Below are 72089 nucleotides of genomic sequence, written 5' to 3'. Positions count from 1 at the left end.
TCTTAAACATTTCATTTTAGGCCCAAAATAAATTAAATTCGAATTTGGGCCCTCCCTAATTACCTTCTGCTGCACCAATTTATTCACAAGCACTTGGGCTCAATATTTTTTTATATGGCCCAACTAATTAAATCAGGAGTCCAAGTGGAAGGGGCCCACATTTCAAATTACCCTAACTCTATCTTCCTCCCTCACTTCACAAAAGAAACAACAGAGCCCCTCCCCCTAACACCTTGCTGCCGCCGCTGCCAGCCTCCCTCTGGTGCCGCCGTCGCGCCACCGCCACCTCAGGCTGTGGTCCTTCCTCCTCCTCATCTCTCTTTCTCCCTTCTCTCTCTCTCTCTCTCACTCCAGCCTCACGCCGCCGCCCTCTCTCTCTCTCCCGATCTGTCGCCGCCGCCGCCGCGGATCCGCCTCCGTCGCCTCCTTTCTCTCCCCCTCCTTCTTTCTATCCCTCGGCTCCCTCTTTCTCTCCCGGATCAACCGCAGTCGCCGGCATTGTGCATGCAAAGGCGGCGGCTTCGGCCTCCTCTGTGCCTCGTGCGGCTGGAGCATCTTCTTGGCGCCACTCCAGCCCCGGCCGCTGCCTCCTCGCCAAACTTTCGGAAGGTAAATTTAATATTTAAATTTCTTTCTCTTCTATTTCATTTTCTAAGAATTTAAAGTCTTAGAACTAAGATTTTTGGAATTTAATTTATGAAGGTTGGTGAAATTAGTGAAGAATCGGGGTGTGGGGCTGTCAATGTTAGCAACGGCGTGCTGAAACTTAGTCGCCGGAAACCAGCAGATTCACATTCAAGATAAGTTTTTCTCATCTTTTTCTAGTTGTTAAGGCAGTAGGATTCTACTTTGTTTCTATTTACTTAATTTGGTGACTTGTGAGTATATGCCTTGCTATATGGAAGACTTAATAGTGAAATACAGTATGTTGTTAAACTTGTGGTGGCAGATTCTATTTCCAAATACATATATGCATGCTTGTACATATATGAATGAAAGGAAAGGTTTGTTGTTTACCTTTTGATGTGGAAGTAAAGTGTTGTTGGATTGTAGTGTTTGACTCTACAATTGTGTGAAATTCTCCTTCCTCGGACTCCTCTATCCACGTTGGGTTGGTGTGTGCAGAGAATTTAGGATTTGATGGTGATGTGGGCGAGTGACAAAAATGATTGTATATCTATATGCATATACACAAAATATGGCAGTGAAAGTGATGGTTTAGCAAGTTTCCTGGCATATTCCTATCTCAAATTATTCTCCTTTGTAAGGAGGGGATATGATTTGCCTGCTCTAATTAAATTAAAAACAGCATTTAATATTGTGTCTGACAAAAATTGATCCTCAGGATCTGCTCTCTCTCTCCTTCCTTTTTTTTATATTTTATTTGTTTATTAAAGTAATTATTTTAGTATTTGTTCACTTGTTCATTTATTTTGTGTAGGTATGATCGGTTCAAGTTCGTGGCTGTCCGCGTCGAAGTACCCGATTTTCTTAGAACGCAGGATGTATAGATTAAATATTTTTGGACTTTTGTTGGATGTATCGGGTATTAAGATTTTGATTTTTGGGATCTGATTCTTTTATTACACATATATTTTATATACTTGGCTAACGTCAGAAACAACAACACGACACCCTATCGTAAACAACTCTCTATCTTAGTTCGAAATTAATTACGCAAAAAGTCACTTTTATATATATAATTACACCAACATTATTATTTCTAATAATATCGTCATAGCGGGTCGTTACATACTATCCCCCTTAAAAGAAATTTCATCCCGAAATTTAGGAGCATTTAGACAAAAAGCTCGGGATATTTTTCCTTTATTTTCTCTTCTAGCTCCCATGTTGCCTCTTCCTGTTCGTGGTGTTTCCACAAAACCTTCACTGTAGTAATCGACTTATTCCGAAGTTGCTGCACTTTTCGATCTAGTATTTTCACCGGCTTTTCTTTGTAACTCAGGCCAGGCTCTAGAGCAATTTCTTCATGGTGAATCACATGTTTTAGGTCGAACACGTATCTTCGAAGTTGGGAGACGTGGAATACGTTGTGTACGTTCCCAAAGTTGGGTGGTAATGCCAAGCGATATGCTACTAGGCCCACTTCCTCCAGAATTTCATAGGGTCCAATGAATCGTGGTTTTAGCTTACCTTTGAGTCCAAATCTGGTTATCCCTTTGGAAGAGGATACTTTCAAGAAGACCTTCTCCCCGATGTTAAATTTCAGTTCGGTTCGACGCTCATCGGCGTAGAATTTTTGCCGATCGTACGCTTCCTTGATCCGACTCTGGATTTGTCTCACGATCTCAATCATCTCCACCACGGATTTTGGGCCTAATACTCTTCTCTCCCCCACTTTGTCCCAAGAGAGTGGAGACCGACATTTTCTTCCATATAGTGCCTCGTAAGGCGCCATGTCGATGGTGTCTTGATAACTATTATTATAGGCAAACTCTATCAGGTGCAAGATGGATTCCCAATTTTCTCCTCTATCGAGTACGACTGCCCTCAACTATCTTCTAGGGTTTGAATTGTCCTCTTGGATTGTCTGTCAGTCTGGGGTGGAATGCGGTGCTGAAATTTAATATCGTACCCAATTCCCTTTGCATGCTTTGCCAGAACCTGTATGTAAACTTCGAGTCCCGGTCTGACGTGATGGACACAGGCACTCCATGCAGAAGCATGATTTCCCGTACATATAACTGTGTTAGTTTCTCGGATCCATACGTAATGGGAATAGGGATAAAATGAGCATTTTTCATGAGTCGATCAATTATTACCCAAACGACAGTATTTCCGCGCTTGGATCTGGGCAGGCTTGTCACGAAATCTATGGCAATGTGCTCCCATTTCCATTCGGGAATTTCCAATGGTGGTAATTTCCCGTAAGGTCGTTGGTGCAATGCTTTGACTTGTTGGCAAGTTAGACATCTCTCGACAAATGATGCGATGCATCTTTTCATGCCATCCCATGAGGGTCTCACGTGAATTTGGGATTCTAAGAGAAATATTCTAATCGTTCTTGCTTTGTGTAGGCTCCAAGGTAACAATGAAAACAAAACGATTATAATTATTTCAATTACGTGAGTGTTTGGTTCACCACAAACTCTCACCAGTAGCTTGCAACAAAGGTTTTCATGAAGTGCAAAGACTAGGCTCAATTGGGCTCATTATGCTCACTCCCAGAAAAGAAAAGATACAACTTCAAAGGGCTTGAGCTATACCCATAGAACTTGAGAATTTTATTATGGAAAGAGCTTGCCAGATGGAATAAATTGCGAAAGTGAGGGTATGATGAATAGAATGTAGATGTCAATAATAGGTTACCAATAATATAATCAAAATGAACTGTGAAGTAGAAAAGTTTCAAGTATCCCTAGATGATAACAGTAAGACCTGAGATGGTTGGTCACAGATGGATTTGAAGAGAATAGGAAATAGACAATTGTCATTTGCTCAACAACACTTTGATAGAAGACCATGTCATGCTTTTATTTATTTTTTTTCATTTTTTATTTTTTTTTAGTTTATAAGCAGCTCAAGGAAACTAACTAATAAAGAGGGCAACAAGAGGAAACTAGCCAAGGGAGAAGCATTGTGCCAGCTTTAACATGGAGCTTGCAGAGAAGCTCAAATCAAGAGACAATAGTCATATTTGAATTCAGAAGATGAGAGTACTCATGTAAAACAAAGAGCTTGTCAATAAGTATGTCTGAAAACACAAGGGTCAAATTAAAAGGTTTAAGGTCTCACCAGATGGTTGCTCCAAAATAATAAGACTGAAAATGATTGGTCTCAAGTGGATTTGAGAAAGAAGAATAACAAGGAACTACCCTTTTGGGTCAACAACATCGTGATACCATATCACGTTAATGAATTCACAAAGTTTATAACCAAATCACGGATATTAACTAGTAGAGAACACAACCAGAGCAAACTAGTTCGGGAAGAAAGCAAATTTCTTTAGACTTGGAGTTGCTAAAGAGCTCAAAGCATGATGGAATAAATTAATGAGTGTCAGCAAGCACATTTGAAAACACTAAAGGTCTAGTAATGATCTTTGAAGAATATATTATCATTGATGAGACAATAGTTTAGGGAAATATGTTCATTCTGAAGGCTATAAATAAAGCAGCTCCTAGTATAGGAGTTTGGTGGCAAGAATTCAGAGAGTCAAAGTATTGCTTTTATACAGAACGAGTAAAGAAGGACCGTAGTGAAGTGTGTGATGAGAATAGCAAAAGTGCTCGTGCGTGCTTCTGGTGTTATGCTAGGTCGAGATGCCAAACCGGAAATAACACAGATCTACATAAACTAGATGGAAAGAAGGATAGGCATAAATTTAAACCAAATCTGCTCAGATTCACGTCGGATGCTTATTCCAGTCTGGATCTAAGCGATCCGAACCAAACAACAACCTCAATCAACTCCATATCTTCCGATCTAACAGATCTACTCCGATCAACACCAAATTCAAACGATTCCAATCAACTCAGCTACAACACCGAATTCAAACCTCCGATTCAACCACCAACAAACTCTGATCCACCCGATCCAGCCATTACTCTGAACAGATTCAGTGAGCAATTGCGAAACGCATCCAACACAAGTAAACTAACTCAAACTCCAGAAAATCACAGGAGAAAAATCAGAAATCAACATCAACGACATAACAGAAAATTAAACTTGCATTAAATACAAAAATATTCGGTAAAAACAGAGAGCCGAGCTCCGAACAGCGAAGCTCGGTGAAATCCACAAAATACGAGAAATAAACTGGAAATTGTTTCTTCGCCCTCGACGGGACGGTGTTACATCCAGATAGAACTAAAGTAAACAAGAAGTGAACCCAGCCGTGAACCCCCGAATTTCCCAAAGAGAACCCAAGTGTGTAAGAGAAAAGTGAGCTCCTAGCTATAATCCGTAACGAGGCCTCCACCGAGAAGGTCCCTCTAGAATGCATGCTTCCTTCCTTATATAGGCGCGGACATAATCTTCTAGAAGCCTTCGTAGAAATCTCCATTCTACCCTTCAGCTCCGAGATTTCCTCCGTCTTGCAATTTTCCTCCACAATGCTCACTTCTTCGCCAGTTTCCTCGGACATGTGATTGTCCTCTTCTTTTCGTGGACCTGGCGAAATTCTTCTACACACCTAGCTTAAAACTTGTGCGTTAGACCTAGTAAATCCACGAATTTATCCCCTAGACCTATGCATGAAATTAGCCTTATCAAACTACTCACACTTAAACCATGCTTGTCCTCAAGCATAAAAGATAAGAAAAAGAAATAAGGAGAATTTCAATGCACGGTTCCCAAGAACGACTCTACAGCAAAACACAAACAAAACACCGACTCCTAGACCTAGACAACTACAAACTCACAAACGAAAACAACATACAAGGAAAAACAAAACACAACAGAAAAGCATGAACTAGTTTCAACTTTTAGGCGACCGTCCCCACAAGCTTAAGTCATATCCGATCGTCTACAGTCTTCAAATCCTCCCCCTTCCCTCTTCTACCTAAACGATCTGTCAGTTTGTCAAGATAGCCTATTGATTTCCCAACATTTAGGTTCACTCGATCACTCATTCCTCACAAGGGATGTTAGGATCGAAACGCTCCAAAGTTAAAGTTACACCACTGATGCGTCGGGTTATGAGAGTTTCTCCTTCTTACTACTCCTTTTCCCTATTGATTTCCTGGGTCAGGTTGCGATTGCATTCCTGCCCTATATTTTTTTTTCTATATATATATCCCTTTTTCCCCTGGACTTTGTCCAACTTATACCTTCTTTTCCTGTTCTATATTTTTTCCCCCTGGACTTCGTCCAGCTTATACCTCCTTTTCCTGGACTTCATCCAGCTTATACCACCAGTTCCTGGACTTCGTCCAGCTTATACCTCCATAACCCATTTTTTCTCCTTTATACTCTACTCCCTGAGCATCAAGTGGCAGCCCATTTTTACATGTTAGCTCAAAGTGTTTAGGCTTATAACTCGCTCTTATAGTAGGGCTGCACAGCTAGGTTATCTAAAGCCTTTTCTATCATCCTTACTTCATTCAGACCGCTTTTAGTTTATTAAGGAGAAAGGCATCAAAGTTGACATGTATCCTATCTTCAATCGCTCTCACTAAGGGAATCTTGCCTTATTATATTACTAGCTCATGCAACAAATAAAAATGCTAGACCTAGAGACTCAAAGACTGCACTTATTTACAAAAACAAATACTGCACTTACTCCCTCCCCCTCCCACTTCACTCAAGCTTGTCCCCAAGCTATCCTAGTGAAGTGGGGAAATAGGGAAGTATGAACAGTACAAAACATACCGAACAACACAAACAAACAAACAACGTGCATAAAACAAAACAAACTTCTCACACTTTGACCGTACAACGGGCTAAGTGGGAGAAGGCGCAACAAACAAAACCAAAACATGCAAAAACAGAACAACCCCTTCTCACACTTAGACCAAGGATTGGGTTAAGTGTGGAAAAGTGCAACACATATATACAAAATAGAGCATGCCGGTCATAGACAAACACAAACAGAAAAGGAAGGAAAAATGAAAAAATAAAAGAAGGAAAAGTAAAAGTTACTTGGCTCTGGGGGGGTCAATTCGGGGTCTGGCCCCCGCGGGAGCCAGACTTGGGTGGGGCGGATGGTTGGGTCACTCTAGCTTTCTTCTTTGCCGGCGAATCCGGCTGTGCTGTCATCTCCTCACTCTGTCTAGGCACCGACTTTCTCAAGGTCAAGGGTTTAGTCGCGGGCGGGGCAGTCAGAGGCTTTGTCGGCTAGGGAGGCTTCTGGAGAGATAGACTTCCTTGCCCTGTCGACTTAGAAGCGCTGCCCGGGCCAGAAAGCAACTTTGGTTCCTAGGGGAACCTCTCTTTAAACCACTTTTCCATCATCATCATCAGCGAGATGGCCTTTGTCATCCTATCAGTGTGCTTGGACGACGTTGCCAGAAGATCAGTAATACATCCCTTGAGGGCCACGATCTCCTCTCTGAATTTCCCGACTTCCATCCTTACCTCGGTTGCCTCCTTTCTTACTCCTGCGACTTCTTTCCGTACTTCCTCAACATCTTTACGTACTTTCTCAACATTGACACTGTCCTTGACATCCACGACCTCCGATTCCTGCTTCACCTGGACTTCCGACCTGCCGACCTCATAAAAGCATACCTCCTTCCCATGCATGATTAGAAGCCCCTTGTTGAAGAAATATTCGACATTGAAAACCTCTGGGGGCATGCACATCTCCACATCTCGGCACGATTTGGCTATCTTCAGTATTACGTTGCGTTGAAGGTATGCTCCTAGGAGGTGGCATGTGTACATGTGCCTGGAAGGATTAGCGGCCATCTGATGGCAAGCCTGGGCTAGCCAGTAGCCCAGGTGTACACGGACTCCCTTGGCCATACACCAAGTGAAGTATAGGTCGGCTGCAGTCAAAGCAGCGTTTGCGGTGCCCATCAGATTATAACTGATGAACGTCTGAGCAAAACGCAGGATCCGGTTGTCAATGTGGTAAGCCTTCGAATAACTTGTTTTAAACTGACCCACCTTCGGGTGGGTTATAAACTCCCAAGCGCTTTGTGGTTAGAAACCCGGGGTAAACTTAGGCGGACCCACCATCCTGTCATTCCACAAGCCCTCATCATCCTGTGTGCGCGATAACAACCCCATGCAGAGCGACCACTCTCGGATGCTCATTTCGTGCTCCTCGTTGAAAAGGCGGAAGGTAATAGAGTCGGCATCCAGATCATTTGCAGACTTCAAACGAAAGGTTGAGAAAAACACACGCGCTAATGCTGTTGGGACTTCAAAAGAGTTGTGCTTCAGCAACCAGTTGAAACCGATCGCGTCGATGTACTCCCGGAATTCATCGTCGGAAGCAATCTCCTTTAGCTCCGCGGGATCATATCTCTTTCCGGACTTCGCATACTTTCCCTGGGCACTCTTCTCTTTATACGTTGCTGCACGCTTGGGGTCAGTGAACTTCCTCATTGCATCCATTAATTCCTTGGTTAACCAAATTTCTGTAGGCTCGAAATTGAGCTCTTCTTCAAGTTCCTCTTCCGAGTCGCTAGATCCAGAAGGGCTATCAGACTCGGCAGCACATGGAACCTTTGCGGGTGGAGGAAGAGAGGTTTCAACAAATTTTCCTTTCGATATCTTGGTCAAGGAAGGAGCGGCCTGCTTTCCCTTCCTTTTTCTTTCAGCCGCCTGGCGGCGTTCTTCCTCGTCACTCTCCCCACCACTGGGTCTAGGAGAGATGTCCTGCTCACGGGCTGCGGTCTCTGTACCCAGCGCTTCTTCTTCCGTCTGTTGGACAGAGTCATCAATTTCATCTATCAAGCTCCGGCGAGCTTGTCTCCGGGCTTCCCTTTTATTTACCGGTGAAATCGTCCCCTCCGGGACATCAGTCAAATCCACAATTAGATTTACCCTCTCGTCGATGGGTTCCTGTACATCTTAAGTAACGATGGCCTCTCCCTCCTCAGACAGCAAAGGGGATGCCCCCGTGATATAAACAGGGGTTTCCACCCCAACCAAATCTTGTTCATTGTGGGTCTCAGTACCCACAACCTTTTCAGGGGTCCTCCCCTCATCATCGTTCTCAACAGAGACTTGGGCCTCATCGCCCCCAACTTTTTCTAGGGTTTCTTCCTCAGGATTACTAGTAGGCAAAACAGCAGATACTCCCACACTTTCTGACACAACACGGGTTTCTCTCTCAACGACATCAATAGCAGCAATAACAGGGGTTACCCCCTCAGATGCACCATCAGCAGTAACGGCAGAGGTTTCTCCCTCAGAAACATGGTCTAACCTTGGTTCACTGACCGCCAAAAGCTCCAAATCCGTAGCCAGATCCGCTTCCTCCTCAGGTACGTTTGCGGCCGTTGTTCCGGCTACACTGGTGGCTGGTTCGGCCATCGAATGTACGGCCTCCGGTTGGGGTTTCGCAGTCTCTGAAACTTGTGGTGGTGGTGGTGCAGTGGTTTTCCCCATCATAGTGGTGAGCATGGCTAACGCCTTCATCGCCTCCTCTAGCCCCCCAAATTTCTGCAATAGATCGGCCATGAACGACGCTGCGTTAGATTCGGTGGATCCAGAGGTGCTTCCTGTGTTTTGTGTGTTCTCCATGGCGGAATCTGTAGGATTTCGCAAGAACTCGGAAGAAAAAATTTCATCGATTAGGGTTAGGGAGAGAATTTGAGAGAGAAGATTTTGGGATTTTTTCGTAGAGAGAGAGTATGATATGGAAAATAAAAGAGAGAGCACGGTTATAGCCTGTAGGTATGGGAAAGGTCAGTTTTGCAGGGGTTGCAGGCGTGACGTGAGCGACCGTACGCCTCCCCATAAAGTTACCTTTTGAAATTCGAACCGGTGCTAACTCCCTCCAAAATTTTACTCCTCAACTCCCTGCCCCATGTGAATACTCTCTGCAATATCACACTTAGAAAAAATCAAACTAAAAATGAAACGCCGGACTCCCAGGTCAAGAATATGTCAGTATGAAAAAAATTCCCTAAGGAGTCTGGGATTTCGAAAATATTTTTGGAAGATTATTTTTTTCCGATTTGTTTGGGTTTTCTTGATTTAGGGAAAGCAATTAAATATTTACACTCTCTTTCAAGTGTTCTTGAGATTCCCTGGGCCAGGAAACTTCTCAATTTACTTGACCCGGAATTTCTTCAAGAACACTTCCTTCCTAGATTGGTTAGGCGATATCAGGGAGTGGGCGTAGAGGCACTTCGTCCACTACACACAGCTCCGAGTTATCCCGAAATACCTTCACACAATGACCATTGACGAGGAAAGGCACAGAATTCGAGGCGCTTCCTTGGATCTCTACTGCTCCATTTGCACGAAGGCCAACGATAGTATATGGTTCGATCCACTTGGACTTTAGCTTTCCAGGCATCAGCTTAAGCCTGGACTGGAACAGGAGAACTTTCTGCCCAACTTGTAGTTCCTTGGTCCGGAGATTCTTATCATTCCAGAGCTTGGTCTTTTCTTTGTACCACATCGCGGACTCGTAAGACTCAATCCTCAATTCTTCCAACTCCTGGAGCTGCAATTTCCTCTCTTTCTTACAAGCTTGAGGATTCATGTTAATCTCCTTGACCGCCCAGTATGCCTTGTGCTCCAGTCCAACTGGCAAGTGGCACATCTTGCCGAACACTAACCTGTACAGAGACATCCCAATAGGCGTCTTATATGCTGTCCTGTAAGCCCATAATACGTCGTCAAGCCTCCTACTCCAGTCTTTCCTTGACGGATTCACTGTCTTTTCAAGTATAGCTTTGATCTCCCTATTTGATATTTCCGCCTGGCCGTTAGACTGAGGATGATAAGGTGTAGACAACCTGTGGTGGACTCCATACTTCTTCATCAGAGCTTCTATCGTACGGTTTCGGAAGTGAGTTCCTTGATCCGAAATAACAGCCCTAGGAACACCGTACCTGTTAAAAATGTTAGCCCTAAGAAATTTTGCCACCTCACCAGCTTCGCAAGATGTGGTAGCTTTTGCCTCTATCTATTTCGAAACATAATCCACCGCCACAAGTATGTATGCATTCCCATATGAAGATGGAAATGGACCCATGAAGTCCATTCCCCAGACGTCGAAAATCTCACAAACGATGACAGGGACTTGCGGCATTTCATCTCTTTTGGAGATTCCCCCAGTCTGTTGACACCTTTCACAATTCTGACAGAATTCGAACGCATCCTTATGCAATGTAGGCCAGTAAAACCCGATGTCTAACACCTTCCTCGCGGTCTTCCTTGGTCCAAAGTGACCTCCATACGCTAGAGCGTGGCAATGATTCAGCACATCCCTTTGTTCCCACTCTGGAATACATCTCCTAATTACTTGGTCAGCTCCCATCCTCCATAGATACGGGTCGTCCCAAAAATAGTACTTGGCTTCGCTTTTCAGTTTTATATTCTGGGCCCGAGAAATTTCTTGGGAACTGGGCACTTCTCTGGTGACCAAGTAATTTGCTAGGTCTGCAAACCACGGCTCAGCGTTTATCTGGCATTTTCCTTTTTCAGCATCTCCTGGACCTGTTACTGCCATTATCTCTTCCCAACTGATAGGTCTAGGCGAACTTTCCAGATAATATAGATGTTCCTCCGGGAACGCATCAGGTATTGCTTCGTCTGTTTCTCCCTGGTAAATGCGACTCAAGTGGTCGGCTACCTTGTTCTCTGTTCCTTTCTTGTCTCTGACTTCCCAGTCAAATTCCTGTAAGAGTAAAACCCAACGGATTAACCTTGGCTTAGACTCCTTCTTCGCCAGTAAGTACTTTATTGCAGCGTGATCGGTGAAAACTATCGCCTTAGACCCCAGCAAGTACGGGCGAAACTTCTCAAATGAGTACACTACTGCCAACATTTCCTTCTCCGTGGTGTCATAATTTTTCTGGGCCTAATTGAGCGTTTTTTACGCATAAAAATCACATAGCTTTTCCCATCGACTCTTTAACCTAGCTCCGCCCCTACTGCGTAATCACTTGCGTTGCACATTATTTCAAAGGGTAGATTCCAGTCGGGTGCTCTAATAATGGGAGCAGATACTAGTCTATCCTTCAACAGCTGAAAAGCCTTTTTGCACTCCTCATCGAAAACAAAATCGACATCGTTATGCAACAAGTGAGTGAGTGGCTGAGCAATCTTTGCGAAATCCTTTATGAACCTCCTATAGAATCCAGCATGCCCTAGGAATCCTCTTACTTCTTTCTGATTTGTCGGGTAAGGCAGTTTTGAGATCACATCAATCTTTGCTAGGTCTACCTGTATACCTCTTTCTGATACCACATGCCCTAGGACAATTCCTTTTGGGACCATAAAGTAGCATTTCTCGAAATTCAAAACCAAATGCTTTTCCTTCCTTTTTCTTTCAGCCCCTCGGCTTGGGAATGGTTTCGGTCGCTTCCCTGTTCTTGTAGAGCTATCGGCCGAGAATTCTTCCACTTCTTTCTTCTCCTCTTCCCTTACCAACTCTGGCCCTGGATCGAGGAAAAATGGTTTAGTTTCTCTAGGCAATGGTTTCTCCAAATCTCCTGCCCTGAGTTCATCTCTAATCATGGGATTGTTTGCAGCCAAGTTCCTCGGTCTAGAGGTTATACCCTCTGTCTCCTTGCCCTCGGTGGAATCTGTGACTTTCTTCGGTCTCATTGTTGGGCCTTCGTACCCCTTCCCAGACCTTAAGGTAATTTGGCTAATATTGGCCCTATCAGGCGGTTTTACTGAGGTAGGAATTTTACCCTCATTACCTCGCATGTCACTCAAGGAAGTAGCAATCTGTGACAGTTGCCTTGCTAACATATCCATTGCCGCCTTTTGTTCTTGCTGAGCATCCTAAAGCTTGTGGACTACATCATTGTTCGACTGTAAGTTGTTCTGCATGTGCTGCTGAGAACTGATGAGGTCGTGCACCATTTCATCAAGATTCCTTGGTGGCTTAGAACTCGGCTGACTGGGGCCGGGTCCTGCATTCTGGTTTGCTCCATTTCCTTGGGTCGGGAGAATATTTCGTTGACCTGGGTAGGTGGGTAGGAAATTCCTTTGGCGTGGTGGCACATAAGAGTTTCCCTGATGGTTTTGATTCCTATTTCCCCAGTTCGAGTGATCTCCCTAGTTCCGATTGTTCCAATTGCCTTGCCCTTCATGATTCCTCCAGTTGCCCTGCCTCTCGGGCTGAGGTAAAAACTGTATACTCTGTTGTAGTGCTGGCTGGCTCTGTTCGTTATCAGACCATTTAAAATTTGGATGATTCCTCCAACTTCCATCGGGATTCCAACTCCCCATCGCACTCACCTGGGCCTGGTAATCTCTTTCCTGGATCCGTAATATTGTTGAAATTGGGACTCTCCTGGACCAGGCGGTTTCTCCTTCTCCGGTGGCGCTGGCGAATTAGTTTTTTCGATAGCATTCAAAAGAGCCTTCTCGAGTCTATCTATCCTTGCCTCTACCTTATCATCATCTTGTTCCCTCAGTGCATTCGCAGAACCTCTTCTCATATGCCTTCTTGGCATCTATCAATTTCCCCAGAATCTCTCGTGCCTCACTTCCTCTTTTCCGTGTAAAATTCCCTCCGCTTGAGGAATTCATCAAGTCCTTCGACTCATGAGTCGCTCCTTCATAAAACAGAGAATAGGTCTCTGCCTCTATCATCCGGTGATTCGGGCATGCATCCAGCAATCCTTTGAACCTTGACCAGTATTGGCTCAATGACTCGTCATAGTCCTGTTTGCACTCCACTATCTCCTTCTTCAGAGCATTCGTCTTGTAGGATGGGAAAAAATAATCTAAAAACTCCAATTTAAAGTCTCTCCAAGTGCGGATAGAATCCGGGGGTAACCGTAATAACCATGTGTTGGCCTCCCCCTTCAGAGTGAAAGGAATCGCGCGCAACCGATAGTCCTCCTCCGTCGCATCATTTGGCCTCTTTTGGATGCTGCACAATTTACTGAATTCATTCAAAAACTCGTACGGGCACTCACTTCTTCACCCAGAAAATGTCGGTAAGATGTCGAGCACATTCGTTTTGATCTCAATGGACCTCTGATGTGGGTTCGTCATTATGGCATGTGCTGGCTCTCCATCTAAATGGGCAGTTAGCGACCCTATCTCCGGATCTGGGTCTACTACGTGCGCCATGACTACTTCCTCTGTTTACCCTGTTTCTGACTCTGTTTCCGACTCTGGTGGTGACTCCGGATCTTCACGTCCTGACGACGCCCAAGATTCGTCGCTAGTAAATCCACTCGGAAATGGATCTCCCATGGTGAACCCTGATCTGGTGGTTACTGTGGAGGCTGTGTCCTTGACCTGCCAAATGAATTGACCATGCTCCCACCCAGACGAGTTACTCCCGTGAGTAGACCGTGAGCCTCTGCTCATAAACTACAAATAAAAGGAAATAAAATAAATCAAAACTATATACGCCAAAGACTCTAAACACTAACACAAACTATGCCATCCATCCCCGGCAACGGCGCCATTTGAAGTGTGTGATGAGAATAGCAAAAGTGCTCGTGTGTGCTTCTGTTGTTATGCTAGGTCGAGATGCCAAGTCCAATGAATCCACTAGATCACTTGGTTTAGGAACTCAAAAGAACACGGAATGCTCTGTCGTTGGGCACACTAAACTCCCCTTCAAAGATCCCTCATCCCGAATACTATGGATTAGTATAGAGAAGCAGGGGTCGATCCCACGAAGATTGACATGTAAGAAAGCATTTAGAAACTTTGGACAAGGGCGGCTGCTGCCACGCAAACTGGGTTGAGGTTTAACTATGACTAGACCTAGGCAAGAAATGTAAACACTAGACCTAGGAAACTGTAAACATGCTGAGATCAAACATCATCAAGACTACGGGATATTAAATTCCCTTCCTAGACCGTGTAAACGGCTACCTAATAGAACCAGACAGGAAGCATATAACAGTGGGGACCATAATTCCAGAATTAGCAAGTACGGCAGAAAGGCTGCAAATAACAAATTGAAACTCTAACTAACAATGACATGCATTTCTTTAACTGAATAAAAAACGCAGATGAAGAAAACAGAGCACGTACCTAGACTCGAACAGAATATAAAAACTGGGTCGTCGGAAACTTACAAAAACCGGAAATAACACAGATCTACATAAACTAGACGGAATGAAATGAAAACACGAAGGATAGGCATAAATTTAAACCAACTCTGCTCATATTCACGTCGGATGCTTAATCCACTCCGGATCCAAGCGATCCGAACCAAACAACAACCTCAATCAACTCCATATCTTCCGATCTAACAGATCTACTCCGATCAACACCAAATTCAAACGATTCCAATCAACTCAGCTACAACACTGAATTCAAACCTCCAATTCAACCACCAACAAACTCTGATCCACCCGATCCAGTCATTACTCTGCACAGATTCAGTGAGCAATTGCGAAACGCATCCAACACAAGTAAACTAACTCAAACTCCAGAAAATCACAGGAGAGAAATCAGAAATCAACATCAACGACATAACAAAAAATTAAACTTGCATTAAACACAAAAATATTCGGTAAAAACAGAGAGCCGAGCTCCGAACATCAAAGCTCGGTGAAATCCACAAAATACGAGAAATAAACTGGAAATTGTTTCTTCACCCTCGACAGGACGGTGTTACACCCAGATGGAACTAAAGTAAACAGGAAGTGAACCCAGCCGTGAACCCTCGAATTTCCCAAAGAGAACCCAAGTGTGTAAGAGAAGAGTGAGCTTCTAGCTACAATCCGTAACGAGGCCTCCACCGAGAAGGTCCCTCTAGAATGCATGCTTCCTTCCTTATATAGGCACGGACATAATCTTCTAGAAGCCTTCGTAGAAATCTTCATTCTACCCTTCAGCTCCGAGATTTCCTCCGTCTTGCAATTTTCCTCCACAATGCTCACTTCTTCGCCAGTTTCCTCGGACATGTGATTGTCCTCTTCTTTTCCTGGACCTGGCGAAATTCTTCTACACACCTGGCTTAAAACGTGTGTTAGACCCAGTAAATCCACGAATTTATCCCCTAGACCTATGCATGAAATTAGTCTTATCACGCAGTCACTGGAGGTCATCAGAAAACATGAGGGAGCAATCTCAAAACTGAAAGTGATTCACAACCTTGACATAGAAGAGGGAAAATAATGGCACATTACCTTGCAAAAGAAGTCATTTAATATCTTAATTCAACAAAAAGTACTTTGATCAAGAGGGATGCGAGAAAATGGAATTCATGGGAATCCAAGTAAGCGTTGCTGATGAATCTTCTTGGTTAACTACAATGGTGATACTCCCTTGTTTAATTCCTTATTGGAGTGAAGAGAGAATAAAGTAGGTGGAGAATAAAGTGAGAGAATTTTTTGCTAAAAAGGGAAATGACTCACTTATAGTGGGACATCCCAAAGTATTCTCTCTTGGTTAATTCCTCTACAATGGTGAGAAACTTTGATCACAAGCTATTTTCACTTTATGATCACGTCAGATGACCATATGTGGGGATTACGACTCTTTGGTACTCTCGGTTCGTCATAACGCTCATCCTCGTAACACATCGTTTCTGTTTACTTAAATTGTAGAGCTAGGTTCTTTGTTTACATTGCAATCATATTCTCTTGCTATGTATGTGTACATCGCTTAGTTGGATCAAATGTATGATCCTTTGGAGTGACTGGTTTGTCAAGAAAGACAATGGCTAACCCAGATTATTCATGTCATTGGGACGTAGAAAATGGCATCTAACCCCTACCATCATTCTAGAAACATCGTTTTGTTCTATGTTGGATTGCTTTTCTCATGACGAAGTTTCTTTCTTATCGCGTCCTTTTCTTTTCGTCGCTCGGGAAAGCGAGAAATGTTCATACTGTACTTCTAAGTTCGAGTTCATATTGTGTTCTAGAAGGAATACATATCTAAGTATTCTATGTTCTTTGGAAATTTCGATTTCCCCATACTAGCAACATGATTCAATGACTAACTAAAAAAGAGATGTCATTTCACCAATTGGTACCAGACTCGTATACTTTATACTTTCATATTTCAATACCTTTTTTCCATTTAGGAAAGTTACTTCTTTTATTTATACATTCACAGTCTTTAGCCAAGAAAAGACATACTAACTCTTTCTTTAAGCACGCTACCCAATCAAGAAACATCAACTCTTTCTTTATACTTAGTATTTTCATTTGTTCACTCAAATCTGCATGAGTTACATTTCTCCATTTCAAACTTTTAAACATCTTGACTTTCTTTTGAAAAAGAACAAGTTACCTTTTTTCCTCTTTGAGTGCGATTGGTGGGAGTGCTAAGAGCATTTTCAACGATTAGACAGTCTAGTGGAACAAGGCTAGACCAAAGATTTTCAAAGAAGACTCTCGGGTTTAGAGCGAGAAAGAATGCTCTGATACCACTCTGTCACGACCGCACTTGCTAAGGATAGCATAGTCGAGGAACTGTGACTAGGGGCGGGGGTATAAGAAGCGGGAAAAGAATTAAGGGAAAATAAAATCAAACATTGATTGCGAGACATGACTAATCAAGTGCTGATACATAGAAGAAAAGATACTCGATCATGAAAACTCGAGTAATTATTTGTAAAAATTTCAAAATATCATAGTTTTGAACAAAATAGACTTGAGTATTTTAAGATGCACAACGGAAGCAAATGAACGCGGTTCCATGTATGAAGACATGAACCTCCGAGAGCCAAAATCTGACTGAATTAAATGTCTTGTCTCAATAGCACTTCCTCCACCACTTCGCTATTCAACCTGCACATTTAGAAATATATGCAGGGCTGAGTACAAAAGTACTCAGTGAACACATTTCTGAAATATACAATATACATTTGAAAATATTGTCAAGCCATCATCACAGTAATACTCGGGGGTTTTATTGAAAAGACTCGAGCTTACTAAAAATATTCACATTGGGCCTTTTCTCCTGTATTTAGCCATATCTGATCATCTTGTGCCACTGAGATGGTTTTCTCATACGGTCACTGTTAAGGATCTTCCTCCTCAACGTCGAAGTCCACACGTAATCAAGAAGAAACAATTGCCGTCGATGTCGAGCGCCCGAACGTTGGGTCGGCGACGTGAACAGCAAAAGGAGTTATCGAACACAATCAAGAAACTAGTACCATCGTCGTCGAGCGCCCAAGTGTTTGGGTCGGCGGCGAGTCCGGCAAAGGGGGTGGCTGAGCGCGAGTGTAACTCGTCGGCAGCCGAGGGTTTGTTTCTTGAAGCAAAACTCAATTGAGCCAAATACGTTTATTTCATAGATGGGCAATTAATTACATAAAGGCTCTATTTATACTACTAAAAACCCTAACTTACCAAACAAGAAAATAATATATGGAAAGATTTGGTGAATCAAAGATAACTAATTAATTGAGATATGATCGTATCAACTCCCCCAAGGTTAAAATCCACATTGTCCTCAAGGTGGGAACCACGGAACAACGGACAAAGTTGATGATACCAAAAGCATTGAGACTTTCCCTCCTGGATCGAACACGACTACATACACCACCTCCAAATCTAGGCGCCCTTTTCCAGCCAATAATCTTGGCAAAACAGAGTCAGCCCTTGTTTTGCCTGCCCTGAATACCTTAGTTTCCTTCAAATCCTTGTTTCTAATCATGTGATTAAATTTACGAGGCCTCAAATCTTCAATCATCTTAGGAGTTACAGAGTCCTTGCATATCGTTGGAAGACATCTAATATCACAACTCTTGAGCTCCACCGTCATCTGCTGTATCAACTTCTGGTGTTGCGACAAAACATCTACTCCATCAACTTCGTCTTCATCATCTGAACCAAAACACCTCTTCACAGATCGATGCTCCGTCTTTGTTAACTCATCATCATCAAAAGTGGCCTTATTTTCATAATCATCATCTAATAGAGATGATTTTGATTCATCAACCTCATCAAGAAAACTACCCCTCCAATTCAAGTAATCATTTTTATTCATTTTTTGATGATCATCCGATTTGTGATCAAGACTTGAAGAATGGCTATTGGGAACCCATTCAATTTCATTACAAAATTCCTCATCTACTGATTTCATCCCGTTGAGCCGCAAGTCCCCTTGATTTAACACTTGTGAATCACCTTCAACTCTCAAGTATTCCTCTTCACAAGAAACAAGCTTCGTAGCGGAGTGGAAGCTTGGTAGATGCGAGGAGGGAGGTGGGACAGTAGCAGATGCCATCGGTGGTATTACTGAGCGTTGGAGACTTGTCGGACTGAGCAGCGGCTGCAGCACAACAGTGGGCTGCTCGTGGCCGGATCGGCTTTGGGTTGTGGCTGCCGGGAAATTTCTAAACCGATTGAGGGGCTCCATATGTGTAGCAACAGGTTCATGTTGCTGCCTATAGGCGTGTGTCTGCTGCTGCCTCTCGTAGGCGTGCCGACGCCTCTGTGCGGGCCAACAACTTGGGGGTGAGCGTTGCGGTGGAGGCCAGCCGGGAGGCTGTTCGTGGCAGGGGCGAAAACGAGTACGTTGCTGATAGGGATCAATATCGTAGTTGGACGAGTAACGTCGATACGCTGCTTTTGATGCCTGCAATTTTGCCACACGCTCCATCGAATCCAATCTAAACTCCAACAGATCGAAACGTGCTAGGATCAATTCCACATCCTGGGGCGAAAGATCGCCCGCCCCTGCAGCGGCGCGCTGTGCGTTGCTGCCCTCCGGTGTATCGCGATGGGGCAGACGTGGGTTGCTCTCGCTGCGTCGGCCGCCCGCCTTGAAACGCCACGATGTGTCACCAATCAACACTTGAGCGTTGCCGTCCATGAAGAGTCTCAATGAAAGACACCAGTTGTTAAGGATCTTCCTCCTCAACGTCGAAGTCCACACGTAATCAAGAAGAAACAATTGTCGTCGATGTCGAGCGCCCGAACGTTGGGTCGGCGACGTGAACAGCAAAAGGGGTTATCGAACACAATCAAGAAACTAGTACCATCGTCGTCGAGCGCCCAAGCGTTTGGGTCGGCGGCGAGTCCGGCAAAGGGGGTGGCTGAGCGCGAGTGTAACTCGTCGGCAGCCGAGGGTTTATTTCTTGAAGCAAAACTCAATTGAGCCAAATACGTTTATTTCATAGATGGCAATTAATTACATAAAGGCTCTATTTATACTACTAAAAACCCTAACTTACCAAATAAGAAAATAATATATGGAAAGATTTGGTGAATCAAAGGTAACTAATTAATTGAGATATGATCGTATCAGTCACCTTCTCTGCCCAACACGTCAGAGGTATCCTTGTGCCGGGAAGGTGGCCACCTTCCACGGTCACCTTCTCTGCCGTTCACGGTCAGAGGTATCCCGTGTACACTAGTCCGAGCGGGGGCACCGGTTGGTTTTGCAGCGGAAATCAATTTAGTTTGATTGAACGATTTACATCTAAACATGTTGTTTACCCAATTGTAAACTAGAAACATGTTTATAAACATATAATCTCAGATCATACTGAATATATTTGTAATTAAATATAATGATTTACCGTATGAATTCAAGTAATTGAATTCGAACTCCTTCTTCAATCGTCTCTACCACGGATCTTCTGATCTGTTCCCTTTTAACTCAAATTTGATCTTTGTGTGGGCAAAGCTTGTCAAATCCTCAAAAACTGGAGAAGAATTGAAGACAGAAATCTCTACGGAAGTAGAACCCTAAAAAATGATAATTTCTCTCTACAGATTGTAAAGATTGAATTTTTTACGTAGAATCAATTAATCTGTCTTCTCTTCTTCTCCCTTTTATATTAAGTTAATTATTTTTTGGGCAGACCAGGGATCTGTGGAGGATTGAATTGGGCCACAGTTAAGGCTTTCACTAATTAAATTAAAATCAATTTAATTCAAGCCCGAACTTAAATATTATTATCATCCACTATAGATATAATATTGACTGCCCGTCCAAAATCAAAATTACGAGTATTCCGGGACTTCCTCTTTAATTAAATCATTTCTCGTGTTAAAGATATAAATATCCATTAATTAATATCAAGTCTGCTATCTGACTAATATTAATTAATTTCTTTTTCCAAGAGTGGTCTAGTTTAGAAGCATTATTTATTATTCATGGAATAAATTCCAACTGGCCAATTTTCTGAATAATAAAACCTTTTTCTAAACACCTCTTGAGGATATTATCATACTGGCCTCTCCCAGCACACGATTCATTGCAATAACAATAATAGCACCACTTAGACATTAATGATCATTATCCAATCTATCAGGATTCTTGGGCAACGAAATTCCCTCACCATTTGATAAGTTAAAGTAGTTTTCAATTAATATTGTATGCTCAATGTTATGTCGACAATGATTAAGAAACGACAATCACCGAGACCTCGTCTTTCAGTAAATAGCCAAAAAAGACTTATCTCACTATTTGATCCTTTCAGTGCTATACCACACCGACGTCGTTCATTTCCTTAGGTAAGGAAACTTTCGGACTGACGTCGCAACCTTTCACGATAGGTAATCAAATCCTATCTAGGTTGTGAAATAATTTTCCTTCTGCAAGACCCGACAAGTTACCTACTGTGAACGCTGCTCACAACTCGTCTACTATGCAGAAGACTTAGACTCATTTTGCTTAAACTATGTATTTAAATGGAAAACGTATTTCAACATCTCATAAATACATAAGAAATACATAAGCAAAATACATTGTAACAAAATATTCTTTCTCATAAAATGGTAAAAAATGGATGGATAAAAGAGTTATTACATATACAAGCATTCGAAAGATGCTTTCAGTATACTAAACTCTAACAATCTCCCACTTATACTCAAAGCAGCTTTCGAGTATACCAAAACTGAAAAATCCTCCTACTTATACTGAAAGCGGGTCTAGGTCAATCGAACACCTAATCCTTTCACGTGACGTTCAAACGTCCTGACTGGAAGTGCCTGTTTTTTTTTTTTTAACACCTAGCGGTGGAGGGTTCGCGGGTCCCTCATCCCTATATTTCAAATTCAATCGCCCGTCAAAAATTACAGGCCCAACCCAAAAGTGGTTGGGAGAAATCAAAATACAATAAGGTGCAAGACCAAATCTAAGCGAGATTAACATCATGAGTAGGCAAATGGCCCATCCTCCACCGAGGCATGAGCCACCTGAATACTCTAGGAATGCTACGGGTGATACTTCAACAGACTGTTATTCCATCTTAGGCTGTGGTCCAATGCCTTTGGAAGCGGAAGTTAGGTAAACCTTTCTCGTCCATTTCAACCATTGCTCTCAACCGGGATGGGCTGTACTTAGATCGAAGATTCGCAGACCTTGTTCCCACTGCCCCTGTTCCGCAAGGAAGTCAGCTGGTTTGTTGCCTTCCCGGGCAATGGAGGAGAATTTAACATTCAAACCCAAAAGCTTTTGTCTAATGCGCCGGATGATGTGTCTTACCGTTGCGGGTCCGAGCTCTCTTTTGGACAGAATCTGAACAATAGTTTTTGCATCAGTTTCCATCCAAATGTTATCTCCATGTTGTGCCGCAGCATTGATTCCCAGTTCAAAGGCCTTTAGTTCCGCCTCAAAGCTAGTCGTTGCCGGGAAAGATGTGCAAAATGCTGAGATCATTTTACCATCCGAATCACGGACAAGTCCTCCGCCTCCAGCTGTGTTCCTTGCAGACGAGAAAGCTCCATCTGTATTGACCTTGATCCAGTTTTCTGGAGGTGCGACCCATGTAATCTTGAAAGCTCTGGTGACTCTACGCTTGAGTCTTCGGCCAGCCAACAACGGGTGTTGGAAGATGACCCCCCTCCAATGATCTGCCGTTAGAATGCCACCCAAAATAAGCCGATCCAGATGCTGGTTTACCCGCCAGATGACATGGCTTGTTTGAAATTGGGAGTCACCGAATGTGCAGTCGTTTCTCTCCAGCCACAGGAACCACATAACCAAACACGGGACAACGGCGCTGATGTGCAGCTGATCTGATTCGGAATGTGCGGATTGCCAAAGAAGAAGTCTCTGATTGACGTCCCTCGCCTCCCTTTCTGATCTCGAGCTGCTAGAGAACCAGCGGTCATAGTATGACCAGATCTGTCGGGCTGCTTCGCTTTCAATAAACAAGTGTTCTACAGTTTCCACAGCCGAGCCTTTACAGCATCTGCATTTTGAGGCCATTTGGACCATTCTCCATTGGAGCTTCGTGTCCACCGGAATACGATTAGCCACTAGCCTCCATAGGAATATAGCCATAGACGGTGTCAGTGCTTTACACCAAAAATGGTTAAAAATGATGTTGATTGGCTGATGTGTACGTGCTAATTGCCATGCTGACACCGAGGAGAAGTCCCCATTCCCAGTGAGAGTCCAGCGGCAGATGTCTTTTTCCGTTCTGTCGAAAGGGGTTTCAAGGATTTTCTCCAAGACCGAAGTGGGGCAGCCTCTCTGGATGAGTGTCGTGTGTAGTTTGTTTTGATCCCATTCATCCCCATTCCAAAAATCACAAACCAGAGTCTTGTTAGCAGAGGCGTCCACGGTTGCCAGCTCCCGTAGGGGAACGTCCTCGAGCCAGGTGTCGTCCCAAAATCCTATCTTCCCTTCCCCCAATGACCACCGCATGAACTGGTGAATCTTTTGTCCAGCTTGAAAAATACGCCTCCAAATGGGGCTGTGTCTTCGGGAGGGAGAGACCTCCAACGGTGTGGACCGAAAGCAGTATTTAGCAGCCATAAACTCAGCCCACAGAGATTGTTTCTCTCTGAATCTCCACCACAACTTGAAGCTGAAGGCTTGTACCGTGTCTTGGAATCGTCGTATACCCAAGCCTCCTTCTGCGAACGGCCTGCAGCAGTCAAGCCATTTGATCCAATGCGTTTTCTTTGCGTCGTTGGATGATCCCCAGAAGAACCGCGCAAGTACTTGTTCCAATCGGTGAAGAGCTGCAGCAGTAGGCTCTAGCACTTGGAATACATGAAGCGGAATGGATTTGAGAGTGCTCTTGATGAGGAGGAGCCTTCCTCCAACCGAAAGATGTCTATGGGACCAGGAGAGAATTCGGCTTGTGATTTTATCTCGAATAAACCAGAAAAGTTCATTTTTCTTTACTCCCCTATACAGCGGGACCCCGAGGTAGAGGAAGGGGAAAGTCCCTCGGTAAAAACCTCCAATTTGTCGAATGGAGGCCGCCCATGCTGAGTGTTTGTCATGGATGTAGAAATTACTTTTGGCAGCATTGATTTTCTGCCCAGAGACTTCTTCGTAATGTCTGATGCAATGGCCGAGCTTGGCTTGAGCCTCGCTGCTCGCTTGAGTAAAAATGAGAAGGTCGTCGGCATATGAGAGATGCGAGATGCTGATGCTATTTCTTCCAACCCCATATCTCATTGTTTTGTCTCCAATAATGAGCTTATCCAACAGTCTTGAAAGATAATCAGCTGCTAACACGAATAGACCTGGAGAGAGGGGGTCGCCTTGTCTGAGACCACGAGAGGATTGAAAAAAACCACCCGGTGTCCCGTTGATCAAAACCGAAAACCAGCAACAGCTAATGCTGCGATTGATGAGATCCACCCACTTGCTCAGGAATCCCATTTGTTGTAATACTTTCAGGAGGAAGGGCCATTGAACTCGATCGTAGGCTTTGGCCATGTCCAGTTTCAGAGCAACATTTGGAGACGGGTGATGTCTGTGGAGATCATGGATTAGCTCTTGGGCTAATAAGGCGTTATCACTAACGAGCCTGCCCTTGATGAAGCCGCTTTGATTGGGCGCAATAACCATCGGCAGCAAAGGGGCCAGCCGTACAGCCAAAATCTTCGAGATGATCTTATTTGTAACGTTACAAAGGCTGATTGGTCTGTAGTCCGACCACGATTCGGGCTTGTCCTTTTTTGGAAGTAAAATGAGCATGGTCGAGGTGAAGCTTCTTGGCATAAAGGATCCCTCAAAAAAACTCGTAACAGCTGCGAGTACGTCTACCCCCACAATGCTCCAGCAAGACTGGAAAAACATAGACGAAAAACCGTCTGGGCCTGGAGTGCTGCACGCATCAATGTTCCACACGGCCTCCCTGACTTCGTTAGCCATTGGGATAGCGCAGAGATCCTCCAGGTTGGTATCCTCGGGTAATTTCTGAAGAATAGAGAGGTCTGGTTGTGAGTTTGGTTCCCCTTCCGAGGACAGGAGATCCTTGAAGAATGTCGAAGCCGAAGCTCGAATTTCGCAATCCTCACTGATTTCCCTTCGGCCTTCCTTTATAACATGAATTCTGGATTTTGTACGCTTTTGTTTAACCCATCCGTGGAAGAATTTCGTGTTCTGTTCCCCCTCCACGGTCCATTTAATTGCAGCTTTTTGTTTCCAAAAGTCTTCTTCCATCCGAACAAGAAGGATGTATTCTGCCGAGCTTTTATTCATATTGGTCCAGTTCTCCGCAGAGGGATCTGCATCAAAGGCCTCTTGTGTCGCAGTAGCTTTGAGCTCGGGACGTCGTAGATTTTCAAACAGATTGCCAAAGACCTCCTTGTTCCACTTTTTTAAAGCGCCTTTAACTCTAGTGAGTTTGAGTTGCAAGTTGAGCATCCCTTGAAAGCCTGTTTCCGCTTCCCAAACTTCAGCGATCAACTGGAGAAACTTCGGGTGCCTGGTCCACATGTTTTGGAACCTGAAAGGAGCACGTGGAACAACACCAGAGACATTACAACGAATAAGCAGAGGCCCATGATCAAAAGATACCCGGGGAAGGTGGGTGACTCTTGTGCTTTGGAACAGGTTGGACCATCCTTCACCAATGAGAACTCTGTCCAGCCTTTCTCTAAGCGTGCCCCTGGCCCAAGTGAATTGTGGCCCATCGTAACCGGGATCCAACAGCTGACAGTCCTCGATAGTCTCCACAAAATCAAGCATTTCTCTGTACCTATTGTTTGAGCCGCCTTGCCTTTCTGATTCAGATGTTAGGGTGTTGAAATCCCCCCCCCCACAAGCCAAGGGAGACCGTCCATTTCCCCAGCAATTTCCCGAAGATCACCCCAAAGTGGGTACCTCCCTCGTCGCGTGCATTTTCCATAGACGACTGAGATATAGCATTGCGTAGGCCATTGTCCAAAGGTAACGCGGGCATGGAGGAGCTGGTCGGAATCCTCAACAATCTCAACCTGTACATCCGTCCGAGAGATTATCCAGATTTGGCCGTTGGCGTTTACCCCCCTAAACTTCATGCCCAGCCGTTTATAAAGGAGCTCCGGTTGAGGGGAGACCAGAGGTTCAATAATTGCCACCAAGGAAAGATTGTAAGACTTGATCAAGTGTTTTAAAGTGCTTAAGGTGCCGGAATTCCCGACCCCTCTTGCATTCCATATCATAAAGGCACTAGACATGGAGAACTAAGACTAATTTTCTGAGGACATCAACCTCAGTTTTTTCTGTTGGTTATAATCAAGATACTCTCGTGACTGTGTACCTTGAAGAAGTTTGTTTCTGTCAGGTCTACAGCTAGAACCCTCCAGGAAGATACTCCCTCCATCGTCCTCTTCCGCGATGATTTCCGCATCCATGACTTCCTCGAAGGATTCAACATCGAAACCTCCTTTTTCAGATTGTCGGAAGTAGGATGGTTTTATGTGTTGCTGTTGCGGTCTCTTCAAAAGCGCCATCCCCTCTGGGTTCTTGTCACTGTGTGGGATCTCTACTAGGTTCCTAGTAGCTCTTGGAGATAGAGATCCTGGCCTACTCATGGCCTGCCGCTGCGCTGCCGAGGAAGGTGGAGGTGAGGTGAAAGATGACATTCGGCCCCGCCGTCCCTTTCTTCCTTTGTATAACTGGAAATCGTCATCTTCTCCTCTGTTTTGCCCTCCTTTGTCCCTTTGACCCTTGCTAGCTCCGTGTGTCACGACCATATCTGTTTCCTCTTGGACTGGTACTGTCATGGCTTCCAAAACATCAAAAGGATTAAACGTAACGATCGGTTGAATTTGTTGTTTCCCCCGCGAGGAGTCAGCTGCAGCGTTTTTCGATTTGTTCCGAGGTTTCCAACCTGTTCTCCCGTCAGGCTGCCCTTTGTTAGCGTAATCTTTCCTTGCTGGTTTGGGACCCCTTCCATTCGCATAGCAAGCCTCTTTTGAATGTCCCACATGGCGGCATTCGGGGCAGTAGGGAGGAATTCTATCCCATTTGACTTTTTTGCGAACCTCTCTACCTGCAATGTCGAGGATAATTTCTTCAATTGGCTTCTTAGAGATATCGATTTCCACACATATGCGGGCAAAAGAAAGACGTGATTGATTGGCGGTTGCCCGATCTATTTGAATGGGATTTCCGAGGAGCTTTCCAATGGCAAAGAGTGTCGATTGCTCGAATAGGTGAATGGGTAGGCCAATAAGGTTGCACCAAACTGCAGCGATGGGGCATTCAAAGAAAGGGTCAAAATCCGTCGTCCACTTGAAAACTCTCATTGGATGTCTATCAACGTACCAAACTGGGGCTCCACTAGGACCATTCAGCATTTTACCATAATCTGCCATCTTCTCGAATTGAATGATTATGTGCTTTGCGTTGAGGAATTTCCACGGGAAATTTCCGATGAACTTGATGTTTCCCATGGCCTTTTGGATGTGGAAGGTAGTAGGTATTGAAGGTGAGAACTTTCCAACTACAATGTAGCCTAACCTTTCCGTTAGGAAGTTTGTGTCTGCAGCTGTGAAGGAGATGGTGGGAATTCCTTCTGTCTCTCCTGCCTCTCCCAAGGTTTTGAGTTTATCTGGTTCAAAAGCAAAGTGTTCGGCCACTACCGTTTTTGCTGCATTCGGCTTCACGAAATTGAGAGCTTTGTAAATATCTCCCCGCGACCAAACATTGACTGGTGGCTCCAGTTCGCCACCGTGGATTGTACCATTTCCTTCCAGAAGGTGGGTTGATTGGTTAGCCGCTAACGCCACGCTTTGGGGGATGGATTCGCCTTCCTTTCGCCCCTTGAATGAGCCTGAATGTGGTCCTTTATCATACTTGGGGTTGGGGGCTACTGTCGACCCTCTCTCCAGAGGTGGAAAATCGGCGTCGAAGTCGGCGGGACTTGGCTCAGCATTTGTCCGAATGCCTACGAAGGGTGGGTGATTTTGCTTCCTTGGTGGTTGTAGGGGTTGTGATGCATCCAGATCCCTAGCTGATTCTGTGGTGGGATATCCCAGGAGCAGACCTGGGACGGAGGGGTGCTCTGTTGTACTTTCCTTAAAAGGGGGAAGAATATGTTGACCTTTAGGAAAATCTTTTGTTTGCATGCCTTTCTCCTCAAAAAGTCGTACCTTTGCAGCCAGCTTTTCCCCCCTTGCTTGAAAGCCTCTTCTGTAGGGTAGCTTTTTTTTTTCTTCGTGCACATCAACAACGGTCAAATTCACATCTGTCTCATTCGAACGTCTGACCTTGGACATCGGCGTTTGCTGCACGAACTCCGGCGAGTGTACCTCTGTTGCGTACTGATGGCCCAGAGCCTTGTTTGACTGGGGTCCTTCCAGCATCAAGACATCCGTCTCTTTGCTGCCCATTTCCACCTCCAAAGCTGCCTCCTCCTCTAAACAATCCTCAAAGGCGTCTTCATCAACCTCTTTCTTGTCAGATGATTCTTCCCCTTGCTGCATAGAACTATTTTCTTCCTTCCTTTTTCCTCCTTTTTTCCGACCAGAGGATTTTTTACCATCAGATAGGATTCCATAAGTCAGTCGTTGCCGGATGGCTCTTGTTTCCGGGATAGATGCCATAGTTTTCCCTCCTTTACTCGGGAGCTTCGACGTAGTACTTGCCAGGAAGCGTGGTGACAAAGACTTTCCCATTTTCATTCTGGCAGCCTGAAGCCTGAGGAGGCCTTTCCGAGTGACTACCTTTGATGCAGGAGAAGGGGGTGGGACATGTGAGAGTGGCTTCTGAAGTGGTTGAGAGGACGAGGGGGTTTTATCCCCCTGTTCCTCCATGGTTCTCGACTGGTACCAGGGGCACAAGAAGGGTGGGGGAACGGAGGGAGTAGTCGGGACGGTTGTTGGTTTGAAGCTTGGTTGATAACAGAGTGTCGGCAGGGACTGGGGAAGTGCGAAAGCAGTGGCTGTTGTTGAGGAGAAAGAGGGGTGGGAAGTGGATGACGGTGGTGGAATCAACAGGAAGGTGGCGGTGAGAAAGAGTTAGAGAGAGGCGAGAGCATCATCCATGTGGAAAACCTGGCTGGAAGTGCCTTTGTGAATGGATCTGCCAAGTTGTTTTCGGATGCGATCTTGACAACTTCAATGTCTCCTCTCCGTACTATATCACGAATGATGTGATATTTCCTTTCTATGTGTTTGCTTGCCTTGTGGGCTCGTGGTTCCCTTGAGTTTGCCACAGCACCAGAATTATCACAATAAAAAACAGTGATGCTCTTGAGCATACTCAGAATCACATTCAAGTCAATAAGAAAGTTTCTGAACCATACTGCTTCCTTTGCGGCTTCTGATGCTGCCACATATTCACCTTCCATGGTAGAGTCTGTGATGCATTTTTGCTTCACACTCTTCCAAATTACGACTCCATATCCTAAAGTAAACACATATCCAGAGGTTGATTTTCTCAAATCCCGATCAGACTGAAAGTCTGAATCAGTGTAACCCAAAGGATGTATCTGGGATGCCTGGTAAACTAGAGAATACTCCTTAGTTCTTCTCAGATACTTGAGTATTTTCTTTACCGCAATCCAGTGTCCTTGACCAGGGTTTGACTGATACCTTGCTACCATGCCAACGGCAAAGCAAATATCGGGCCGTGTGCATAACATAGCATACATGAGACTCCCAACAGCTGATGCATATGGGATCCTTCTCATAGCTTCTATCTCAATAGGTGTTTTGGGACACATATCCTGAGACAGGGTGATTCCATGGCTAAAAGGTAGAAAACCTTTCTTGGAATCTTGCATACTAAAGCATTTAACTATCGTATCGTTGTAAGATTCTTGAGATAGGCACAACATCCTTTTCTGGCGGTTCCTAAGAACTTTAATGCCTAGGATGTGTCCAGCTTCTCCCATATCTTTCATCTCAAATTGACTTGAAAGTCAATCTCTCACGTCTGACAACATTTTCTTATTGTTTCCAATAAACAGTATGTCATCTACGTAGAGTACCATAAACACTACATTCTTACCTTCAACTTTCTTGTACACGCAGCTCTCATCTGGGCACTGTTCAAAGCCAAAAGACTTAACAGTTTGGTCAAAACACATATTCCATGATCGGGATGCTTGCTTGAGGCCATAAATGGCCTTCTTAAGCTTCCACACCATGAGTTATTTGCCCATGACTACATATCCCTCGGGTTGTTCCATGTAGATGGTCTCCTCAAGACTTCCATTTAGGAAAGTTGTCTTGACGTCCATCTGCCATACTTCCCAATCCATGTAGGCTGCGATAGACAAAAGAATTCGGATTGACTTGAGCATAGCTACTGGCGAAAAGGTCTCATCGTAATCGATACCTTCTCTCTAGGTATAACCCTTAGCTACTAGTCTTGCTTTGAAGACTTTGACTCGTCCGTCAGGTCCTCGTTTGCATTTATAAATCCATTTGCTCCCAATGGCAGTACAACCTTCAGGTAGGACTAACAAATCATAAACGTCTTTGTCTATCATTGATTGTAGTTCAGAATCCATTCCTTCTTTCCAGGAATGACTATCTGAATTTTCCATCGCCTCTTTCAAGTTCCATGGGTCTGATACATTGCTGTCTGGGTCTAAGTCAGATGACTCACCCAAACCAATGTACCTTTCTAGTTCACGAGGAACCCTCTCACTACGATGGCTCTACAATTTGTGGTACAGAAGTTGATATCTCAGATATAGATTCTACTTGTGTTATTGGTTCTTTGCTTGTGGAAACTGAATTATCTCTTAGTTCCTCAAGAGCTACTTCACTGCTGGGCTTATGATTCATCATGTAGTTTTCTTCTAAGAACTTAGCATTTGTGCTAACAAATACCTTCTAATCTCGTAGACTATAGAATTCATAGCCTTTCGTTCCACTGGGATACCCTACAAACAAACATACCTCAGTACGAGACTCCAACTTCGTTGGATCTTTCTCCAACACGTGTGCTGGACAACCCCACACTCTGAGATGTCTGAGACTAGATTTTCGTCCAGTCCACAACTCATGTGGTGTTGTAGGTACTGATTTGGATGGTAAGTTGTTCAAGGTATAGCTTGCTGTGAGCAACACATGTCCCCAGAACGAAATAGGTAACTTAGCATAACTCATCATCGATCGAACCATTTGTAAGAGGGTTCTATTCCTTCGTTTAGCTACGCCGTTCAGCTAGGGTGTACCAGGCGCAGTCAATTGGGATTCAATTCCCGCTTCTAATAAGTAGTCCAAGAACTCACTACTAAGGTACTCGCCTCCACGGTCAGACCGTAGAGCCTTAATTGTCTTACCATGTCGCGTCTCCATAAGTTCCCTGAATTCTTTGAACTTTTCAAAAGATTCCGACTTGTGACGCATCAAATAGACATATCCAACTTTCGAGTAGTCATCAATGAAGGTGATAAAATACTGAAAGTCGCCTCTAGCTTGAGTAGTCATTGGACCACACACATCAGAATGAACGAGCTCAAGTACTTCCTTAGCCCTATTACCCTTGACCTTAAATGGTCTTTAGTCATCTTGCCTTCCAAACATGATTCACAAGTTGTATAAGGTTCTATTTCTAGATCCTTAAGTAGACCTTGGTCTACCAACGCTTGAATCCTAGTAGGATTAGCATGACCAAGTTTAAGGTGCCATAAGTACGTTTCGTTCATTGAAACAGAATGAGATTTTCTTTTTCGAGAAACTTTCGATGTTGAGTTAGATTCAGTTTTATGTTGCATATACTGTGTAGACATTATAGTGTAAAGGTTGTTTTCCATGATACCACGACAGATATAAGAACCACATTTCTTGATAATGCATGAATCATCAAATGAAATCGAATATCCATTAGAAACAAGTTTAGAAACTGAAATTAAGTTTCTTCTAAACGAAGGTATCAACAAAACATTGTTCAACACTAAAACTCTTTCACTAGAAAAACGTAAATAAACGTCTCCTACTGCAACGGTTGCCACTCTCATAGCATCGCCCAGCTGGATCTCGATCTCTGTTTCATTCAACTGCCTTGTTACCTGCATTAAATCAGGATCAAAGCAAACATGATCAGTAGCTCCAGTATCGACCACCCATTGCTGAGTAGATACAACTGCTAAACATGATTCAACAACGAAAGCTTGGTGCGTACCTGAGCCATTGGCCTTTTTAGGACAATCCGGCTTCCAATGCCCCTTTTCGCCGCATTTGAAACACTTGCCACTTTGCTTCTTGTTCGTGTTCACCCGTTTCTTTTTGCCCTTAGCTATCTTTGGTGCTACAACATTCTGGGCTTTCTTCTTCCCCTTAACTGGCTTAGAGCCTGAGGAAGATGACCTAGAACTCATCATAGCAGCCTTTGTTTGGACCATAAGATCCTCCGCTGACTGCAATTCAGTCAACAGTTCAGCTAGGGTGTAAGCCCTCTTGTTCATCTCGAAATTGAGCTTGAACTGCTGATAGCTAGCTGGCAAACTGTGAAGGATTATAGTTACTTGGGACTCGGGATCAATGATCCCTCCCAAAACCTCAATTTGATTGAGGTGGCTCATCATTTCGAGGACATGGTCCCTCACAGATGTGCCCTCCTTCATAACCTTAGTCATGATGCTCCGAAAGGCTAAAGATTTAGCCGCTCGATTCTGAGTACCAAAAAGGTTATTATGATTGTTCATAATCTCAGTAGCAGTGTTCATGCCTTGATGTTGATGTTGAAGTACTGTTGACATAGAAGCCAACATGTAGCACTTCGCCATCTCATTGGATTTACACCACTTTCTATATGTTTCTTTCACTGCTGCAGAAGCATTTGCAGCAGGTTCAGGTGGACATTCAGTAGCGAGCACATATTTGTACTCTTCGGCAGTGAGAACGATATCCAAGTTTTCTTTCCATACGATATAGTTATGACCTTCGAGTTTGTGTTCTTTAAGAATAGCGGAAAGAGGATTGAACGACATCTTGATTTGGATTTAGCTGAGAAAATGAATAGCTTATTGTTACAAACTATGTAAGATTCTAAAGAGTAAAAACCATTAAAACAGTTTAGATTCTCACAACAGTTAAATAGAATTAAGTACGCCTCTAGGGAGGTCAAGTAAACGATTCATATTTAACAAAATTCTGGTCACAACATCGATGAATAGTCCAGAGACCACTAAGGTGGCATGGCCGCCAAACGTTGCCTAAGCCTGTACCATTGAATATTCACCCCAAGGATTTCATTTCCGTATTGATACTCCTTCTACGGAAGGTCGCACGACACAAATAAAATTCTACAGTTATCTCACAAGTTAATTTAATCTTCTGAACTCTGCAATTTCTTAGGATTAAAGCTCCCACTAAGGTGGGTCGCGATAATATTGGAAATCACGTGTAGATAAAATTGAACTTTATTTTGAGAAGTCTAACCAATGAACTTGCTATTTCTTAGGATTAAGGCTCCCACTAAGGTGAGTCGCGTTAATATTAGAAAGTGCTTCATACATAGACTAATTCTTTGGAGACCATATACGATAGGGATCGTAATTATCGCTTAGTTATTTTAAGGTATGGTTTTTCTTTTAATTATCACTTAAGTGAATTAGGCAGAAAGTTCACTTATATTAATTTCAAATTAATAGGTAGTTCCATTAAATCCATGAAATTAAACTAAGATAATTAAATAATTTGATTAATTAATAATTAATAAATTATAAATAATTAATCAAATATTTTCTTTAATTAATATTAATCGATTATTATTAAATAATAATTATTATTATAATACTTATCCTTTTCCATTAGGTTTAGGAAATCTAGATATAATAGGATTTAATTTGAAAAAAACTTATCCAAATCATGTTAAGATATATTCTAGATAAATGAAATTTATCAATATCTTATAGATAAGGATTATAATTCAAACCTATCTATATCATGATAAGTATATATTATGGATATAATCTACATTAAATTTTAATTTATTTCTTCCATAAAAAATATGGAATCCTAGATTTATAGGATTTATTTGAATAACCAAATCTAATCTAACTAGGATATATCTAGATAGATATAATCTATCAAAATTATAATCTATCAAAATTCATAAGATATAGATTAAAGTTCAAACCTATGTTAAATCATAATAAATTAATTTAATGATATTCCATATAAAAATTAATTTTGATTTTAGTTCCATAGCATTTGACCGATTAAAATATTATCAATGCTAACTAAAATTACCAAAACTAATTCTATCGAGACATGGTGCCTCATTCACATTCACGTAAAACATATCACTAAATAATAAACTGTCTCAACAATATATTAACGATATTCACGCAACTTCAACCAATCAGTTCACAAACTGCCGAAACTTGCGGCAACGTTCAGCGCTGCTCTCGGATGTGACAAGCACGTCCAGCAGTAGTTTCCGTCGGAGCTTGAAACTGATCGTCGTTTAGGGTTTAGGCAGCCTTGGTGCTGCTCTCGCCCGAGAGGACTCAGTCAGCAGCACCAACCACCAATCGACTCCGTTGGACCCGTGTCTGCCGCAAGAGGCTGCTCTCGGCCAGAAATAATGACCAGCAACTTCCTCTGTCAGCTACACACCATGGGAATCGGTGGCGCCCCTCTCGGCCTGAAAATCAGCCAGCAACGCCGTTCATCTCCACCCGCAACAGGCCGCTCTTGGCTGGAACAACACAACCAGCAGCCGTCTGCGTCAGTTAGCGATCACGGGAATCACCGACGCTACTCTCGGCATGTAGATCAGCCAGCAACGCCCTTCGGCTCCCACTGATCTCTCCTCCTCGTCGACCAGCCAGCCCCGTAATATGGTCGAAACTTATCGACCATCTGGGCCTACTTCCCGTCGACAAGTCGGTGTGTGATCCGGAGCTGCCCCGGCTTTCAACCGGCAGCTCCCACTGATTTTCCGTCGAAGGAACAACTCTCAGCAATAAAGTGCCAGCCGCTCCCAAGCCTTGCGTGAATTTGGATCAGCTTGGTCATAGCTCGGATGCCATGACCATGATCCTTGCGACACCTGATTGTCCAGCCCTAGGTTTGAAACCGTAGGACACAACCAAGTCTCCAAGATTGAATCTAGGGCTTGTTCTCAAGGCTGCGAGCAGCTCCGGCGCAAGCGCCAGCCGCTCGTGATCTAAAACACCCTTATTTGATCGTTTCGAATGTTCATAGTTCAATAATTCGTACAAAGAATTCAAAGAACACTTAAACATGCATCGAAAAACGTTAAACATGCTATTCATACAATCAAAGCATGTAGTAAATCAAACAATCAGAGCCTAAAAACCGGCTCTGATACCAATTGTTGGTTTTGCAGCGGAAATCAATTTAGTTTGATTGAACGATTTACATCTAAACATGCTTTTTACCCAATTGTAAACTAAAAATATGTTTATAAACATATAATCTCAGATCATACTGAATATATTTGTAATTAAATACAACGATTTACCGTATGAATTCAAGTAATTGAATTCGAACTCCTTCTTCAATCGTCTCTACCACGGATCTTCTGATCTGTTCCCTTTTAACTCGAATTTGACATTTGTGTGGGCAAAGCTTGTCAAATCCTCAAAAGCTGGAGAAGAATTGAAGACAGAAATCTCTACGGAAGAAGAACCCTAAAAAATGATAATTTCTCTCTACAGATTGTAGAGATCAAATTTTTTACGTAGAATCAATTAATTTGTCTTCTCTTATTCTCCCTTTTACATTAAGTTAATTATTTTTTGGGCCAGACCAGGGATCTGTGGAGGATTGGATTGGGCCACAGTTTAGGCTTTCACTAATTAAATTAAAATCAATTTAATTCAAGCCCAAACTTAAATATTATTATCATCCACTATAGATATAATATTGACTGCCCTTCCAAAACCGAAATTACGAGTATTCCGGGACTTCCTCTTTAATTAAGTCATTTCCATTGTTAAAGATATAAATATCCATTAATTAATATCTAGTCTGCTATCTGACTATTATTAATTAATTTCTTTTTCCAAGAGTGGTCTAGTTTAGAAACATTATTTATTATTCATGGAATAAATTCCAACTGGCCAGTTTTCTGAATAATAAAACCTTTTTTCTAAACACCTCTTGAGGATATTATCATACTGGCATCTCCCAGAACACGATTCATTGCAATAACAATACTAGCACCACTTAGACATTAATGATCATTACCCAATCTATCAGGATTCTTGGGCAACGAAATTCCCTCACCATTTGATAAGTCAAAGTAGTTTTCAATTAATATCGTATGCTCAATGTTATGTCAACAATGATTAAGAAACGACAATCACCGAGACCTCGTCTTTCAGTAAATAGCCAAGAAAGACTTATCTCACTGTTTGATCCTTTCAGTGCTATACCACACCGACGTCGTTCATTTCCTTAGGTAAGGAAATTTTCGGACTGACGTCGCAACCTTTCACGATAGGTAGTCAAAGCATATCTAGGTTGTGAAACAATTTTCGTTCTGCAAGAACCGACAAGTTACCTACTGCGCTGCTCACAACTCGTCTACTATGCAGAAGACTTAGACTCATTTTGCTTAAACTATGTATTTAAATGGAAAACGCATTTCAACATCTCATAAATACATAAGCAATACATAAGCAAAATACATTGTAACAAAATATTCTTTCTCATAAAATGGTAACAAATGGATGGATAAAAGAGGTATTACATATACAACCATTCGAAAGATGCTTTCAGTATACTAAACTCTAACATCACCACCCTCACTGGGACCCGAATTCGACTTATATATCATCATTCATAATTGACTTGGCTTTAGCCAACAGATAGGCATCATACACAAAACATTTATAGCATGACAACATCTTTAAAAAATCACAAACATGTGTTCGAGTTTTCATAAAATATAATTTGTATTTTTAGTATAAGGAAGCTCACCTTGATCGTTTAGTTTCCTTAACTTGAATTTATTACTCCGATCTTACTCGCGGAGATAACCTTTTCAAACAACACAATAGGAAAGTACTACTTTAGTTTCAAAAACTAATCTAATGGAACGGGAAGAAAAAAATCTCAAGCTCAACCCTATTATTTTTATTATTTTTATTATTATTATTATTATTATTATTATTATTATTATTATTATTATTATTATTATTATTTGTATTTTTAATATAAGGAAGCTCACCTCGAGTAGTTAGTCACTCGAGGCAAGAAGCCACCGGTTCCGGATGGTGCATTTCTCGACCCGGGTCCGCCAAGAAAGATGGCCCGCATGCCCGAACCACTATGTCCCTTCGTACCCGAACCACTTCTCCACCTGCCGTCTCGGTATCGACCATAATTCAGCTCGGGTTTTCATGTCCGCATCTGCTGAGTCAACTCAGTTCCCTTAACCCTTCATCCTCTCGAAACACCAATACAATCTCCAACTCCCGATTGATCTTTCAACTGAAAACACATAAACTAAATTATTACTATAAGTAATTCACAACCACAAGCATATATTCCCTCCGTTATGTAAAAAACGTTTCATTTTGTGCACTCTTTTTGGAAAAATAATAGTAATAAATGGTTAAAGTAGAGAAATGGTAAAATATGAGAGAGAATAGTTTAGAAAGTAATTTTGTCTATATTATTCTCTCTCGTAATTTACTTTTTTAGCTATTTATTATAATTTTTTAAAAACAAATGAAGAAAATGAAATATCTCTGTTAACATGGAATGGAACGGATAGAGTATATTTTGCATATAATAATCGATCACCTTAGTATTATGAACTTCGGCCTCTTCTTCCTGAAGCATGCACTCGGCCATTTGGCGACTCAACTCGGCGGCAAAATCGGCCTCGTCGTCGATGTCAGAAGCAGACGAACTCGGACTTGGACTTGGACTCGGACTCCTCCACTGCGGCATGATGCTTTCCCGAGTTTCTTCTAACTTGAATAAATCAGCATACAATAAATTTTTCTTCTCTTCAAAATCGAAACCCATTTGATCTCAACCTGTTCGACTACTAAAAAGAGGAAATATTAATGAAGAGAAAACGAGTACGTTTTCACGGAGTGGGAATAAGGATGTCACGTTCTATATATGTAGATTTTTTCATATGAATATATATAAATCGATATGTGATTTTTAATTATTTTTTGTGTATTGTAAATTTTGTTGTTGGGTTTAGTGGTTGACGTGTGTATATTAGGTCTAACCAATGTTTTAAAAACCAGGCCGGACCGGCCGGTTCGACCACGGACCGGTAAGTGGTCCGGTCCGGTTAGCCATATAAAACCAGCGACATGTTTAACTGCCATGAACCGCCGAAACTGGTCGGCCGGACCGGGAACCGGAAACTGGTTCAAATGCTTTTCAATTTTTTTTAAAAAATTTCGCCGAAACCGGTCGGCCGGACCGGGAACCGGAAACTGGTTCAAATGCTTTTCAATTTTTTTAAAAAAATTTCGGCCTTGATAGGAATCGAACTCAAGATCTCCCGGTGAACTTACTAACAATTCTACTACTACACCACAAGGACTTCTTGGTAATAACATGAACATAAGTTATTTTTATATGTTAAACACGAAATATTTTATCTATATAAACTAATAATTCGTGTTTAATAGCAAAGTAATTAGTAATACTAATTATGATATTTAATTATCATCCACTTTATTTATGTATCGCTTACTACTACTAGTTTTATTATTATTTGTATAATACGTATATATGTATATTATGAATATGTGATTAATTATACTTAAAGTTTACTACTATTTGATTATATACTAGGAGTATTTACTAAATGTATGTTTTTAATTTATGTTTATTCATATATCTTTGTGTATAATATTATTTTGCCACATTACCTTTTGAAAATAATACTATGAAATTATTTATTTTTATACATAAATATTAAATTTTTTATTTACAATAACTTACTACTAGTATAATTTATATATTTAATCATATTTATTGATAAAAAAAATTAATAAAATTCAATCATTCACTAAACTTTTATAGGTGGAGGTGTAATGTTTTTGGGATATACTATTAATATATTATATATTCTATCATTAACTTAATTAAAAATATTTGGTATATTATATAATATATATACACACATTTATAACAGTATAACGGTTCGACCAGTGATTAAACCGGTTGAACCATGAACCGGTGGCTTTACCGGTTCACTCATCGGTCCGGTTTTTAAAACATTGGGTCTAACCCAACCGCCAATTGTTGGAGCCTCAATATCTAAATTCAAGCTATTATTGAAATGCAACTATTTAATACGTATTTGAATTATACTACTCCGTGCTTTGCTGTCTTAACCAACCAAGGCTGATGTTCCTTTTAGTTGAAATGATTGGAACAAATATTGTTCTCTTTTAGTTGAAATTTGTACGAAACTATTTTTAAATTAGTAATATAATATGTTTTCAAATTCGATTCTCCCATAAATTAAAGTTGAACTCTTTCTTAGGATACTATTACCATCCCATAAAATTCAATTATAGTTTTTAATTACTCTCTCCGTCCCTAAAAAGTATGAAGATTTGGTTCGGCACGGTTTTAATGTATAATTAGTAAAGTAAAAGAGATATAGAAGGAAAAGGTTAATAAAGTGTTGATAGTGGAGAATGAGTCTCACCTCATTAGAGTGCAAAGATTTTCAAAATTAAAAAGTTTATATTTTTTAGGAACAGACTAAAAAGGAAATAATTCATATTTTTAGGGATATAAGGATAGAGTCCTGTTAAGTTGAGATTTTTTAGCTCAATTGAGAATTGAGATGCATTTTCAGCCACTTATCCATAACATTTTCAAAATGTCAATTGCAAGTAGATTATTTCAACTCGGGGGTATTATCGCCAATAGCATGCACATCAAATGTCAACAACTTATGGTTGACATTATATGTGTATAGTTGACATGAATTATATATGTAGTTAACATTATATGCGTGTAGTTGACATGAATTGTATATGTAGTTGACAAAACGACTTGATGTTGTCCATATGTTAACTAATATAGACAGAACGTGTATTAAATTGAAACATTGGTTAAACTTTTTGTATGATATATGTGAACTTAAAACTTTTTATAAAATATTTTATATGTATGATGTAATTACCTCATTATTTTTTTTTCAACTAACAACGGTGTGACAAATAATTAAATCCCACCCTGGCTTCTCTCTTCCAACTCATTCCAATGCATTAGTTTTTGACAACTCTCTCGACCACGAATAACGCCAATTGATTGATTGCCACATTCAATCAACACCATTTAATAATTAAATAGTGAGAATATCAAAATTTGATTAATTTGGTAAACCCCATTCAAACATTAACACCTATTTTCCCCTTCGTTTTCTCCGTTTCTTATTTCCTTTTTCGGTTTTAATCCCATTTTCGCTCGAGATCTCTCCTTCGCGGTAAGTCATCATAAATCTTCTCGATTCATACGCAAATATCTTGTAATTCTTCGATTCTTTTCCAGTTTTAGATGATTCGAAAGGGTTAGATCTGATTGCTCTCAAAATGAGGGTTCTTTTTATTCAGTCTGTTTTTTTATGGTGTTTTTTTTGCGTTTAGGCATGTGAGGGAGTAGAGACGGAGGATAACGAAGAGAAAAATAGCAAGAGGTGATGGCGAGTAGAGTGGATCATGAGTACGATTACCTGTTCAAGATCGTGCTGATCGGCGACTCTGGAGTGGGGAAATCCAACATTCTTTCCCGTTTCACCAGAAATGAGTTTTGTTTGGAGTCGAAATCGACCATCGGAGTTGAATTTGCCACCAGAACTCTTCAGGTGAATCATCAATTTTGTGTTTCACTGTTAAGTTTGCACCTAATCTGATGCTATGTTTCGATTGAGCCCTAACTGTTCTATGCTTTTTGTGTACTGTCGTCATTGTTGTGATTTCATTTTGTATGATTAATATTTGTTTGATTGTTCTTTACATTCTTTGATTGTAAGCTTGTTGAAGTTTGGAGATATATATTTGAGCCTAGTTGCTAGGTTTGAATGCAGTTTTAAGTTGGAAATGTTGCTTGAACATTTTTAATCGTGTGATTATAAAGGATTTAGGAATTCTTGTAAATTGTTAGTTACTCGTGAATGGAGTCCAGATCTTCTCAAGATCGCATAGGGATATACCTAATCGATTCAGTCATATAAATTGTTCTTTTTCATGATGTAAAGTTGCTTGAGACAGTTGCTGATTGTGAAGTCTTTTATGTTCTGAATTATGAACGCTTCTTGGGAGCGATCATCCTCATCTATTTTACAATATTTGGATCTTATTGTTGCTGTGATTACAAAAAGGTGTTATTCTGTATCGGAAACTATGTCTTGAGACGAATCTGATGCATCTGTTTTGTATGATATAGATAGAAGGGAAAACGGTGAAGGCCCAAATCTGGGACACCGCTGGCCAGGAAAGGTATCGGGCGATTACAAGTGCTTACTACAGAGGTGCCGTTGGCGCGCTCCTTGTCTACGACATAACCAAGAGGCAAACCTTTGACAACGTCCAAAGATGGCTTCGTGAGTTGAGAGATCATGCAGATTCTAACATTGTCATCATGATGGCAGGGAACAAATCTGATCTCAATCATCTCAGAGCTGTAGCAGAGGAGGACGGCCAAACTTTGGCCGAGAAGGAAGGGCTCTCGTTCCTTGAGACCTCAGCACTTGAGGCGCATAACATTGAGAAGGCGTTCCAGACTATTTTGTCAGAAATATACCACATTATTAGCAAAAAGGCATTGGCGGCACAGGAAGCTGCTGCTTCGACAGTGGTTCCTGGTCAGGGCACTACCATCAATGTCGGTGATTCGTCAGGAAATGTGAAGAGAGGAGGCTGCTGCTCTTCTTGAAATTTTCGGGAACTATGTGGATATAAAACTTTTGTTCTGTTTCTCTTTAAAAATTTGTTTCTTTTTCCAGAGGTCTTGTAGAATATACTGAAATGTGACGGTGAAAAGTCGGTATTCTTGCCTGAAAATGTCTCAGTTTTTTGGCCTATATTTGTTCATGTAGGAATGATGAGCTACTGCTAATTTTTGTTGCCTTGAAATGACTTTATATTACATCCTATATTTCTACACTTCATATTGTTGAATTTTGAGAGCTGTCATCAATTTTAAATGATCATCTGTTGCAAATTAAATGAAATGCGCAGTTACTTCATCTGGTTTCAACTTTCAAAAAATGATTTCCTGCAATAATGCGTTGCAGAGGAATACAGACATCAGTATATCACACATGTTCAACTTGTATAGTAACATGACATATTTTGTAGGTTCTTTCACTGTATTCCTTAATCTCATGAAGTATTCCTTGAGGGCTGACTTCAGCTCCAACCACAACATGACACGATAACACGTGCTTACCCGACGTGATGGCCCAGATGTGAAGATCATGAACGTCACGAACTCCTGTGATTAGTTTGAGACCATTTCCAAGACGAGCAACATCAATGTCGGATGGCGCTCTCTCCATCAACACATGAAATATATCCCTCAAAATGGTGAAGGTCGTGCTTAGAGCAAACGTGGTGAACAAAAGCGTGCAAATCAGGACAGCCACTAGCCATTTTGGTTTTATCCATATAAAAACACGGGCAATCATTGCAGCAACGGATTGTATGCAGTCGCATAGTATATGCAAGTATGCCCCTCGGCCTCGGATGTTGATGATCAACAGGGATTGAGATGAGATTCTCACTTTCTTCATCTCCGGGTGTTGATTCCTCTTTCTCATGGCTATGGCTGTCATCCTTGCAGTTCTGGTGAGAATGGCCGTGATGAGAATGGTAGGGACCGAGCCATAGGACCATGATAACGTTAACCACCACGCAGAAGGCAGCAATTACAAACATGAGTCGACCATTCACTTCTGTCTGCTTCGTAATTAGCCTTTTGATCGCTTCATAGATCAAAGATACAGACATGACCCATATTAGCCGCACTGATAGAAGTGCTCCAATAACTTCAACACGGTGGTATCCCGAAAGAATGTTCTGGTGTTGCCGTCCAACCGGATACCCAGACAGTGAAGAGAGAAATGGAGAGTCCAGCAACGTGAGATAGCAAGTGAGCCGCATCAGTAAGAATAGCTAGGCTGATGGATTTCAAACCTCCAACAGTCTCGATTACCATGACTATAAGGTAACAGACTATGAGCCCACAAAGTTTGATCGCTGCCTTTGACCGTAGCGCTGGTGCTCCAAGAACGGACACGTGCTGCTGCAGGAGAACTTGTGGACTAGAGGGAGATTAGTCATTTCTTGCCCAACAGCTACCCCCAAATCTATCTTGACTTTAGATGATTCAATCGAGTCCGAATTCCCCTGTCCCATCTGCATATGAGAATTCATCCAAGAAATATATCAACCAACAAACTACTTCCATAAAAGGACCAAACAACCAAGTCTATTCATGTAGCTTCATCAGCCCTTAGCTATCAAATGCAAAATTCTTACCTCAGCCTCTTTTCCTTGAGAATGAGATGGCTGCAATGCTGCTTGATCAAATTTCACAATTGCAGCCAAATTTGAAGATTAGGATACCTCAGAAAAGTTGAACCGGCCAACCTAATCAAATCAATACAATGCATAAGCTAACAAATGTAGAGCACATTATAAGGAATCGGACACAGAATCACATAAATCAACCACACAAGCGCTCAATTGAATAGGCAAGCTATCCATCATACATAAATCAATCAGACAGATGCTCCAGATTATCGAGACCCGGTTTCAACATCAAGTAACCAAAGGCTACCAAGAATGTTATCAATATGATCAAACATAGATGAGCAAGGAAAGCCTATAAAGATTAACAAAAAAATTAAGCTACTAACTAACTCAAAGAAGTGCAAGATATTTTATCACATAACTTATTCAGACAGGTACATGAATTCTTAAACAAACAAAAGTCATCAACACAACTGATTCAGACAAGTAATCATCAAAACAAACGCTGATTAAGAATATCATCAACATGATCATACATACAATAGCAAAAAAAATTGATCGCAAAATCAAGCCTTTTAGGTTCTACAAAGAACTGAATTAGGGGTTATTTACAATGGACATCCTCAACAAAACAGAATCCCAAAAACTTCAGCAATCAGAAATGGAAAAAGGAACAAAATCACAAATATTTATAAAAAGAAAAAAGAAAAAAAAAATCGCTGATTATTACGACTGATGAAATCGTTTAGAGAGAAGTCAATCAAGATCGCACCATTCGTTGAAATAAGCGGAAAAAACAATGTTTATATAATCAATCAAAGGAGTAAAAAGAAGTGCATTCACGCGATGCGACAAAAGTTGATGTTAATACTTTTCTCCTCCCATTTTCAAGGACGAGACAAAGAGCGGCGACTGCTGAATAGAGGTCCCCAAACCGAACCTAACCGGCCGACCCGGCCCGAAACCGTCACCGGCGGTTCGGAACCGGAACCACCGGTTCCAACGGGCCGGTTCAGGTTCAATTTTTGAGAGAACCGTAACCGGCGGTTCAGAACCGCCGGTTTCACCGCAACCGCCGGTTCGGAACCGGCGGTTCCCGACAACTTTTCAGGCCTATTTCCGACCTACCCCTAGCCTTTGCAGAAACGGTTCAGAAACCGCAGGTTTTCGTCAGAAAACCGTTGACGAAACAGGCTGTTTATACCAAAAAATCGGCGATTCCACCGGAAACCGGCGGTTCCGCCGTTGTTTTAAAAAAATTGAAATTTTGAATCCATCGAAAAACTGCCGGTTTCCACCGAAAACCGGCGGTTCCGCCATTTTTTTCAAAATTTTGATTTTTTTAAAATTTAATCACAATTTTCCCCTATAAATACCCCATCATCTTCATTTCTACTCACCCCATTCTTGTGTTAATAAGAATTTCTCTTCTCATTCTCAATTTCTCTATTCTCCATCCTCATTCTCTCAAGTTGTTTACGTTATTTGAGCTCATAATTTACTCACGTTGTTCACGTTATCATCTTCACACAATCACACTACTCTCTATTCTCCACTTTCAATTTCCATAAATATCATGTCTTCATCTCGTCGTAGTGGTGATCGAGACAAGGGAATTGCCCAAGATCAAAGTGATACTCGTCGTCGACGTGCCCCTACTAGAGCACAAGTTGCGGATGAGGTGGGAAGGCGAGCCGCTCTTCAAGCACAAGTAAGTTCTAATATGTTTTTGTTTTTTGTTAATTCATTTTTATTAAATTCATAATTTCATTTTTCAACATCTATGTGTCTATGTGTTTTATTTTTATGTTAGTATTTTTACTTAGTTGTATAATTTTTGTTGGAGGAAGAAGATCGAAATGCGGCCTTGTTACTTGTCCTCGCCGACGACGACCAACAAGGGGGGCATTCACATTCGGCTTCGCGTTTCAATTACGATGTGAATCTATCGTCGGACGAAGGCGATGATGGATCGTATCAATTCCCCCCTTCTAGCACCGGCCAAGTTGGCGAAAATGATGAGGATGCCGATTCTTACATGGGAATTTCATGTCATTTTATAGACAATAGTTGGTCTTTAAATAAACGTTTGATTGGTTTTAGACAATTTCCTTCACCACACACCGCACAAGCAATGACATCTTTAATTATTCAAGTTTTGAATGATTATGAGTTATGCAACAAGATATTTTCGGTTGGTTTTGATAACGCAACCGCTGACACCGCAAGTATACCCGATTTAATTGCGGCTTTCTTCTCGGTGATAAGTGGTAAGTATTTTCACCAACGATGTATTTGTCATATATTAAATATATGTGTACAAGATGTTTTGTCTTTATGGCAAAGACATATTCAACCTATTATAACAGCTGTATCCTTGATCCACTGGAAGCCTCAAATTGGCAAGGCATGGAAGAAGTATTGCCACTCGAAGAAAATAAGGTACACAACTTTTACTTTAGACGTGTCTACTAGATGGAACTCTACATATGATATGTTGCATTCTACATTAGAGCATATAGAATATTTGGTTGATTTTTATAGAACTTTCCCTGTTGATGATTTATATCTAACATCTTCTTGTTGGGATCAAAGCATGAGCTTATTTAAATTATTCAAAGGTTTTCGAAATGCCACCGTTGAGTTATCGGGTGTGTATTATTGCACATCCGTTCGTGTTTTAGAACATTGCATGTACATATCACTTGGTTTTAAAACTGCAATGAAAAATTCCATAAACAATCTTGAGTTAATGTGTGTTTTATATTACATGGTTGAAAAATGGCTCAAGTAATTCAATGAGATCCCAACGGTTTTTTTGCTTGCCAAAGTTTTGGATCAAAAGTGGAAACTAGTTGGTACTTTAAAAATTTTAGAATTTTATTACAACAATTTGGCTTCTATTGATCTTGAACTACTCCGAGCTTTGCAAAATGACGAGGACGACAACTACATAAACCTAGCCCAAACATTCCAAATAAACCTCCCCCACCTCCCAACCCTCCAAAGAAGTTTTGAGTTCGACTTGCAGGCTCACTTTCACGATTACGAAGCCAAGTACAACAGTACCCACCAAGTGAGACCTAGACCCCCCCGTCAAACACATAACTTTGGCTTCTTCCAAGTTGATGACCCCGACGCCCAATCCTAATTGGCGGACCTATACGGCTTCAGCAGCGGAGGAAGGACGGCAAATTCGGCAAGTGAGTTAGATTTATATTTTGACTCACACTTTTCATTCAATGAGGAAGAAGGAGGTCCCGTTCCCCAACAAATCGACGTCCTAGATTAGTGGGGATCACACGAGAAAGATTTTCCCATCCTTGCATCAATGGCCAAGGAGATCTTTTCGGTTCCGGCTTCCACTGTCGTCGTCGAGTCTGCCTTTAGTGTTGGAGGCAACGTCTTGGACGACAGAAGAAGTAGACTCACCGAGCAAAACATGGAAGCCACCATGTTACTTGATGATTGGTGCTCCGCCGAAATTAGAGACCAAGAACCGGATTGGGGCAATCAAGTAGTACAACCCGACCAAGACTACTTCCCCTACGAAGAAGAGTAGGCGCCAATTCCTCCGATCAAGCCAAATAAGTAAGCAAGGTAAGAGAACTACGTGGACTTTGATTCCAAAATGCAATTGAGCATTGAGGATACGTAGGCATCTCAACTAAAATTTTAAATTTAAGTTGAGCTCAAGTCCTTTTCCTTTATTTCTTTTTTCTCCCATTTGTTTCGAATATGTAATTTGTAAATTGTAATCAAGATTTTAAGTCTTTTGTAATTTAGAATTTTTAAGTTGTAATTTGTAAATTTTAAGTTGTAATTTGTAAATTTTAAGTTGTAATTTGTAATTTTAAAGTTGCAATTTGCAATTTTGAAGTTGTAATTTGTATCAATAAAATTGCATTTGTACATCGCTTTATTCTAATTTTATTTATGCAAATATATTTACATTTTTTTACTTGAATTACAAATTTACAATGTATAAAAAAAATTAAAATGAACCGCCGAACCGGACGAACCGGCCCGGAAACGGATATGCACCGGCGGTTCACGAACCGGAACCGCCGAACCTTGGCCGGGCCGGTTCAGGTTCACTCGTTTCTTGAACCGGACCGGCGGTTCCGAACCGTGGTGACGTCTACTGCTGAATCGGAGAAACTGAATGAAAGCAGAATTTATGCTTATTTAATTATTTATACTTTACGAAATTCGATTAACATGAATTTAGGAGTTGCTTGTTTGTTGATTAGTCGTTGAATTTAGTTTTACTTTCTCCAGCATTACAGTTTTATTTATTTTATGACGTGATTATTTATTTATTTTTATTCATTTATAAGTGTTTAATTTTCTCTCAGGTGACCAAACGTATTTCATTAAAACAATTATTTCAAAAGGCACTACTCTCTTCGCCCTACAAAAGATGTAACATTTGTGGAATGATACGGATTTTAGGAGATTTTATTATGTGTATTGCTTCCTCCATCTCATAGAAATAGGCCATATTTCTTTTTCCGTCCATCCCATACAAATAGTACATATCCATTTATAGTAACCTTTTCCTCCTTTTTACTTTATTATTTATGGGTTCCACCATCCACTACACAATTTCAACTATTTTTTTTTCATTTTCTCTTACTTTATCAATTACACATTAAAACCCGTGTCAAACCCAAATGGCCTATTTCTATGGGACGAATGAAGTACAATGATGTAAGAGAGAACTTTTTTCCAAAGAAGTAAATGTGACATCTTTTGTAGGATAAACTAAAAAGAAAAGTGAGACATCTTTTATGGGACGGATGAAGTACTATATTTTTGAAACAATCAATTAAATAGTACTTCATATGTCCCACAATAACAGTCATATTAAGTGTGAGCATGGATTTTAAGAAATGTAAACATAGTGAGTTGGAGAAGTTAGTGGAATATGAGGTCCACTTTTTTATATTGATTTTATAATAAAAGGAAACTAATGACAAATAATGGAGGTGACATATAGAGTAATTTAAGTTGAGGCTAATTTAGAGTTGGCTTGTTGTAGATATTGTGCTAGAGATTTTAAATATTGGCGTTGAAGAAGAAAAATATATTGTGGCAGATTTTGAGACATATTTTTGGGATCGTATTGCGGATGCTCTAATACACTACTCCTTTCATCGTGTAAAAATAAAAAGGGCAAACTGCCTTAAAAGTCATAAACTTTTTCCATTTTCCAGTTTTTCCCACGAACTAAAAAATTGGCGTATAATGTCATGAACTTTATCGGGTTGTTAGAATTTCCCATTTGACCTGACCCTAGAGTTTTCCGGTCGAAATCTTGCGCACGTGGCAAGCCTGAAATTTGACGTGGAAAACGTCGGAAATTCATTAGCCCTAAAAGTCACAACCTTTTCCTATTTTCCGGTTTTTCCTACGAACTTTTCCCATTCTCCCGTCGTGATTTCTTCTCACGGGAATTATGTCTTAATCCAATTTCAATTTTTTCAATTTCAAACAATCGATTTTGATCAATTTTGATTGAATGTGCGATTTTTTTATTTGTTCGAAATTAGTCAATTTTCTGGTTTGAATGTATGGTTTCAATCTCAATTTTATTTTTTTAGAATAATCACTCTAGCTCCCAAATCTCGACTAATTTAACGTATCTTTCAACAAATTAAACGACTCCATTCCAAAAGGCCTTGTAGGAAAATCAAAGGAATAACTTCTCGACACTTCTCTTTGTGGGAAGCCGCTTGACACCATGTGCACCAAAACTCTGGCTATTGCCACGAGTGGCGGCGGCGAAGGGAAGAAGAAGCTCTCTAGCGGCGCCCTTGCGGGAAATGCAATTGGATCTGTTTTAGGGCGGTTTCTCCTATTGTTACTACTCCCTCCGTCCCAAGATAAGCGGCTCGTATTCCTTTTTGGGATGTCCCACTATAAGTGAGTCATTTCCCTTTTTAGCAAAAAATTCTCTCTCTTACTTTATTCTCCACCTACTTTATTCTCTCTTCACTCCTCTACTTTTCTCTCTCTCATACTTACTCTCTCCACTTTAACTATTTAAATATAAATTCCTTAAATCTCGTGCCAAAAAGAAGTGCTTCACTTTATTTTGGGACGGAGGGAGTATTATTTATCCTGTGTAGGAAGCAGAGCAGGAAGAAGTCTCGGTCAGTCGACGTGGCGGCTTTAAAAATATAGGAAAGTGACTTCTCCGCTGGCGCGCAGAAGTCCCTCGCCGCCATCGTGCTCATTGTCGTCGGCACCGATTTGAGAGTGAAGTGAAAGGAATTTGGGGATGAATTTAGGGTAAAAAATGGGGGTGAATTAGGCTAAATTTGGGGATTTTGTGAGCTAAAATACGAGTAAGCTTAATTTTAACACGTCAGTACACACTCATCACGCTCTCAGCAACCACGTTAGCTTAAAAGGACACGTCAGCATGACAATTTTTTAGTTCGTGGGAAAAACCGGAAAATGGGAATAGTTTGTGCCTTTTTGGGCAGTTTGACACGTCAGCAGCCACGTCAACTTATACACTCAGCAGTCACATCAACTTAAAAAGATACGTCAGCTTGCTTTATGGCCGGAAAACCAGTCATGGGAAAACGGCAACCGAATGTAAAGTTCATGACATTATATGCCATTTTTTTAGTTCGTGGGAAAAACCAAAAAATGGAAAAAGTTTGTGACTTTTAAGGCAGTTTGCCCAAATAAAAATAAGAACTTTTGAGGAACGAGTTTTAACGCATAAATAATAAAATAAGAAAATAGTAGAAAGGAAAAAAAATTAAAGAATGAATCTTGGCATGCCCCACCGATGCTTTAGAAATGATACCTTGGGATGGATGTAAAGCTAAACAAATTGCTTCTGCCCCAAGGACCGAAGACTGCGTTGGTTGCAGGGGCGGACGCAGAAATAATCATCCATAGGGGCTGAGATTTCTAAATTTTATTTGGATGTATATTTTTGAATAATTTAGATAATTTGTAGGGGCTTTTAAACTATAACTTACACTAAACTTGACTAAATTTCAAAAAAAAATTAACAGAAAAAAAAGTTTAAAAAAATATTTTATTGAGGGCTTAAGCCCCTCCCCCTTACACTTTGGGTCCGCCCATGCGTTGGTTGTAAGAGGTGTGAATCCGCGTGTCCAACGGATTTTTTGAGTGTTCGTGTTTATTTATGGCATGAAACAACTCGGAGGGGTACTAATTATAATTAAGATACAACAGATTGCAAAGGAACTAATCATTAAACAAATTATTAAGAATAAAATTAATATACAAACAATACAAAAATACTCATTGACATTTTTCTAGTTGAATCAAATGCAGTAATAATAGCTAAAATCAAAAAATCAGAAAATGTCTATTCCTAATATAAGAGTACATTCTTCAATCCAAAATTTCTTTTGAGTGAAAGAAAACTTGGAGTGAAGAGAATGGAGTTGACATAGTATCCAATATTCCGATCCCATAAAATTAATATGTCACCAAGTTTGTAAACTTCAATAGGCTTAGAACATTTGTAGGCTTCTTCACCTTTCATAATCACAGATAAACTATAATAAGGTTCCATCATGTTTAATTGTACCTTCATCCAACATTTCTCCGCCAGTTCATATCCTTTCAACAACCAAATAGAATTATTATCAATTTCAATATCAGAAAAACATAGGCAATCCCTCAAAGTATACAACTTCAACGTGGTTATTGAACATCTTGCAATAGGCATAGAGAAGGTGTTAAATTGTTCTGTTTCAATATCAAAGCAACAAACATACGGAGTGGCCAACTTAGATGACACTAACTAATGGAGATTCCCACTACAAAGTGCACCGATAGTGTTATCGGAGCGATCAAACAAGGGGACAACAGCTTTAACGCGTCTCCACGATGATCCTGCTTCAATTGTGTATAAGTGAAATCCGGATTCAGGGTAGTGATAGACAACCTTATATTGTCCGCTTATTTTGCTTATTTCAAATCCAAAACTATCTCTCCTGTCACAGTGGTGAGCAAGACTCCCACGGAACACATCATATTCATGGGTGATCGGATTACATAGACAAAAATGATGACTATTCCATTTTTTTAGGAAAAGCAAACCATTGGCAGATCCGTGTATTATTATATCTTTATGGAAATCAAACTTGGTGATGGGTTCATGCTTGTCTTCCAATTTGAAAACATTGAGCCAATTCAAACTATAATTATGCAAGGTAACAGCTAGGGCAGGGGCGGATTTAGAAAGATGGTACTTAAGAAAATCAGCACTCTCAATCAAATCGAGCCATGGTTTGCAAACGTATTTGCAAGTTGCAATGCTTTCAATAGACAGTCGCAATAGTATATCGGTCAAAATTTCTAATGGTAGATAGCTCATCAAACATGGCTTCATTTTTTATGAATTTTTTTAGTCAACCTATAATCAAAGAAAGAACAAACCTTGATAATATGCTCGCTTAAAATAAGTGAATATATCATATCAATATATCAAACCAGTGATATTGAGAGTATGGCTGACTAAAAACAGACAAATCTGAGATCCCAAAAGATTTTATATAAAAAAATAAAACCCTAACTAATAACAAGCAAGCAAGCAAGCCTCTCTCTAATACAAAATCAGATATCCAACTGATTCTTGTAGATAAATACAGATGATAGAGATTACCTTCGACAAAAGTGAAAGGATATGGGCTAGATTAGATTAATATGGATTAAATAATTATAGTTGGGCTACAATTATAATTAGTCCATAAGCCCAACAATCATGAAACCCTAATGAATCTTTGTCTATATAATGGTTATTTATTCTCCATTGTGGGTGATGAGAAATATCGTAACATTAGAGAGAAAATACGTAAAGCTTTGTAGAGAATTCCTAGCTTTCTCTATAGAGCGATTGTACCGAGGAATTGTTCCTGCATCGGATCAGAATACACGTGGACCTCGATAGTAGTGGATTCAACTTGCAGGAAACAATCTTAGAAGAAAACACAACAACAAGTAAGATTTAGTTCCGTTGTGTATTACGTGCTCAACTTGCAATATGATTATGAATCTAGATCTGTTATTCTTGTCTGCAATTTCCGCTGCGCTCATTAGATGAATACAAGAATTCCTAACAGTGGTATCAGAGCCCGGGGCTTGATTCATAATTGATTTTGTCCTCAAATTAGTTCGTGGAATAATTTTGGAAATTAAAATCATATGTAATTGGGTATACTTTGGAATCTGATTCCAAAACTTTACGAAAAGGTTAATGCTTTCGAAAATTGATTTTGAACAGCTCTCTCCGCCTCTCTGGAATTTTGTGGAAATTGGATTACGCATATGTTTTGAATATCTAAATTAGATTTCATTTATCTAAAAGTTCAACAAAAGTTCTATTGCCTTTTGGAAATTGTTTACAACAATTTCGAAACTTCATGCGAAATTTTGAACTGTGGATTTTGAAAACTGGGTATTATTTGTATAATCTTGTGAACGGGCGGTGCGAGCTAATCTTTTAATATTAAATATCTATTTATATTAGTTGGGAATTGATATAGATTAGATGATAAATTTATTAATTGGATTAATGGATTAATGAGCAAGAATTTGTTAATATTATTATTTTGGAATAATAAATAATATATGTGCTTGATGATGATTTGGAGTTATTACTTGATTTACAAATTTATTAATTTAGAATTAATATAGATTGAATTAATTTCGTTAATTTGATTAACAAATTGGGACATAGTTATCATCTGGAAATGATAATATATACTCCACATCACAATATTAATTTGGAATTAATATTAAATATGTATAATTATATTAATTTAGAATTAATATAATGAAATCCATATTTAATTAGAGAATAAAATTTGATTTTATTTGTTGAGCATTATTTGATATCTTATGTGATAAGCATGCTATTTGATTTTATGCTTATTTATTTCAACTATAGTAGTTAGAGACCGTTTAATGTCTGGGTAGGCGGCGCCCAGTATGTGTAGTCCGTGTTATACTATGTCTGGGTAGGCGGCGCCCAGTATTTGTAGTCCGTGTTATACTATGTCTGGGTAGGCGGCGCCCAGTAATTGTTTGAAATTTAATATTGGATATTATATTCACAAAATTAGTATCACAAAATTATTCCCCACAAAATATAAGTCTTGTTTTGAAACAAACGCGTCGTCCATCACAATTGTTTGATGCTCCTAGCCTTTTCGACCACGAGTTTTACGCCCTCGCGTTTACTCTAAATCTACAAGGTTTAGGCTCATTCATAGATGCATGGTTGGCATCGTGTGATGGGGTTGACTTGCTTAAATTATTTTGAGTAGCCCTTGCAACCAGAATAATTTATGGACGTATATTAATTAGATTAATAAACCAAGAATTGTAAAATTGTTGTTACAATTGGCTTGGAGGCCTACCTGGTGATATTATTGTAGTCATCAGCCCTCGCAGAGGCTGCAATAATATAGACTTGGATCTTGGACCACTAAAATTTATATTAGATATAAATTCGTATTTTATGTTTGGGGGACATAATATATGTTAAAATTAGTGGGAGCTAATCAATACAATAAACCCTTGTTTGATTAGTGATGCGATTGTGATCTTTGTACTTTTCTAATTTACTTTTCGTTTTATTTTCTGTTCAGATAATATGTCAAACTTATCTTATGAGTGTATGATGGAAACAAACAAATTGACTAGGTCAAATTTCACGGAGTGGCAGAGAGACTGCCCAAAACTCAAGGCACAAGGTGCAATGAGTGGGAGCTCAGCTATGTTTGTCATTGAGATAAATATGTCTATGAATAACTCACAATCCTGGGTATTGGATACCGCTTGTGGTTCACACATTTGTAATAATGTGCAAGGTTTAATTGACAGCAGGAAAGTGAGGCCTGGGGAAGTAGACCTACGTGTTGGAAATGGAGCAAAAGTTGCTGCCGAACGTATAGATTAGATCTTCCCTCAGGACATTGTAACATCCCAAAAATTTGTATGACCTTTATTTAATAAATGTCGGTTGGAAATTTCATTTATGAAATTTAAATTGTTGCTACGTGTTTGAGTTTGGTTATGTGGAATAAATCATCATGGGGGAATTGGAATGAAGTGCTAATTAGATTTTAATGTGGGGAGTCAATTTAAATAAAATCATGCATCTTGTTCTAGCCAAAAAATGGCTATTGTCGGCCCCTCCAATTATTGAGAATTTATTCTTTCTTGGATTTAATTAATTGTTTTGGGATATTCATCCAAATTAAATCCAATTAAATCTTGCCACATTTTATTCCCTCGCCCCAATTGAATTAAGAGTTGAATTATTTCCTTGTGGCTAATTAAGCCAATTTTCGGTCTCCCTATTTTTTAGAGGAGAATATATTTGTTTCTTATTTTGTGGAATCCCTTTTATTCAATGAAATACCAAATTAATACCTAAGTCAATTAATTGGGGATGTGAATATTTCCTTGTGTCGCACGCCCCATTTTGGTTAATTTCCTTGTGCAAATTTATTTAGTTGTTGCCTATTTTATGGGAGTCTTTTCCTATAAAGAAATTACCAAATTTAAATCCTATTCTATTTAATTGAGGATTTAAATAATTTCCTTGTGCAATTCCTTATGGAATTTTCGTCCCTTCCTCATTATTTTCCTACTTGGAGATTTAATTTATTTTATTCCCTTGTTTATGGAATATTCACTTTTATTTCCTAAGTTGTGAATATATTCTCTCCAAGTAAATACCAAATAAATTCCTTGTTATGCTCTACATGGAATTTTCGAATTCCTCCCCATCCTACATGCCTATTTTATTCTTTTAATTATGGGACTTTTATTTCATTTGGCCATTATTTTATCCCTCCATAATTAATTAAATAATTCTTTAAACTTTAACCTAATCCTATACAAACACCTAAACTAAACCCTAGCCCCCATCTCCCTCAAAATTTCGTGCCTCCCCCCTTCACTCTCCATCCTCTCCAAAAACTTCTTCCCTCATTGTTTCTTGCATCAATCGGAATGGATTTTTCAAGAGTTTCGACGAATCGCCTCCATCCTTGTTCCTACCGTTCGTTTTCGTGATTCGAAAAGGTATAACTAAGTTTTTCTTCTCATCTCTTCATTGAAACATTATTCTTGAATCCTACATGCATATAGAGGGTGTAGGATTAATAGATCGAAAAATTTATCGGTGGGAAAGTGTGATTGCATAAGAACTTTGATAATATTGTGTTTTTGATTGAAATCATGTGATGTTGGATTGGAATAGTTGGTGAATGATGTGAGTTCATGTGCAAATATGTGTGTGAAACTTTTAAGCATGATTATGTGTGTTCGAGCATGAAAAATCGATGTTTGTTTGATGGAAGATGAAAACCCTATTTTCGATCTATGAACCTGAAAATCTGTGGTGCACGACCAGTGACTTATGATCTGTGATTGACCCATCAAACGAACGAATTTTGCTATGAAATATTTACTGAGTAAACTTCAAGATGTTTTCTGTGTCTCGTGTTAATTTCAGCCCGTTTTATCGAAAAATGAATTTTTAATAAATTTTTGAAGTTGACTGCGCAAATCTGCCAGAAACGTGAGTTCTCGCCATGAATGTTTCGTTTTCTGTTTGTCTGACCAAATGACCTCCGATTGATGTGATTCTTGAGCTATATGAAAATTTGAAGTGTCTTCTGTATTGTGTTACATTTTCAGCGTTTTTTGGCATCGTATGAATTTATGGTGAATTTTTCAAATGAACTGCGCAATACTGCCAGAAATTGTATGTTCCGACCAGAGAGTTCAATATGTGATATGACTGACTAAATGACGTGATTTCGATATGAAAATTTTCATGGATGAATTTGAATGTGTCCTCTGTATCGTGACCAAAATTTAGCATGTTTTGAAGTCGGGTGAATTTAAAGTGATTTTTACAAAACGGTCGCGCAATTCTGCCAGTTTTCTGCCTTGATTAAATGACACTTATTTTTCAAGTTTAAAAGTATTGTATGATGCATGTATGTCCAAGGAATGTGCTTAAATGTTGAAATCACTTGTGATAAGTTGAAATGTGTTACGTGTGTTTACACCTTTGAGATGTATGTCGGGTTTGGGAAATTGAGGAAAACGATGAGAGAGAAACGATAGGACATGCATAGTGATATGTTGTTGTGTGAGGCTGACTTGTGTTGTCGTTGACAAGGGTGTTGTGTATTCGTGAACTCGAGGATCGAGAGTTGCTAAGTTGGGTTGTGATTTTGCTAAGAGAACGAGGTGGGCTTTCTTTTCAAACCTCTTTACTTTTCCGAAAAATATTATGTGGAGATATAAGGGTGGTTTAACTGTTATGTCATGCCATGATGTTTTTGTTATGAGATTGTGTGTCTGATGCCTAGTTCGTATGAGTTTACTCCGTTAGGCTATATGGTTGTGTTGTGAAACGAATTCGGGTCCGAGTAGGGCCGTAAACCCTATCGGGCTGTGTACACTGGTGGGATCGTGAGCCGTCCTTGCAAGTCGGCCGGTCTCGTGGGCGAATAGTGTGGCCACACTATTGTCGCACTGTGATTGTGATTGATGGATTGATGTGAAAAGTGGGGAGATAAATTGTCTGGCCAGACTTGAATATTTTTGTGTTTCTCGTGATTTTCTTAATACATAAAACTCGAGATCACTGGTATGGATGACATAACTTATTAAAATGTTTTCGGCATGAGCCCATTGAGTACAACAAGTACTCAGCCCTGCATATTATTTTTCTTATGTGCAGGTTGAGCGGGATGTTGCGGTGGATGTTGAGCTGGCTTGAGAACGTAGGATACGTTGTGTCGTCATACATAGGCGTAGTCCTTGACTCTCCTTAAACTGTATTTTTCGCTGCTATAACTTGAACCATGTCTCAAGACTTTAATCTTTTCTTTATGCTTTGTGTTTGAACATGTATGGTGGTGATTAGTTTTTAAACAAGTGTTTACGTTGTCTTTTGAAAATGATATTCTTCGAGATTTAAGTTAAATGTTTGTTTTACTTTAGTTATTAATGGTTGTATTTCTTAAGTCTAATTTTTTTTTCCGTTGTCCTTTTTGAATGTATTTTTCTTATGTCTTTTCAAAAAAAAATATAACCTTAAAATTTTTAAACTAAGTTGTTTTCCTTTCTTTAAGTTAATTAAGTTGATCTTCTAAATTGTAATCCATGCATGTCGGTCACGATCGCCGCGTTTGTGGTACCCCTTGTATGGGCGGTCGTGACAGAGGGCTCTGGTCCGAGAGTCTTCTTTCACTTTAAGTCTAAGTTAGTGAACCCGTATTGACTAGAAGTGTCACGAAGGCTCAACATCCAAAGCATCACGCTCAACCAAGGAAAGTGAGGTCTGTTTTAAAGTTGTTGATGAAATATGAGAACGAGGTATAAACTTTATGATATGATGAGGATGGTTTGGGCAAAAGAATGCATGAGCATGTAATTACGTGATGATGTGATGTGATTCTCATGTTCAAATTCGTGAATAAATGATGTGATGACGTAAAGAAGTTGAATGTGAGCATGATTTGTGTGATGATCTAAACACGTGCTTTATGTGGAAATAATGTTGTGATAGTATGATTTTGTTGAGTATGAGCATGATTGTCAAGATGATCTAAACACGTGTCGTATGTAAGAATGTGATGTTGTTCTGGTATACTTATGTGGAACATGAGCATGAGTGACATAATGTCGTAAATATGTGTTATGTGTGAAAGTTCTACGATGTAAGCATGCGAACATAGGAAGATGGAGTGTTTTACATCAAAAATGACAATTGATGAGTTGTTTTGAGAATGTTGAAATTTATGAGAAAAGATGAGTAACTAAAAATGTTGTTTCAACCATATATGCGAAGTGCATGAGTGTTTTGTCTGGAATACAAATGCGTTATGAGTTTTGAAAGATTTGCATGGTGTTAGACATGTAGAAAAAAAATGGGAAAATGATTTTGAGGTTGATTGTTTTGCGATATTAATGACTAGTTGTTCTAGTGGAGTATGGTTGAGGAAAAATATTTATGTTGTGGAAAGTTGTTAGAATTTTTTTTAAATAAAAATATGTTTCTTTTGAGGAAATTAATTGATCAATGGAAATTGTGGTGTTTATGATTTGTAAAAAAAAAAAAAAACAACGAGTTTCGACAAAAAAATTTACTTCGTTTGGAAAATTGAGCTGTGGAAGTGTGATGTTATGTATGTTATGAGGTGCGAGGTATGATGTGTTATTCTATGGAATGTTTTATACGAATGATGAAAGTTGATGCGAAATTACGATTTAGTTTGAGTCAAAACTTTTACTTTAAAAGTGAGATGTGGAAAATTTTTAGGAAAGTGAGAAAGTGTAAAGAAATTTTGTTTCAAAAGTTTTGAACATAATGTGAAGTTCGAAAGTGTTTTGCTGTGGGAAGTGAAAATGTGGTGTGTTTATCTTGGGGTATGAATGACGTAAATTGAAGTAGATGATGATCTATGAGATGATGAATTGTGTGGTGAACTTAGAGTAACTAAAATATAAGCCTAGTTGACCGTGCGAATCGTAGTTCTAAGTTGAAAACTTAACTATTGCTTCTCTGAGCAATGAAACGTACGAGAATATGAAAGTTAAGGCAAATGCTTAAGTCAAGGTGCGAGACAAGAAGAACTGATGCTAAGAGATATTTTCATGCAACGACGAGCGATCATACTCGCAATTTAAATTGGTATAGTTTAATCTTGCGTAAGTGGAAGCACGATGGAGATGATCTCCATACCCTGCTAAGGAGCACGAGGATGATAACCATGTCATACGAGGATAGTCATTATGACAGGCAAAGAATTTTATGAAGATATGGATTTCAACTATCGTTATTATGGTAATTACACGAAGAATCTCAGTGTGGAATCCACAGTTCTTAGAGCGATGTTACCAGTTTCGGCTTGCGAAAGATGAACAAGGAGGTGCGACTTTAATAGGTGGAACAAACTATTCTAGTCAACAGTTCTTACTTGGATTATAAGAAGTTATCTTTCAGGACCTTTCAAATAGCCGTGAGCCATTGTCTATTTAACAGCTTGTTTCATTCACCCCTTGCAAGTGATGCATATTGTTTCTTTTCCTCCATTGAGTCATAACTCACTTTCACTTCTTGGAAAGTGGTGTTGCCTTCATAACTTTGGACACTTGGATTGATTGTAGTCTTCTTTGATCTATTATCTATACGGACCATACTTTGACTCTGTGAGCCTTTGCTATTGAGCTTCATTCCTAAGGCTGCTTGCAGTTACGTCCTTCAATATAATCACGTTTCACAGACATGTTTTCTATTGGGATATTCTTCTTCGAACTTGTGTTTAGCCTTTTATTTTGTCACCATGTCTGTGTCAAGTTCTTCCTTACAGAGTGAAATTCTTTTGGGTTCAGTTCATGTATCCTTTCCATAATAGAACCTTTCTTTCTACAAAATGAAGTTAAGGCCTACATTTTGTTCCTTGCCTTAACAAACTTAATCCACTTGATTTTTTTGTTTTCAATAACCCCTTTGACTTTGATTGCCTTTCACAAACTTATGAACCTATTGATGTGATTCTGTCAGTCCATATTATGATTTTCCTTGAACCATGATCAGTACCGCTTTGTGACAACTGCCTATATTTCTCAATCCTCATGCAACTGATCATTTCTTTTCTTCAACCCTTTAAGTCATTATCCATTGATGTGTGGACCTTCCAAATTTGGTCGAACAACTGAGTTATCTTTTGGTAGCCTACTATGAGAATTGATATTTGTTTGATTTCATCCCATATTCATGACCTATCTTATGTTCTTTCAAGCTCCGTGGGGATGATCATAACCAATTGTTATATTTCAAAATCGGTTCATATCCAAGTTAAGACTGTTTGACTAAAGTTTGTGTTAGGAGAGTTAAGAGTAGTAGCTCGACTTTTACACGTCATGCCTTGGAGAGCGTTGACATAATTTTGGGAATGGATTGGCTTACCGAGAACCACGCAACGATTCACTGTAAAAGAGAGACAAATTTCTCTTCAAGCCCCGGGCGAAGAGCCAACTATCTTGTATGGGATCTCCCTGAACCGACAAACTTCCATAATCTCCGCATTACAAGCGACCACGATGATAAGATAAGGGCGTCCGGCGTATCTTGTGTACTTGAACGGAGATGAAAAGAAGGATTTGAAAGTGGAAGACGTGGCAGTAGTACGAGATTTTCCCAAAGCTTTGCCAGGACCGCCACCCGACGGACAGGTAGAGTTTACCTTTGACTTAGAACCTGGATCTGCGCCAGTATCGAAAGCACCATACCGAATGGCCCCTAAAGATTTGGCTGAATTGAAGATTCAGTTGTAAGAACTGCTAGATTTGGGATTTATCCGACCTAGTGTATCACCATGGGGAGCGCCTGTGTTGTTCGTAAAGAAAAAGGATGGAACGATGAGGATGTGCATCGACTATCGTGAGCTCAACAAGTTGACCTTGAGGAATAAGTACCGACTGCCAAGAATTGATGACTTGTTTCACCAACTTCGAGGAGCGGGCGTATTCTCGAAAATGGATTTGAGATCAGGGTATCATCAACTAAAGGTCCGACGAGAGGATGTGCCTAAGACTGCTTTTCGCACTCGCTATGGCCATTATGAATTCGTCGTGAGGCCATTTGGGCTGACTAATGCCCCTGCCGTCTTCATGGACTTGATGAACCGAGTATTTCACAAGTATCTTGACAAGTTGGTGTTAGTCTTCATCGACGATGTTTTAGTATACTCGAAGAACGAGGAGGAACATGGATGGCATCTACAAACAGTGTTGGAAACGTTGCGAAAGGAGAAGCTTTATGCCAAGTTTAGTAAGTGTGAGTTTTGGTTGACTCGAGTGAACTTTCTTGGTCTTATTGTGACGGCAAATGGAATTCAAGTAGACCCAGCAGAGGTCGAGGCCGTGCAGAATTGGAAAACTCCGAAAACGCCAAAGTGAAATCCGCAGCTTCTTAGGATTGGCGGGATACTATCGACGATTCATTGAAAGATTCTCTAAGATTGCGAGACCGATGATGCAACTGTTAAAGAAAGTAATCAAAGTAGTTTGGACGCCGGAGTGCGAGGCGAGTTTCCAACTATTGAAGGAGAAGTTGACGACAGCACCGGTTCTAGCTATGCCGGCAACCGACAAAGACTTCGCCGTCTATACGGAAGCATCGAAAGTAGGACTTGGATGTGTGTTGATGCAAGATGGAAAAGTGATAGCATACGCTTCCCGACAGTTGAGACAGAATGAATTGGATTTTCCGACTCACGACTTGGAGTTAGCGGCAGTAGTGCATGCACTGAAAATTTGGAGACATCATCTCTATGGAGTGAGATGCGAAATATATACAGATCACAAAAGTCTCAAGTATTTCTTTGAGCAGAAGGAGCTGAACATGCGACAACAACGTTGGTTAGAGATTGTGAAAGATTATGACTGTGGTATTCACTACCACCCGGGCAAGGCAAACGTAGTAGCCGATGCTTTGAGTAGGAAGAACCAACCGCAATTGGCTTATTTCCTAACGCAAGAGGAAGCGTTGATTCGCGAATTCGTCAGAATGAGATTGGAGATAGTGAGAGCGCCCGAGACAGTAGAAGCGAGATTGGCGACGCTAGTGATTGAGCCAAATTTGAGAACCAAGCTCATAGAACCCAGCGACGTGATGAGAAGTTGAAATAATTACGTGCGAAGGTAAGAGCCGAGAAGCTTGATCATTACCGTGAGGAGGCGGATAATGCCTTGACGTATGATGGACGATTGTGTGTGCCGAGCGATGAGGCGCTAAAAGATGAGATTTTGAGTGAAGCACACGACAAGCCTTACACTGCACACCCCAGAAGCACGGAGATGTATCGAGATTTGTAGCAACGTTTTTGGTGGAATGGAATGAAAGGAGACGTAGCGTCGTATGTGGAACGATGTCTAGCATGCCAACAAGTGAAGGCCTTACACCAACGGCCATATGGGAAGTTGCAACCACTCAAAATTCCCGAATGGAAGTGGGAGCATCTAGCTATGGATTTCGTGACGGGTTTGCCAAAGTCACAGAAGGGCAACACCGCAATTTGGGTGATCATCGATCGACTAACTAAGAGCGCGCACTTTTTACCAATTCGAGTTACTTATGGCGCGGATGAGTTAGCTAATCTCTACGTGAATGAGATTGTGCGATTGCATGGAGTGTCAAAGACCATTGTGTCAGACCGCGATACGAAGTTCACATCAAAGTCTTGGATGAGTTTGCAACGAGAATTGGGCACGCAACTGAACTTCAGCACTGCTTATCACCCGCAATCGGACGAGCAGTCAGAGAGGACGATTCAGACACTTGAGGATATGTGGCGAGCCGTTGTCCTAGATCGAGAGAAAAGTTGGGAACTGTTCTACCGTTGGTTGAATTCGCCTACAACAATAGCTATCAAGCGACGATCGATATGGCTTCGTATGAAGCCTTGTATGGCAGGAAGTGTCAATCTCCATTTTAATGGGATGAAGTTGGCGAGAGGAAGATGTTAGGACCCGACGCTATAAGGGAGATGACCGAAATTGTGCATCAAATCCGCACAAGGATCAAGGAGGCTCAAGATAGGCAGAAGTCGTATGCCGACGTGCGTCGAACGGAAATTAAATTCGACATTAGTGACAAAGTGTTCTTGAAAGTATCCCCGACGAAAGAAGTTGTGAGGTTTGGAATGAAGGGCAAGCTGAAACCGCGTTTTGTATGGCCGTACGAGATTATCGATGAAGTAGGTCCTGTAGCGTACCTTTTATCGTTACCTCCCAGTTTTGGGAATGCGCACAACGTGTTCCATGTGTCGCACTTGCGCAAGTATGTGTTCGACCCCCCCAAGCATGCGATTCATCAAGAGGAGGTGATCCTAACCCCCGACATGAACTACGAGGAAAGGCCCGAGGCAATCCTAGATCGGAAGGTGCAAGAGTTGCGAAACAAGTCGATAGCATCAGTGAAAGTGTTGTGGAAACACCATGGTCCCAAGGAAGCCACGTGGGAGTTAGAAGAAAGTATGAAAGAAAAATACCCCGAGTTGTTTATGTGAGGCAGTCAAAATTTCGGGACGAAATTTCTGTTAAGAGGGGAAGGATGTAACATCCCAAAAATTTGTATGACCTTTATTTAATAAATGTCGGTTGGAAATTTCATTTATGAAATTTAAATTGTTGCTAAATGTTTGAGTTTGGTTATGTGGAATAAATCATCATGGGGGAATTGGAATGAAGTGCTAATTAGATTTTAATGTGGGGAGTCAATTTAAATAAAATCATGCATCTTGTTCTAGCCAAAAAATGGCTATTGTCGGCCCCTCCAATTATTGAGAATTTATTCTTTCTTGGATTTAATTAATTGTTTTGGGATATTCATCCAAATTAAATCCAATTAAATCTTGCCACATTTTATTCCCTCGCCCCAATTGAATTAAGAGTTGAATTATTTCCTTGTGGCTAATTAAGCCAATTTTCGGTCTCCCTATTTTTTAGAGGAGAATATATTTGTTTCTTATTTTGTGGAATCCCTTTTATTCAATGAAATACCAAATTAATACCTAAGTCAATTAATTGGGGATGTGAATATTTCCTTGTGTCGCACGCCCCATTTTGGTTAATTTCCTTGTGCAAATTTATTTAGTTGTTGCCTATTTTATGGGAGTCTTTTCCTATAAAGAAATTACCAAATTTAAATCCTATTCTATTTAATTGAGGATTTAAATAATTTCCTTGTGCAATTCCTTATGGAATTTTCGTCCCTTCCTCATTATTTTCCTACTTGGAGATTTAATTTATTTTATTCCCTTGTTTATGGAATATTCACTTTTATTTCCTAAGTTGTGAATATATTCTCTCCAAGTAAATACCAAATAAATTCCTTGTTATGCTCTACATGGAATTTTCGAATTCCTCCCCATCCTACATGCCTATTTTATTCTTTTAATTATGGGACTTTTATTTCATTTGGCCGTTATTTTATCCCTCCATAATTAATTAAATAATTCTTTAAACTTTAACCTAATCCTATACAAACACCTAAACTAAACCCTAGCCCCCATCTCCCTCAAAATTTCGTGCCTCCCCCCTTCACTCTCCATCCTCTCCAAAAACTTCTTCCCTCATTGTTTCTTGCATCAATCGGAATGGATTTTTCAAGAGTTTCGACGAATCGCCTCCATCCTTGTTCCTACCGTTCGTTTTCGTGATTCGAAAAGGTATAACTAAGTTTTTCTTCTCATCTCTTCATTGAAACATTATTCTTGAATCCTACATGCATATAGAGGGTGTAGGATTAATAGATCGAAAAATTTATCGGTGGGAAAGTGTGATTGCATAAGAACTTTGATAATATTGTGTTTTTGATTGAAATCATGTGATGTTGGATTGGAATAGTTGGTGAATGATGTGAGTTCATGTGCAAATATGTGTGTGAAACTTTTAAGCATGATTATGTGTGTTCGAGCATGAAAAATCGATGTTTGTTTGATGGAAGATGAAAACCCTATTTTCGATCTATGAACCTGAAAATCTGTGGTGCACGACCAGTGACTTATGATCTGTGATTGACCCATCAAACGAACGAATTTTGCTATGAAATATTTACTGAGTAAACTTCAAGATGTTTTCTGTGTCTCGTGTTAATTTCAGCCCGTTTTATCGAAAAATGAATTTTTAATAAATTTTTGAAGTTGACTGCGCAAATCTGCCAGAAACGTGAGTTCTCGCCATGAATGTTTCCTTTTCTGTTTGTCTGACCAAATGACCTCCGATTGATGTGATTCTTGAGCTATATGAAAATTTGAAGTGTCTTCTGTATTGTGTTACATTTTCAGCGTTTTTTGGCATCGTATGAATTTATGGTGAATTTTTCAAATGAACTGCGCAATACTGCCAGAAATTGTATGTTCCGACCAGAGAGTTCAATATGTGATATGACTGACTAAATGACGTGATTTCGATATGAAAATTTTCATGGATGAACTTGAATGTGTCCTCTGTATCGTGACCAAAATTTAGCATGTTTTGAAGTCGGGTGAATTTAAAGTGATTTTTACAAAACGGTCGCGCAATTCTGCCAGTTTTCTGCCTTGATTAAATGACACTTATTTTTCAAGTTTAAAAGTATTGTATGATGCATGTATGTCCAAGGAATGTGCTTAAATGTTGAAATCACTTGTGATAAGTTGAAATGTGTTACGTGTGTTTACACCTTTGAGATGTATGTCGGGTTTGGGAAATTGAGGAAAACGATGAGAGAGAAACGATAGGACATGCATAGTGATATGTTGTTGTGTGAGGCTGACTTGTGTTGTCGTTGACAAGGGTGTTGTGTATTCGTGAACTCGAGGATCGAGAGTTGCTAAGTTGGGTTGTGATTTTGCTAAGAGAACGAGGTGGGCTTTCTTTTCAAACCTCTTTACTTTTCCGAAAAATATTATGTGGAGATATAAGGGTGGTTTAACTGTTATGTCATGCCATGATGTTTTTGTTATGAGATTGTGTGTCTGATGCCTAGTTCGTATGAGTTTACTCCGTTAGGCTATATGGTTGTGTTGTGAAACGAATTCGGGTCCGAGTAGGGCCGTAAACCCTATCGGGCTGTGTACACTGGTGGGATCGTGAGCCGTCCTTGCAAGTCGGCCGGTCTCGTGGGCGAATAGTGTGGCCACACTATTGTCGCACTGTGATTGTGATTGATGGATTGATGTGAAAAGTGGAGATAAATTGTCTGGCCAGACTTGAATATTTTTGTGTTTCTCGTGATTTTCTTAATACATAAAACTCGAGATCACTGGTATGGATGACATAACTTATTAAAATGTTTTCGGCATGAGCCCATTGAGTACAACAAGTACTCAGCCCTGCATATTATTTTTCTTATGTGCAGGTTGAGCGGGATGTTGCGGTGGATGTTGAGCTGGCTTGAGAACGTAGGATACGTTGTGTCGTCATACATAGGCGTAGTCCTTGACTCTCCTTAAACTGTATTTTCCGCTGCTATAACTTGAACCATGTCTCAAGACTTTAATCTTTTCTTTATGCTTTGTGTTTGAACATGTATGGTGGTGATTAGTTTTTAAACAAGTGTTTACGTTGTCTTTTGAAAATGATATTCTTCGAGATTTAAGTTAAATGTTTGTTTTACTTTAGTTATTAATGGTTGTATTTCTTAAGTCTAATTTTTTTTTCCGTTGTCCTTTTTGAATGTATTTTTCTTATGTCTTTTCAAAAAAAATATAACCTTAAAATTTTTAAACTAAGTTGTTTTCCTTTCTTTAAGTTAATTAAGTTGATCTTCTAAATTGTAATCCATGCATGTCGGTCACGATCGCCGCGTTTGTGGTACCCCTTGTATGGGCGGTCGTGACAGACATAGACTAGATTTACATAATTGTTATTTCGTTCCAGTTATTTCAAAGAATATTATTTCCATTCCGATGTTGGACATCGAAGGTTTTTCCTTCCATTTTGCAAACAGCAGGTGCTCGTTTTCTAATAATGGATTGTTTTATGGAAATGCCTCTTTAGAGAATGGATTATATATGCTTGAATGCAAACTCTCAATGTGTAAAATAAAAGACTTAAGCTATGTAATACGGATAATGCTACTTATCTTTGGCATTGTAGACTTGGTCATATCAATGAGAAAAGGATAGCGAGATTGAGAAAGTTAGACTATCTAAATTCATTTGATTTTGAATCATATGGTGCTTGTGAATTCTGTCTCAAAGGAAAGATGACTAATAAGCCACTTTCTGGGAAAGGGGTGCGTGCTAATGATGTGCTAGAGTTGATCCACACAGATGTGTGCGGACCATTTCCAACTCAAGCAAAAGGTGGTAATTCGTACTTCATTACTTTCACTGATGATTTGACAAGGTATGGATATGTGTATCTTATGAAACACAAATCTGAGGCCTTTGAGAAATTTATAGAGTTTAAGTGTGAAGTTGAGAAACAACTTGGGAAAAGTATAAAAACTCTTCGATCAGATCGAGGAGGGGAATACTTGAGCCGAGAATTTCTTGATTACTTGAAATCGCATGGAATTCAGTCGGACTGGACACCTCCTGGTACACCACAAATGAATGGAGTATCTGAAAGGAGAAACCGAACATTATTAGATATGGTTCGATCCATGATGAGTTTAGCTAGTCTTCCTTTATTTCTCTGGGGTCATGCTTTATTGACTGCTATTTACATTCTGAATAGAGTTCCATCTAAATCAGTTGAGAAAACACCATATAAGTTATGGTATGGCAAAAAGCCTTGTCTTAACTATATGCGGACCTGGGGTTGTCCAGCTTTTGTTAAGAAACAAATGACTGATAAGTTGGAATCTAAAAGTGAGAAGTGTTACTTTGTGGGATATCCTAAACAAACTAGGGGATACGATTTCTACTGTCCTGAAAATCACAAGGTGATTACATCAAGGAATGTGACGTTCCTTGAAGACAGTTATGTCTGCAAGGAACAAGGTCAAAATACAGTAGATCTTGAAGAAATTCAAGAACCACAAGTTAACAATGAGGATGATGTATTGTCAAATGGTTTGAACAATAACTCAGTGGGAGTTTTTGATGATCTATTGGGAGGGTAAAATACTATTAGAGGAGACCTTAGAAGGACTCTCGAAGAACCTCCTCAAGACAATGAGATGCATCAAATACAAGATGATACAATAGTTGCATCACCTCTACCTCAAGAAGATCATAGTGATATTCCTAGGCCTACTCACAATCAGAATGAACAGCCCGAGCCAGAAGAAAACCAACTCAATAGGCCTAGAAGGATTCGTCGTGCACCTGAGAGACTGAATCTAATGGTTGAGAACCAAGATGATGAAGTTGATTTAGACGACGATGAGCCTAAGACCTATACCGAGGCGGTGTCGGACACCGATCGAGAGAAGTGGCTTGAAGCCTTGATATCTGAAATAGACTCGATGTACTTCAACTTAGTCTGGGAACTAGTTGACTTGCCAGATGGGGTTTACCCCATAGGTTGCAAATGGATCTTCAAAAAGAAAAGAGATGCAGATGGCAAAGTACAAACCTACAAGGCTAGGTTAGTGGCAAAGGGTTATAGTCAGCGCGAAGGCATTGACTATGATGAAACCTTTTCGCCAGTTGCTAAGATCAAGTCCATTAGGATATTACTTGCAATTGCTGCATACTACAATTTCGACATTTGGCAAATGGATGTTAAAACCGCATTTCTCAATGGAGAATTAGAAGACGATGTCTATATGACACAGCCAGAAGGTTTTGTATCGAAAGAAAGACCGAATGCAGTGTGCAAGCTAAAGAAGTCCATCTATGGACTTAAGCAAGCTTCGAGGAGTTGGAATATTTGTTTTGACAGAACAATCAAATCGTTTGGTTTTGTCAGAAGCAAAGATGACCCATGTGTTTATAGTAAACGCGAGAATGGTAACGTTTTCTTCCTTATCATATATGTTGATGACATCTTGATTATGGGAAGCGATCGTTCCATGATGCAATCCGTGAAATAATGGTTGTCTAGTTCCTTTATGATGAAGGATCTGGGTGATGCTTCCTACATCCTTGGAATCAAGATCTATCGAGATAGACCGAATAGGATGTTGGGATTATCACAATCCACTTACATAGACAAGTTGCTAAGGCGCTTCTCAATGGAGAATTCTAAGAAAGGTTTTCTTCCTATGGGACATGGCATTGTATTGTCAAAGAAGGATTGTCCTTCTAATGACAAAGAAAGAGACAACATGAAAAGGATCCCGTATGCCTCAGCTATAGGATCTATTATGTATGCCAGGATTTCTACTAGGCCAGATGTGGCCTATGCGCTTAGCATGACAGGCAGATTTCAGCAAAATCTCGGTGAGAAACATTGGAAAACCGTTAAGACTATTCTTAAGTACCTTAGAAGGACTAAAGAATATTTCTTAGTCTATGGTGGACAACCAGAGTTATCAATTACTGGGTACACTGATGCTAGTTTCCAAACAGACCATGACACTATAAGTCTCAGTCTGGATATGTTTTTGTCCTCAATGGTGGAGCAGTGAGTTAGAATAGTTCCAAACAAGGTACAACTGCCGATTCCACCACCGAAGCCGAGTATATTGCTGCATCTGAAGCTGCCAAAGAAGCTGTTGCTTTGTTAGAGTTCGTTAAAGAACTGGGTGTCATTCCGAGTGCCAATAGTGCAATACCTTTGTATTGTGACAACACTGGTGCTGTTGCGCAAGCAAAAGAACCCAGAGCTACGAACAGGAACAAGCATGTTCCCAGAAGATATCATCTGATCAGAGAAATAATTGAAAGAGGCGACATAAAATTAGAAAGAGTACGCACTGATGATAACTTGGCTGATCCTTTCACCAAACCGTTATGTATAGCAAAACACAACAAGCACTTTGAGAGCTTAGGTGTTATGCATGTTGGTAGATAGCTTTGAATCAGTGGGAGTTACAGTTTTATATGTCTTAGAAACATTTTGTGTTGAGACAATATTACTTGATCACATTATATGAAAATTTTATTTCCTATGGGTTTTGTGCACTTATTGGAATAATTGTTTTAAATGTTTGATTTTATTCTAAATATTTGTTCCCTTGAATTGTGACTGTCGTTAATGGTGTGAGACATTAATGATATAGTATAATTCTAAAATAGCCCTAACCAATGATCATCAAGAATGAGATATTGGTGATATGTTATAGGTTAGCATGTGGTTTGCATCACATTCTTCGAGAATGTAGTTGTTCTCACAACTATGAGATATTAGATACTCGTGATGGACACATGGTATACTTTGGAGAGTATTGGTATACCCTACTATTAAACTGTTTTGTGAAGTGTCTACAGTTTATTAGTACATGAAGTATGTAATAGTCCTTGGATCTGAGGTCATTACACATTTTGTTTGTTGAGTGATGTGCTTTGACCTTGTACAATGCTTTGCCTCCCCTCGGAGGATTTAGACACGGACTTGTGTTGGGTACATCATAAGATAAATGGAAATGGTAGTTGAGCCAAGAATGAGATTCATTCCTCGATTAGAATTTCGAGAGAACACTCAAATTCTCTATATTACTTGACCATTAAGTCATTGGCCAATGCAAAGACATATTCAATTAAAGTAATTGAATATGATCGAATGGGTCATTTAATAAAGATGAGATAAAGTGATTGAGCTATTTGGATGACACATGACAAATCTTAGGATCAATCGGGTGGTTCGTGAATGAAAGGATGTTACTATAAACTTTGTGTAAAGGCTTGTTTACCGAATTCATGTAAACGTCCTTCATATATCGAGCTACGCTGCCAACGCAATGTAGGAGTTTTGTGTAGACTTCGATTAGATCGTCGTCGATAATGAGGGCCTAAAGGGTCACACTATAAGTGTATTTGGATCCGCTCAAGGGTACAAAGTTGGAACTGCGTATTATATCTAATGCTAGTCCAAGTGGGAGATTGAAAGGATATGAGCTAGATTAGATTAATATGGATTAAATAATTATAGTTGGGCTACAATTATAATTAGTCCATAAGCCCAACAATCATGAAACCCTAATGAATCTTTGTCTATATAATGGTTATTTATTCTCCATTGTGGGTGATGAGAAATATCGTAACATTAGAGAGAAAATACGTAAAGCTTTGTAGAGAATTCCTAGCTTTCTATATAGAGCGATTGTACCGAGGAATTGTTCCTGCATCGGATCAGAATACACGTGGACCTCGATAGTAGTGGATTCAACTTGCAGGAAACAATCGTAGAAGAAAACACAACAACAAGTAAGATTTAGTTCCGTTGTGTATTACGTGCTCAACTTGCAATATGATTATGAATCTAGATCTGTTATTCTTGTCTGCAATTTCCGCTGCGCTCATTAGATGAATACAAGAATTCCTAACAAAAAGTTGAATTTAGTGGAGAAAGATAGCAGCGCCTGCGGTAGATTGTAAAAATACTACTTCTCCTTATTATTTCTAAGAGCATCCACAACGGCAGCTATCCCGGCAGACGTCCGACCTGCGCGCGGGACGTCCGCCATTAGGCAGCAGAGAGGCGGACGCGGACGTGCGTTGCTGACACCGGAGTTCCGCGGCATTCTGGGGACGTCCGGCATTGCGGGTTCCGACGGACGTCCCGGCGGACGTCCCGATTTTTCATTTTTATTTTTAAAAAACTCTATATATACGACTCGTTGAACTTCATTTCATTCGCACCATTTGTTTTAACGAGTTTCTCTCTCTCTATGTTTCTTTTATATATCCAGAATGACTAGTGGTAGTGGTAGTGGTGAGGGTGGTAGTGGTGGAATTTCTGATGACGTACGTCGGTGAATTAGAGAACAGTTGCGGGCCGTTACATCCAGAGAGATAAATTGCGGGATACAAGCGGCCTTGCAGCAGCAGCCGGCGGTACCTCGACCCATCCATCGTCGAACTATAGTACCCCGGGACCACATCGTTGCACACCTTCGGTTGTATGAGGACTACTTCGCTCCGGAGCCGCGGTTTGGGGAGAACATGTTCCGGCGAGTATTTTCAGGATGAGGGAGGATGTGGTTGGTAAACCCGGCCACACGCCCATACAAAAGTTCACTGTCGCAATCAGGCAGCTGGCATACGGAGGTGCGGCCGACATGTTCGATGAGTACCTCCACATCGGCGAGACGACTGCCCGCGATTGTCTGAAGCATTTTTGTGAGGGCGTTAGGGAGATATTCCGGGATAGGTATCTTCGGAAGCCTGCCCCGAAGATTGCCAGGTTCTGATGGATATGCACGGGTTTCCGGGAATGTTGGGCAGCATAGATTGTATGCATTGGGAGTGAAAGAATTGCCCCGCCGCCTAGAAAGGGGTGTACACTACCGGTTTCAAGGGAAAGAATCCCACGTGAT

General features: G+C 40.4%; 1 protein-coding gene and 1 pseudogene across 1 annotated transcript; one reads left to right on the top strand and one right to left on the bottom strand.

Moving 5' to 3' along the window:
• The first annotated feature begins 39924 nt into the window (after positions 1–39924).
• LOC121745031 (ras-related protein Rab11C) lies at positions 39925–41776 on the top strand. The gene is made up of 3 exons (XM_042138792.1): positions 39925–40083; positions 40244–40461; positions 41043–41776. The coding sequence occupies exons 2-3, from the start codon at positions 40297–40299 to the stop codon at positions 41529–41531; spliced, it is 654 nt and encodes a 217-aa protein (XP_041994726.1). The 5' UTR covers positions 39925–40083; positions 40244–40296; the 3' UTR covers positions 41532–41776.
• A 60-nt stretch (positions 41777–41836) lies between these two features.
• On the bottom strand, positions 41837–43942 carry LOC121745027 (annotated as a pseudogene).
• Positions 43943–72089: the final 28147 nt, after the last annotated feature.

The sequence above is a fragment of the Salvia splendens genome, chromosome 1 (assembly GCF_004379255.2).
Source record: "Salvia splendens isolate huo1 chromosome 1, SspV2, whole genome shotgun sequence".
NCBI lineage: Eukaryota > Viridiplantae > Streptophyta > Magnoliopsida > Lamiales > Lamiaceae > Salvia > Salvia splendens.
This window is presented reverse-complemented; position numbering and strand designations above follow the sequence as displayed.

What these genes read in the sequence shown, in the direction of transcription:
- LOC121745031 (XM_042138792.1), top strand. Translation starts at nt 40,297, where the DNA reads ATGGCGAGTAGAGTGGATCATGAGTACGATTACCTGTTCAAGATCGTG. An exon ending in TTGCCACCAGAACTCTTCAG is followed by an intron (nt 40,462 to 41,042) that starts GTGAATCATCAA and finishes TGTATGATATAG; the next exon opens with ATAGAAGGGAAAACGGTGAA.